We start from the raw sequence: 72,089 nt of genomic DNA, 5'->3' as shown, positions 1-72,089 counted from the left end.
AGCCAAATGCGCTTGAACGTACCACTTATACAGGAGCCGTACTAGTAAAAGCAAGGGAACGGATACGAGGTTATAGGATTAGGCAACAGGAAAAGAATTGTTGCCATTCGCGATGAAAAGATCCTGGTTTGCATTCACTGCGACCAACCCAAACATCTCATTGCTGTCTATCTCGCAGATCAGCAATCTGCACTGCGGCTGTGTAGTAGTGCAGGTTCCCAGCCCCTCCTTTTACTTAGCATCGCTCTACATTCAGTATAGAGACAAAATGGAGGAGCTCCTTAGGAATTTGGAGCCTGCTAATCGTGCCCAAAGTGGGGAGAGGGAAATGATACCACTGGACGCCATAACACAATCTCCTTCTGGGGCCTTCAGGGCACAGACGAAGGATCCTCGAAGTTAGAAGCCCTCTTCTGGGCATCCGAGCTAAAATTAATTAACGACGTAAAGCAGCCACCCTCATTCTGGACCACGAGGGGCTCTTAATACATCGACGTAAACCTCTCGTCGCACTCCATGACCAGACTTATTGTCCAATGGAAAGTACGAACAGGTTGTCCGTTTAGTGATCACAATTATACAGTCATCACGACAGATCCACCAAAGGCCGTGTTGGTTCGGGAGGGTGGTGCTCGGGGCAACGGAAACAGGCAATTCAATACCAGGAGAGCCGATGGAGACATGTTTGCTTGCTTTCTCTCACCGCGGCAAAGCTAAAGGGAAGCAGATTAGGGTCTGCTTCAGAAGTAGAGACACTAGCTAACATGCTGACTTGTGTCCGACAAACCACTTGCTATGTATCTATGCCCGAGAAGAATGCTCACCGGAAGTTCAACCCACGAAGGTCATCAGCGCTAAAGAACAAGAAGAAAGCGGTTGCTAGATTGAGACGCGCATTCCAGCGAGAAAATGAATATCAGGCACGCCATAGGTTAATGCACGTTTATCGTTCTACGCTGCGGGCTTTCAGCGAAGGGTTAAGATGTGCCAAATCAGTTAGTTGGAAGCAATTCGTTATGGAACGTGACAACGCTAAACCGTGGTTGTACGTTTATAAAGAACAGGCGGGCAAACTACGCGCCAAGGGAGTAATTAATACTCTTAAACGAGTCGGAGGGAAGACCACTAACATCCAAGAAACAGTTAGAATCCAGCTCAATGTACCGAACGACACCCTATACGAAGACACACCAGAACTGCGAGCAGTACGGATCTCTCAAGATACGTTCTCGAAACAGCGGATGACCCACTCTTCAAGAAGGAGGAGTTCACGCGTTTCATATGATCAGTTAAAAACGGCAAAGCGCCGAGGCTGGATCTCATCGAGGGTTATAGGCTCAAAAGACCATTCGCCATCATCCCATCCCAATTCGTAGATATTTTCAACGGATGTTTTCAATGGGATGTTATCTTCTCATCTACATGGAAGGAGGACTCCTTAAGTTATCTCCTGAAGTCGACAACGAAGACACGGAAGACCACGAGACCTATCTTTTAATATGCCTTCTCTCCGGAAAAAGGGAACGTTATGGAAAGTCTGCTGAAGTTGCGCCACATCGAAACTTCCCTCGAGCCGCTAAGAATACCGGAAAATCTGTTCGGCTTTGTCCAGGGACGTTCCATAGAAGGGAATAGTAGAGATCCGTCGAATAGCTTCTGCCTTCTCACGGAGATATGCCGTCGCGTTGTTATTCGACATATCTGAATCCTTTAACAACGCTACGTGGCCTCTAGTTCTCAAAGCACTCCAAGATCTGGACTAGACGAGGAACGCCTTTAAATTGAAGACAAGTTACTTCACGGACTATAAGGACAAAATCGCTCTAGAGAAACGTAATGTTTCAAAGCAGGCCTCGAGAGGATGCTCACAAGGTTCAGTCCTCGGCCCCTTCTGATGAAACTCATGTTCGCTCAGCTCCTCAGGATCCTGGAGGAATCCTCGGAAGTCAACGAGATCGCGTACGCGGACGACCTACTCGTCATTGTAGATGAGGACTCAAGGAAAAAACACAAAGTGAACGGAAATCGTCCGATTAACAGCATTACCGGATCGTGCACATCGGCGAAATTGACAATCACCAAGCGTAAGTCGGAGGAGATCGTCCTTAAGAGAGATTGGGTTAAGTGGAATCCCATCGGCAAAAAGGGAGGGAAACGTCCGAATAGAAAGCAGAAAATAGCGAGAAATCCGGCCTAGCTATCAGGCCTCCCAACATTAAAACTGGGAAAAATATTATTAAATTATGAATTCCATTAGATACCTCGTATTCGATACATTGTTGTTAACTCAACGACAAGGTCAGCCCATTGTTCGCAAAGCAAGTTAGGTTTGCAGCTCGGGAATAGGAAATCAGCCACTGCGTCCTCCGAGCGATCTATCGTATTCCGTCCTACGGTCACGTTCGAGGCAGCAGGATGGTCTGATCTCTTCACGGAAGGAGATCTCAAAACGTTAGGTGCGTCCCGTCGATCGACGCTCATGTAGGTCTCATCCGTGTATTTCACATTCCCTACGGAACCCCTCTGCGTCATAGTAGTGTAGTTCACGACAGCTCTCCAATTACTGAAACGAACGAGACTATGCGACATTCTGAAATTTGGTGCACCGAGACAGGTAAGCTAAAATCGTAATGCACGAATGTTAAACGCGCGATAGCGAAACAGTTAGATGAGGTATTCTCTAGGGTGTGGCAGTGTAGGTGGGAAATCTCCTACAAAGGAAGAAATACATACTCGTTAATCCCGAACATCAAAAACAGGATTGATGCCCGCTTCGTCTCTCCTAACAACTTCTTAAGTCAGATTCTTGCAGGACACGAAGTCTTCAAGGCCATGCTGATGTCGCTGGACATCATCAAGGAAGAAGCATGCGAATGTGGCGAATAGGACATGGTTTCGCATTACATCATCTACTATCTGGATTTCGAACCACAAAGATAGGCACTGGAAGAAATTCTCCGTAAACGGAGTTGGCCGGAAGCAACAAGACATCTTGTCTCCACGGCCGCGTCTTTCTCCGTCTTCGCGGAGTTTTGCAAAGAATCCATCATCATAAAGGGTTATTAGTTCATGAATACTGTTCTGCCGGGATCGTCGGAGTTCTGGTGATGTGATATGCATCTAGTAAACCAATGCGACTATCGGGAATGGAAATATTCAAACTAGTCTGCGAAATTTATGCGACTGCCACGAGTAGTCGAGTGAAAGTGATGCGAGTGTTTCTAGAACCATTGCGGCTTTCGGACATGAAAATATTCCAACTAGTCGAGGGAACGTCATTCAAGTCACACTCGAACCAAAGCGTATGTCGGCTTGGAATCATTCCGAGTTGACGTGGAAACGTTACTCTTGTGATTTGTAAACCAAAGCAACTATCTGCCTTTGAAATATCACGTCCATACGATGAAGAATTAAGCAAACAACTTGTGAAACATTATGGCTGTTGGACTTGGAAATATCCCGACTAGTCGACGAATTGTTAAGCAAGTAACTCGTGATCATTCGTGACTGTCGGGCTTGGGTACATTCCGACAAGTCAAGCGAAACTCATGCGACAGCCACTCGAACATTAACAACTGTCGGACCTGGAGCCATTCTAACTAGTCGAGGGGGTAAGTTATGCCATTTTCTCTGAAAACAATGCGACAGTCGGAATGATAATATCCTGAATAGTCGAGGGAAATTTATGCGGATACCTCTCTAACCAATGCAGATGTCGGACTTCAATATATTACTACTATTCGAGGGAAACTTATGCAAGTGTCCCGCGAAATAATGTAGACATCGGACTTGGAAATATTCCGACTAGACAATGGAAAGTTATGCGTGAAATTTATTAAACAATGTGATTGCCTATGTGATTGAAGGTATCTCTACAAGATAGGGGAGGGTTATGCCAATTCCTTTTGAACCAATGCGACTATTATGCAAAAAAATATTCCGAGTAAACGAGTGAAGGTTATGCGATGGCCTCTCGATCCAATGCTGCTGTCCGATTGGAAAAATTCCGACTAGTCGGCGTAAGTTACGCGAGTGTCTTGCAATCCGTTGCGACATTCGGGTTTGAAAATATTCCGAATAGTCGGGGGAATATTATGCGAGTGTTTATTGAGCCAATGCTGCTGTCGCACATGTACATTTTCCGATTTGTGGAAGAAAAGTTATTTGGATGCCTTTCAAACTATTTCGGATGTTGGACTTGGAAATATCCAGACTAGTCCAGGAAATGTTATGCGAGTGCCACACGAGCCAAAACGGATGACGAACTTTGACATATTCGAATAGTCGTTGGAAAGTTATGCGAGTACCTCTCGAATCAATTCGGCTATTGGACTTGGAAATATTCCGACTTGTCGCGGGAAACTTTCCTACTGTTACGCGAACTAAGTGGCTGCTGGACTTGGAAATATCTCGCCTAATCGAAAGATAGTTATGCGAGTGCCTCTCAAAACAATGCGATTGGTTGAAATGCAAATATTCAGACTACTCGAGGAACAATAATTCGTGTGACTTGTGAGCCAATCCGAATAACGTGCTTGGAATTATTACGACTAGTAGAGAGAATGATATGGGTGTACCTGTCAAATCAATGCGACTGTCGGATTTTGGTAATTATCCTACTTGTCGAGTGAAATTCATGCGAGGGACTCCTAACGCATTGTGACTGACGTTCTTCCAAATATATTTACTATTCGAGTGAATGTCATGCGAGTGACACTCAGGCCAATGCAACTGTCGTACTTGGAAATATTCCGTCTAGTTAGGAGATAATTATGCAAGTTCTTGTCGAAACAAAATGGACGTGGGACTTAGAAATATTCCGACAAGTCGATTGAAAATTCTGAGAGTTCCCCCGACCCATTGCGACTGTTGGACTTGGAAATATTCACTTTAGTCTAGTGAAAGATATGCGAGTGACTCCCGACCCAATGCCACTGTCGGACTTGGAAATTACTCGATTAGTCGTAGGTAATGCGACTACTTCTCGAACCAATGCTGCTGTTGGAATTTGGAAGAATTTCAACTAATCGTAGGACACGTTTGCGAGTGCAACTCAAAACATTGCGGAGGTCCGACCTGAAATTATTTCGACTTGTCGAGGGAACGATTTGCGAGTACCTCTCGAACCAATGTGACTGACAGTCCTGTGAATATTCATACAAATCGGGGGAATGTTGTAATTGGTCCTGTTGGACTTTCTTACTTGAAAATATTTCGACTTGTCGGGGGAATGTTGCTCACATACCTTTCGAACCAGTGTGGCTTCCAGAATTGGAATTTTTCCGACTAATCCATGGCCAGTTTTGCGAATGCCTCTCGTACCAATGCCAATGTGGGTCCTAGAAATATGCTGACAAATCGAGGGAAAATTATGTGAGTGGCTTGTAAACCAATGAGACTGTCGTTCCTAGAAATATTCCGACTCGTGGAGGGAAAGTTATGAGAATTACTTGTGAAACAATGTGACTGTTGGATTTGTAAATATTCCGACATTTCGAAGGAAACTTATGAGAGTGTATCTCGTAGCAGTGCGATTGTCGGACTTAGCAATATTCATTTTAGTCGAGGGAAAGTTATGCGAGTACATCGCAAATTAATGCGACTGTAGGACCTAAAACTAATCTGACTAGTAGTGGAAAAGTTAAGAGAGTTCAACTAAAACCAGTTCGATTTTCGTCCTTATCAATATTTCGACTAGTCGAAGGAAAGTTATGTAAGCGACTTGTGAAACAATGGGACTGTCGAACTTAGAAATATTCCGACCTATCGCAGGAAAGTTATGCGAGTGACTTCAGATCTAATGGAACTTTAGAACTTGGAAATATACTGACTAGTCGAGGGACATTTATGAGAGTTCCTCTCGAACTATAGCGATGTTCAGACCAAGAAATATTCCATCTAGTCGAGGGAAAGTAATGCGAATGACTTATAAATCAATTTCGACTGTTGGATTTGGAAATATTCCGATTTTTCGGGGACAGTTATGCGAGTGATTTGAGAACCAATGCGACTATCGATATTGGAAATATTCCGACTCGTCGAGGGAAAGTTATGCGAAGGTCTTGTGATCCAATCCGGCTGTAGTGCTTGTAAATATTCCGATCAGTCGAAAGAAAGTTATGTGGGTGTCTCTCCTACCAATGCAACTGTAGAACTTGGAAATATTCCGTCTAGTCGGCAAAAGTTTTGCAAGTGACTAATAAACTAATGCGGCTATCTGTAATATAAATATTCCGAGTAATCGGCGAAGGATTTACTAGTGCCTGTCGGGCACATTCAGTCTTCGAACTTGGAAATATTCCAACTATTCTAGGGATAGTAATGCGAGCGGTTATCGAATTAATGCGGCTGTCGGAGTTAGAAATAATCCGACTTGTCGAAGGAAAGATATACGAGTAATTCTAGAAATAATAGGTCGGTCAACATTAAGAGCATTCCCAGTGGTCGAAGAAATGTTATACGAGTGGCTTTCGAACAAGTGCTGATATCGGATTTGGCACCTTTGCGATTAGTCGTGGGAAAGTTATAATTAACTTAAAAGTTATAATATAACTTGAGAAGCAATCTGAAGAAGACTAACTGACTTTGAAATATCCCGACTTGCCGATGGAGTCTTATGCAAGTGACTTGTGAACTATTGTGGCTGTCGGACATGAAAATATCTCGACTAATCTAGGAAAAGTTATGGGAGTGTTGAATTAACCAATGCGATTGTCTGACTTTGAAATATCCAGATTAGTCAAACGAAAGTTATGCATGTGACTTGTGAAACATTGTCGCTTTCGAACTAGTAAATATTCCGTCTACTCGAGGGAAATTTATGCGAGTGACTCTAGATCCAATCCGGCGGTCGGACATGGAAATATGAAGACTTGTCGAAGAAATTTATGAGTGCGTCTCTAGAACCAATGTTGCAATCGGACTTGAAATTATCGTGAATTGTGTAGGGAAAGTTATTCGACTGTCTCTCGAAACAATTCGGTTTTTGGACTTGGAAATATTCCAACTAGTAGAGGGAAAATTATGCGAGTGCCTCTCGATCGAATGCCACTATCGGACTTGGAAAAATTCTGATTAGTCGATTGAAATATATATGAGTGCTATAGGAACTACAGGTCCATTCGAACTTAGAAATATTCAATCTGGTCGGGAAAAAGTTATGAGAGCTCCCATCGAACCTACGCAACTGTCAGATTTGAAAATTTTCGGACTAGTAGAGGGATAGCTTTACGAGTGCTCTCGAACTAATGCGATAGTCGGATTTAGAATTGTTCCGACAAGTATGTGGGAATTTATGTGAGTGCTCTTCGAACCGAAGTAACTGTCGCATGTAGATATGCTCCGACTTGTCAACGGGAAGTTGTATGAATTCCTCTCGAACGAATACAACTGTTGGAATCAGAAATATTCCGACTATTCGATTGGAATTTATGCAAGTGGCTTGCGAACCAATGTGAGTGTTGGAGTTGAAAATAATCCAAATGGAGATGAATAATTATATGAATACCAATCGATCCATTGCAATTTTCAGACCTAGAAACATTCCTAATTTATGCTAGTATCTTGTAAACCAATGCCACTGACGAGCTTGCAAAAAATCTGAATAGGCGCGGGAAATATATGAGGTTATTTCACAAACCAATGCGAATGTTATACTTGGAAATATTCCGCCTAGTCGGGTATAATTATGCGAGGTATTCTAGATATAATGCTACAGTCAACATTAGAAATATCCCGATTAGACGAGGGAAAGTTATGCGAGTGATTCACGAACAAATGCGGCAGTCAGAGTAGGAAATAATCCGACTAGTCAGGGGAAATTTATACAAGTGCCACTCGAACAAAAGCAAATGACTGACCTGGAATCATTCCGACCAGACAATGAAACTTTGTTCGAGTGATTGGTGAACCAATGTTACTATTGGGATAGGGAATATTCCTAGTGGTCATAGGAATGTTATGCTAGTGCCTCTTAAACCAAAGCGATTGTCGGGTTTAGGAATATTCCGACTAGTGGAGGGAAAGTTATTGGAATAACTCTAGAACTACTGCGACAGTCCGATTTGGAAGAATTCCGACAAGCCGATGAAAAGTCATGCGAGTACCACTTGAACCAATGCGATTGACGGACTTAGTAATATTCCTTCTAGTGCTGGAAATGTTATGCCAATGCTTCTCGAATCTATGCGATTATAGTAGTCGGAAACATATCGACTAGTCAAAAGAAAGTTATACGGGTTTCTCTCGAAAAATTCTACTGTCGGAAATAGAAATAATCCGACTAGTCGGGGGAAACTTATGAAAGTGCTTCTCGAATCAATGCAACTGTCTTACTTAGAAATATTCCGTCCAGTCGCGTGATAGTTATGCGAGTGACATGTGATCCAATGCGAATTTTGGACATGGAAATGTTACGTCCACCCGAGGAAAGATATGCGTGTGACATCAGAAACAATCTGACCGTCGGACTTCGAAATATTCCGTCTAGTCGGCGTGAAATTTATGAGGGTGGTCTCAATCCAATGCAACTGTCGGACCTATAAGTATTCCGAATAAACGACGGAACCATTTCAGATTTTTTCTCGGTCCAATGCGATTGTCGGACCTAGAAGTATTCCGACTAATCCAGAGAAAGTTTTGCGAATGACATGTAAAGTAGTGCGATTGTCGGACTTCGCAAATATCCCGACTAGTAGAGGGAATGCTATGAGAGTACCTCTCGAACGAGTGGAACTGTTGGACTTAGATATATTTTGAAAAGTCGACAAGTACTTATTCGAGTGCTTATCGAACCAATGCGATTGTCAGGCTTGGAAATATTCCGTCTAGGCGAGAAATAGTTATCTGAGTGCCCCTCGAACAAAAATGACGGTCGGGATTTGGTAATATTCCAGTAAACCGTGGGTTTCTATCCGCATGCCTCTCAATCTAATGCGATTTACGGATATAGAAATAATTCGACTAAACGAGGGAAAATTAAGAAAGTTATTTTCGAACCAATGCGACCGTCGTCATAGGAAATATTCCGACTAGTAGAGGGAAAGTTATTCGTGTGCCGCTCGAACCAATGCGACTGTGGGCCCTAGAAATATTCAGTCTAGACGAGGTAAAGTTATGAGAGTTCATCTCGAACAATGTCGACGGTCGGACGCTGCAATATACCGACTAGTCGAGGGAAGGTTATGCGAGTAATTGAAGAAACCAATGCGAGTGTCAAACTTGACAATAATACGACTAGTCGAAGAGCAGATGTGCGGTTGTCTCAAGATACAATGCAAAAACCGGAATTAGAAACTGAGCGACTAGTCGAGGGAAAGTTGTGAGTGTACCTCTCGAAACAATTAGACTCATACATGGAAATATTGTCACTAGTCGAGGGAAAATTATGCAAGAGACATTTGAACCAATGCGACTGCCGGACCTAAAAATATTCGGACTAGACGAGGGAAAGTTAAGAGAGTGCCTTGTGAATCAATGCAACTATTGGTCCTGGAAAAATTCCAGCTAGTCGAGTGAAAGTTATGTGAGTGACACTCGTTCAAATGCCATTGATGGACTTGGTAATATACCGGCGAGTCGAGGGAAAATTATGCGAGTGCCTTTCTTATCAGTGCGACTGTCGGACATAGAAATATTTCGACTAGACGAGAGAAAGTCAGTTTAGTGGATCTCGAAAAAAATGCGGCTATCGTATCTCGAGATATTATGATCAGTCGAAGAAAAGAAATGAGAGTGCCACTAGAACCAACTTGACGGTCGGTAATGGATATAACACGTCAAGTCGAAAGAAAGTTATGCGAAAGTTATCTCGATCCAATACGCCTGTCGGTATTGGAAATGTTCAGGCTATTCGAGGAAAAGTTTGCGAATGATTCTCGATTCAATGCGACTGTCTATTCTAGAGATGTTCTGATCAGATGAGGGAAACTTATGCGAGTGCCTGTCAAACCTATACGATTGTCGGACTTGGAAATATTTAGACTACGCGAGAGAATGTTTTGCGAGTGCCTTTCGTACCAATTCGGCTGTTGGTGTTGGAAACATTCCATCTTGTCGGGGAAACTTACGAGAGTTCCTCTCAACTTAATGCCACTTTCGAACATAGAAATATAACGACTCATCTAGGTAAAGTTTTGATAATGCATCTCGAAATAATTCGCCTAACGTTATCGGAAATTTTCCATCCACTCAATGGAAAGGATGAGAGTAACTTATCAATCATTGCGGCGGTCAGACATGAGAATATTCCGCATAGATGAGGGAAAGGTATGCGCGTGCCATGTGAAATAATACTACTCTCGGTCTTGGAAATATTATGATAAGTAGACTGAAATTTATGCGCGTGTCTCTGTTGTCAATGCGACTGTCGGATTTAGAAATACTCCGATTTGACGAGGGAAAATTATGTGAGTGCCTCTTAAACCAATGCGACTGTCGTACTTAGAAATATTCCGCCTAGTCGCGGGATAGTTATGCGAGTGACATGTGAACCAATGCGACTGTCGGACATGGATATTTTACATCGACCCAAGGAAAGTTATGCGTGTGACATGAAAAACGATCTGACTGTCGGAATTCGAAATATTCCGTCCAGTCGGGGGAAAGTTATGCTATTGACTTGTGAAGCAATGCGACTTTTAGACTTGGAAATATCCAGTCAAATCGTAGAAAATTATGGTAGTGCCTCTCGAAAAATTGCGGCTGTCGACTTGCTAATACTCCGACTAGCCGCAGAAAAATTATGCGAGTGGCTTTTAAACCAATGCGACTGTCCGTCTTGGAGATATTCCTATAGTCCCAATGTTTTCATCTTTGGCCTTCCGTCCACCTCTGGTATTAAATAAACCTGGACTCGAATAACAGTTATCTACATTAAGGATATGGCTCTTTCCAAGATATTATATCATAAGTTAAGCATTGTTCTCATTTTTCCATTAGGCTTATTTTCGCTATCTATTACGATACATGATTCTGCATAAACAATTATAACTTGTATACATTTTGTCTGATATTTATTGAGAATAAAGAATTTCATGCCAAATCAGCTTCTTTTTAAAGGAATGTATTGTTTGAAGGACATCAGCCGCCTTTTATACAATAGTAACCGTTTGTCTATACACAGCCATTGGTAAGGTTGAAATGATTGATTTTTCGTTTCCTTCAGAATGTAATTGATATATAAGGAAAAACATACAGATTTTTCGTATCATATCGTAACATAACAATAAACCTGTGTGGTCTTTTAAAATATCAATGATATTCCGTACTTTTCATAAATGATCATTAATAGGTTCGATATCATGGGTGAAACGTAGCATCCCTAACAATTTAAAGTAACGATCTCTAGTCATTATTTCTGCAAAAATATGACTATACAGTCATAAGACAGAATTTATCTTTATTCCAGTACTGCATTACTGACAATTTTTTGTTGCGACTGGATTGCGTCGTTGGATCAGATAGGTGCCCCATCGCTACCATCTGTCAATGTCATTTCGTTCGGTGCCGAAAACGATTTCGCCAGAGCACTTGGCTAGGGAGTTAGTTACACCGACGTTAAAATATTATCAAGTATTGGTGAATACAAGAAAATATTGTTGGACGGATCAGTTGTAGAAAAAAATTCTAACATCAAAAAAGAAGGACAGTAATTTTTTCTCATTTGCCATAAACACTCACATAGCACGTGAGTTTTAAAGGTAAATTGAAGCCAAAGATGAATTCAATTGTTTCGAGGATTATCCCTCATTTTTATTGACGCGAATAAAGATTCAAGCACATAAAGAAAAAAATAAGAATATTCATTTCTTACTTCAAGTTTCGGGAAAGAATGAAAGTTTCTTTCTTAGTAGTAAATGTAGCGTGAAGAACGTAAGAATCAATGAAATGTGAGAGAAAGAGAAAATAAAAGAATAAAAATATTAATATTCTTTACTATCAATAAATAATTGCATCCGTCGCATATCAACGTTGTGCACCGTAATAAACTTGGTAGGGATTAAAAATTCATTATTAAGAACTCCCACTTCAAAATCTTGTTTAAAGTATCGCAATAATTTCTCCGTAATGCTCTGTAATTTATATATTTAATCAAATATATTTGTACATTTATTTAACAAAATGAATGTGATAATATCGAATAGCATTTTCCGTATCGCTCTTTTTTTATTTTTTTTATATTTTTCTCCTGAATTTTTATTTTTTTCTCCTTTTTATAATGACAAGAAGACCTTGAAAAATGTCAACAAATCATTGATATTCGACACATTGGACAAAAATGTTATGACGAATTTGGTATTTTTATGGAATAACCTAGAGAAAAATTAGAATATGGACGTTTCCTAAATTCTGAGTATAACCGATTACATATATGCATTTGTGTATACCATTCGATATTGATACATTGGAGATATACAATCGACAAATATATAGGATGTCTCAAAAACATGAGACCGAACTTATACTGTTTATTACTGAGGTTTAAATATGTAGAAGGTTTAGGTAAACTTATATCCAAAAATGCTTTATTGAAAAGATGCATGCTTTTCGCGTATACTAATATTTTGAATGAATTTTCGTACAAGCTTTTACTAATAATAAATGAAAATTATACGTGTGAACGCAAAACAATGAATCGCCAACTAGAATCATCAAAATTGAAGACAAAAAGTAAAGAAATACAAGAAGTATGTTTTCTTCTTTACTTTAGATTCTAAAGTACTTTTAAACTCATGTAAAATCTTTCTCTTTATTTATAAGAATGATTTCACGGGATGTCCTTATAATAGAATTATTATTAAATTATTATTAATATTATTGTTGTGTTCATTATTATTAGAAAATGAAAACGTATACGTATAACGATAGAAAGAGAGAGAGAGAGAGAGATTAGACGTGCTTATTCTAATCGCTTTTCGCGGTTTCGAATAATAACATGTATCACTGTAAATGACGAACGTAGAAGATTAAACGGCGATTATTAACCAAAATAAATGCAAACATTTTCTACATGCTCTAAATGTGTATGTGTGCATGTTAGAAGATTACAGAACTAACTAGTTGTGTGTCTGTATTTATTTATGAGATATACCGGCCACAAATAAGCAGAATGACGGAAAGTTCCAGAATCTTCCGGGTCGTATGTTGTATAAATATATGACAAATTCGTGAAGATCATGGACTTTGCGAGGTGCGTTTGTCCATGGAAAGAAAAGAAGAGCGGAAATATTGGGAAAGAAAGAGAATAAAGTTGATCTAAAGAAAGTGGTGGGTTTTTAAGCTACAATAGACAAACGCATGACACAAATTGCTATAAGTATATAATCAGAATGAAAATATACTAAAATATTCCTATAATAAGAAAGTTTATACTTACTGATGTCTCTTATAATACGGTTCGTATTAAAATCTAAGATAACATGGGTTGTCTCCAGTTTTATATCTATGTTTGATATAATTTCTTCCTTTACCTTCATTAGAAGAACCTTCATTAACTGCGCCATATTTATCTCCTCCGTATTGTCGTCTCTATATCTTCTAGAATAATTATAACATAAAAATGAAACTAACTCTCAGTTCTAATATTTACATGAATAATAGCATTTGCAAAAAATGATTTTCAATATTGATAAAATATACCAATTAGAGGTTATATTTTTTTCTAATTGATTTTCAACATATATCTAATTTTAATAATAATGTAACAGTATTCAAAATCGCAAAGATTTTAATTCGATTTATGTAAATATCTAATTAATCTAATACATGCATGAATACTAATTTAAAAAAAAAACTTCTCACAACTCTTTTTAAAGTTAACAGGTCGAAGAACTGACAATACTACTAGATGTAAATTTCCTAAATGGAGAACGCTATATCTCTACCATTTTTTGCTATTTTCGATTTCACTTCAAGGTTTTCTCTTTGTAATTATTATTATTTGGAGTGTACAGTTCACTCAATAATATATAACATCAGAACTAAGCTTCACTCGGCTAGATATATATATATACATTCCGTATGGTGGACATACCCGCTGCAAATTGTATTGATTAGTACATATTTAATTTAATTTAATTATAAGGGTGTATATATATATACATTGATACAGGTATACATATATTACAGTATATTTCTATATATAATATGGAAAGAATGGATAATGGTTAATAGGTACAATATACAACCGCCAAGTTTAAAAAATAACATTAGAAAAAATATTGAAAAGGGTAGAAAGGTATAATTTGCTTTTTGCCAATGAAATAACATATTTTACGTTACAGTTTCTCAGAACATTTCTTCAAAATACTGCATACTTAGAGCATTATAATTCTTTTATTTCACAATTAAAATTTGATCCATGTGCTAGAAGTGCTGGAATAATCGGTGAAGAAGCAACTAGAAGGGTATTTGCAAATTAATGATATGAAGAAAAATCAATCTGGCTTTAGAAAGGAGTTCTCGAGTGAAAGTGCAAATTAAATTGCCGTTGACGAATGGAAGTTAGCAATTAGCGATGGAAAAATGGCTGGAGTAATTTTCATGGATCTTAAACGAGGTTTTGAAACAGTATAGAGATTAAGACTAATTTCAGAACTGCATCAATATAGAATTAGACAGAATGTTTTAAAATGGTTGATATCATATTTACATAATAGAACGCAACAATTACTTTTGAATGAATAGATGGTCACACTTAATTAACGCTGAGCATGGAGAGTCACAAGGATACTCTATTGGGACAATTACTACTTACTATATGCATAAGTGATGTAATCAGAATATACTCAGTAGGATGTAAAATTAAAATGTCTGAACTAATTCATGTTCCTGAAGAAGCTAGCATGAACTTAGATATGAAAATGAATAAGACGTTTAATGTACCAGAGGAATGAATAAATATGAATAGATTGAAAATAAATGCAGAAAAGACAAAATCATCATCATCATCATCATCATCATCATCATCATAAACAACACCACCACTACCACCAACACTACCATCACCAACATTATTATCATCATTATCATCATTATCATCATTATCATCATCAATATCATCATCATTATTATTATAATTATTATTAATATTATTAATATTATTCACGGTGGGGGCACAGCTGCTGCCTAACCAGGTCATGCGCAGAGTCATTTCCTGGATGGAAAACCACGGGCTATCTCTAGCAGCTCGGAAAACATTGATCGTGAACACCTTGCGCAGCTTCATTGTAGGAGACTCGGCGGTCCAGACTAAGTCGGCTATCAAATACTTAGGTTTAATGCTCGACCACAAGCTCAATTTTGGAGAGCACATAATTAGGATAGCCGACAAGCCGGCAAAAGTAGTAGCCTCGCTTGGAAAACTCATGGCACGCGTCAACGGGCTCCAACCGTGCATGAGTGGACTGCTGATACGCTCAGCCGTAGCAGTGATTCTGTACGGCGCGGAAGTTTGGGCCGAGACGCTGCGACATGAGAAATTCCGTAAGCGCATAGCCGCGGTACAGAGGAGGGACGCACTCCGAATCGCGTGCTCCTACCACACAGTCTTTGAGCACGCGGTGCTAGTGGTTGCGGGGGTAATCCCGATCGATCTATCAGCCCAGGAGAGACATTTCGTCCACCAGCAAAGGCCCATTCTGGGTAGGAGGAGGCATCAAGGCTCCATAGGTCTACCAGCATCGAGACCTGGCAAATCAGATGGGAACAGGAGCATAGGGACAGATGGACGGCCCGGCTCATCAGTCGACTAGACAGCTGGCTAAACCGCGAGGCGGAGGAGGTCGAACTCTACCTCACCCAATTTTTGACATGGAAGTCTGTTCTGCTCCTACCTCGCAAAAATGAGGAAGGTCGCACCCGGCAACTACCCCTATGGCGACTCGACCGTCGACGACGCCCTCCACAAATTCTTCAAATGTGCCCGGTGAAGCATCGAACAACTCACTTTGGAGCAAGACCTCGGAAAATTCTCGCCAGACATGGTTGTCGAGAAAATACTCCGAGGTCAAGAGGAGCGGACAAGGTGGCCTCGTACGTCAGGGCCATCTTGCGCAGAAAAAAGAAGAAAATGGGCGGCCCATAGAACTGCCCCCGATGTTGCTCCAGGCTCCTGCCCAGTAGAACCGAAGAGAGAGTCCCGTAAAGGGACCTCATGCAGTGGCGCCATCCCGAAGTAATGCCACATGGCGGTGCCGGGATGGTTTCACTATATTACCAGGATGGATATGTGATTAGTCGGTAGTGCCTATTCCAACGATGAGCGCGACACATCAGGGAGGAGGACCCAAAGAGTGAAGTGTTCCTCTGGTGGGCGTGGTCCCTGGGTTAGTGCGTACAGATTGGCATTCTCATACCATCAAAAAAAATTATTATTATTATGATTATTGTGTTTATTATTGTTATTATCTTTATTATTATTTTTGTTATTTTCATAATTTTTATCACTATTATTAGAATTATTGTTATTGTAATTGTTATTGTTATTATAGTTTTTCTTGTTATCATTAGTATTATTCTTGTTATTATTATTATTGTTATAATCATTATCATTATTATCAGTATCATTATCATTTCATCATTATCATCATCATAATCATTATCATTATTTTTGTTATCATCGTTATCATCATCATCATCATCATCATCATCATCATCATCATCATCATCACTATCATAACCATCATCACTATGAACAATATTAGTACTTCTTATATATTATTATTAGTAGTAGTAACATTTGAAATTCTATATATTGATCTAGGCCTCCAGATGCAATTATATAAGAAAAAGAGTCCTGGGTGTTCCTTTCATATTTTATATGGAAATGAATTTATGTTTTAGTATTTATTAAAATAATATAATTTCTAACTGATTATTTTTAAAAATATATTAGACAAATTCGTATATTTTTCGCAGATTTATATACTAATTCTTTTATTGTCAATTATATTTCTTATTTTCTTTATATTTATCATAAAACAAATGCTTACGAAACTCATATGAAGCACCGATCACTGCGAGACGCACTCTATGATTAGAGAAATGTATACATATGAGACACTGATAACGTGTGGGTTCAGAGTTTACTAACACTACTTTGACTTACACAAAACCAATAGTTATGTACGCATGAGAGAAAAATTACCAACAAAAGCCTATTAACCGATATGATTGAGGTATCATGGTGAGGGACAGCATTCCCCGCTTGTCTGTAATTTATATTTTATTCATATATAGTTGACGTGAACACATACCTTTAAGAAATGATTTTAATTGAACAGGCTTTAAGAAAAGCAGAAAAAGGAGCGAAGTAGTCTAAGGGATATGTATATGGAAGAGTTGCTATGAGTGTTGAGCTCTAAATAGATGTAGCAAGAAAACATGGAATTACTGGTCGATTGTGTTTATAGGATCACCTTTGTGTCCTTCTTTCAGAGTAACACATTCTTGTTTGCGATATAGTACGTTGTCCTATTGCATCGGTGAGTAGTAATTTTTTTGTATTATAACCATATTAATGTTATTCTGTATTTTATTTATTTTTTATTTATTTTTCATTAGTGACTTGATCTTTATTTATTATTTAAGCCAAATTGAGTATATATTGAAATATAATATAATTTATTTATGTATTCAATAATGAAAATTATATACCAATATTATTAAATGTGAGTATTTTAAATATTAAATAAATATTATTGTTCTGAATGATACATAAAGATATTGTATTTATTATAGTTATACATTACACGTACTAATTTTTGTAAATAATATGAATATGAGATAAGGACTGTGATTTTTTGGTTCAATAATTTTAAACATTTAACGAATGCATAAATACATATATTGAAATATCAGTATTAATATAAATGACGTCGTCTTCTTTAATTACTTGTCCTAATTAATTTAATTAATTGTCATTATGTGTCATATTTTATTGTTTACAATTCTAATCAAAAATGAAATTCGGTGAATTTTTTTATAGTTAATGAAGTAATAAGTGCGTTTCAATAAAATGACAGATTATAAACCCAATCAATATTTTCATGAAGAAGTACTGAACTGTGTATTCTGGGTCGTTTTGAAAGGTCTTACGTAAAAGGCAAAGTAAAGGAGGATGTCGAACCTGGTGAAAAACGAGAATCCTCATCGAGAACAATTCTATATCACAAATTCAAATTGAATTATGTTTGATATTAATGAAATGAATAAAAAATGCAATAAATTTAATTTTTTTAATGAAATAAACTAAAATATTAATAATATATTTTAGAAAAATATCATGGGAAATGTATCTAAATTTATTGATATAAAAATTGAGTATATAATAAACTCTATGTAATTTAGTTGTCTTCCATTAAATTGATGTAAACTATATAAACATTTATATTATATATATATGTACATATATGTAAAATAATTTATATGTGCATGCATGGTGTAGAAGATGTGTTTGCCGAGGTAGAAATGCATAGAAGTCAATAGAAAGAATGATTCTGAGTTAATGTTAGATAAAATTTTGTTCGAATTCTATCTCACGCTTCAACGATATGCTGTGTAAGATATAAAGTCAGAGAATTATTTTAATAATCATTTAACGAATTTTTTAATATATAATCTGTGCCGAAGAATAATTGGAATCTAATATACAGAATTATCACGAAATTATATTCTTCTTATCTTCATTATACTGCGACGATTGAATCCATTTCGGAAGAAACAGATGAGATTTCAACTCTTCATTTTATGACGTTGATCATATACGCGCGACTTGTTATAATTCGTAAAAATATATTATTACAAGACACGACGCCTTACAAAACGGGAGATTATTCTTGTGTAATGATGCCTTCTAAATCGTGTGGTAACATTTTCCAGACTATGACTCCGTCGAAGATATTTAAATTCTTATCTATCTATGTCGAGAATCACAAGTTTCTCTAATACTTTAAGATCATTTTTCGTTTCTCCTCCATACGTATTTTATTTACGCAAATAAGTTATGCTCTTGGTATTTTCTTTACTCCACGCCAATAGAATCCGATTTCGAAGGAATTTGAAGAGATTTCAACTTTTCATATTCTACCAATAACCATATACCTACGGAAAGTCGTATAAGGTAACGAAATTTTATTAAAAATCACGATTCCGATTAAAACGGGACTTAGCTCTTATATAATGCAGTATCATGAATCTTTTGGTGGTATTTTCCGAACTTAGGCACATGTTCCATCGAAGATTTTTCGATTCTTACGTATCTGTCTCCAAAATCGCCTGATTTTCTGATATTTTAAGTCAATTATTCACAGCTCTTTGTTTTTAATATATGTAAACACGTTATATTTACACATTTTATTTTCTTTATTTTCCATCGATAGGTTCCGATTTCGGTGGAATCGGAGGAGATTTCACCTTTTTCTGTTTTTATGATATCTGTATATCCGCCAACAGTCGTAATACAAAAAGGAATATAATTAAAAATTATCAATCCGTTTAACATGACACTTTATTCTGATAATCTGACTTTTTGTGTGCCTGCGGTGGGATACAAAAGCCTCCTAAAATAATTTTTATTCCAATGACCATTTCGGCACATTTTACTGTTTTTATTATTTACATTTTAATTTAATTACACAAGAATGACTAACACGCAGAAATCCTCTGCCGCTGCAAAGGCTCTTCTCACTGAGAAAGAGCTTAGGCTATACGAGGAAAAACTAGATGTGCGCGAGGCTCGATTAGACATCTGTTTGGAAGAAAATACCACTTTAGCACAAAGATTGAAATGTTTGGAAAGAAAATAAAAGAAACTGAATCAAAAAATCAAGATGCAGAAGTTCGGGAGCGTATAAGTGCAGTAGAAAAACGCGAAAAAGAGATAGGAATACAGAACGCAAAAATTATTGTTCGACATACGGAACTCAACAAACAAGAACTAGAATTAGAAAGAGAATAAATAATGTTACAATACCGCGAAAATGAAATTCGTACAAAGGAACTTAAACGTCAGGAATCGATGATGAACGTGTCTTTGGGAAATAATCAAGCGGGAAAACGGTACTTTTCGCGAAATAGTCTGAATCGATGCGCCGTCGCCAGTGCGATCGCTAGGGGCTCAAATAAAGAAGACTACAATCAGGACAATGAGAGAATATTACCCAGGGCTTGACATATTAAGCAATAACCTTCAGGAATGCTGAATTTAAAATTAAGGGAAATCACGGAGACAATTCCGTGATTTGACGGATATAACCTCTTTGTGTTATAATTCGCGACAACATGTAAAAGGGCAATGGACCTGTTCCCTGAACGTCCTCCTTCGGAGATAGAAGGAAAGATAGTTCGTAATATTCGAGCCAAAGTGGACGAACACGCATTTTCGGTCACAGAAGACCAGGAATTACATACGGTAGAGCAATTGGTAAGCTTATTAAAAGCAGCCTTCCAGCCTGCAAAGTCTACGAGTCATTACAAGGGGCAATTAGCCAACATATTTATGAGAGCTAATGAGAGAATATTAGATTATACCAAACATATCAAGGAACCAAGACAAGCTATTATCGAGGCGGAGAGCAAACAATCGGGAGAATTGTCAGATTACACGCGAAGACGCATTGAGAGCGAGGTGCTCGACGCGTTGGAGAATGGATTGCCAGAAGAATATGAATTACGTATGAAACATGAAAGGTATTATGATCTGACGACCGGGGCTAATAAATATCCTTTTGAAAATAAGTAGGATTTCAGAGAGAAACCGCGCTCGTAGCGGCAAGAGGGGATCACCAAAATACACGTGATCACAAGCAAAAAGATCATTTATATTAACTGTAAAGGAACCGGCCACATATCAAAAGACTGCCAAAACAAAAAGAGGACCACCGACTTTTGCAGAAGTCACTACGAGAACTCCCTCCCTTCGATCTAAGGACAAAGTAAAGAATCTAACGATAAACAATAGGCCATTTAGTCCTCGCGAACAACGGATTTGTTACTATTGCAAAAAGGTAGGACATATTTTTAAGAATGCCTGGAATTGAAATATGATAGTGAACATAGGAGGGGGGATAAACAGTCAACATATAATTCGCGACGTCGGTATCCGGAAAACAGGATAAAGAGCAGTCGTAATTCAACTGATTATCGGAGGCCGAAAAGTCGAAGCGACGATCACCTGAACCCGTCGCAAAGGGTAAATAATAAAGAGAGAAGCTACTAGTAATCAGGGAAACCCAACAAACGGCTCGTCGAAATCCGACTGGGGCGGGGACACCATAGAAAATGCTCACAGACGAACGATTATACAGGCGACTCAGCTAACCAAACCGTAATTGTAAATTATAGGCCAACGGCGAAGGCACCTACGATATGCGTGGACATCGAAAACCTCGGGAAGAATATCAAGTTTATGGTTGAAACCGGCGCGGAAGTCAACATCATTCAAGAAAGTGCTCTCAAGTCAAACTAAACAATCAATAATGAAGATGTAATTAAAGTGTGCGGCATTAAGGACGACTATATTCGAACAGAGGGTTCGTTGGTTACCTCTTTGAAAAATTAGTTTGATTTTATGTGGTGGCATAAACCATTCTGATCGAACAGGACGGTGTCATGAGAATCGAGTTCATAAAATCAGTCGGTGCTGATGTGAGTTTCATGCAACAATGCATAAATGTCACGGACAAAGAAACGCCATTCACAGATAGACGGTTAGTGCGCGTGCCGGCAAGGACGAATGTAGTATTTCATTGTCATGTTAGGAACTCCGAAGTTACCGAGGGTTACATTCCGAAAATAAAAAGCCTACCGGGTCTATATATGGGAGAATCCATAGTTAGGAATCATCAAGGTTGGGCATATTTTAGGGTAATAAACACTACTGAGGAAGATCAGAAGATTGTTTTGCCTACCCTAGAACTACAAGCGTGTAAAACATGTGAAGACGAGGAAGACATAATACAGAATGCACAAGGAAATTCAAGGGAAAAGCAACGGCATATGTAAGATCAATCAGGAGCGATCAATAAAATCACTGTTGAGGTGGCCAAGAATGCAGAGACGAGAAGAACAGAGCGAACGAAGTAGAATCGCTACTACGGTTAGATCTCCTGAATTATGAAGAGAGGAAATTCGTCATGAAATTCTTGTCCTCCAGCGCAGACTGCTTTCATCTCCCGGGGATGCAACGGGAACAGCTGGGCAGCACAGGAGTGCTGTTTCACAGGAGCATCACTATTAATGAAATGTCCATACGCGTGAAGCAGTATAAGTTCCCACCTGTACATAGGGAAGAAATCAGTAAAAGCAGGCTCAGGAATTTCTCGAGAGTGAGATCATTCGACTATCTCTCTTCACTTACAACCCTCCTATCTGGGTGGTGCCCAAAAAGGCCGATTCACATGGAAATCCTAAACAGAGGCTGATCACTGATTACATGGGTTTGAATGAAAATACCGTCGGGGACGCATATCCAGTCCACAACATCAAGATACTCGACCAGCTGGGTTCTGCAAAATTTTTTTCAACATTTGATATGAAGTCGGGCTTTCACCATCTGAAATGCACCCCAACGACAGTCACAGGACTGCATTCTCAACACCGCACGGACATTTCGAGTTTACTAGGATGCTATTCGGTCTGAAAAACGCCCCAGCAACCTTTCAACAGCTTATAGATCTCGTCCTAACGGGATTTCAAGGCGAAGAGATGTTCATTTACCTGGATGACATTGTGCTATATGTCAGGTCATTCTACGAACACGAAGTAGTGTTTAATAAATTAATAGGAAGACTGAGGCAAGCAAATCTGAAGCTACAACTTGACAAATGTGAATTCTTGAGAAGGGAAGTAGTCTATCTGGGTCACATCATTGGCAAGAGCGGGGTGAAACCGGGCCCCAAAAAACTACTAGCGGTCAAAACATTCCCGCGTCTGAAAATGACAAAGCATGCCAGACAATTCTTAGGACTCGCGGGATTACAGAAGATTTATACCGGGATTTTCCAAATCCAGTGATACATTCCACGAAATGTGACTTGTGAAAATTTAAAATAGTGTATGAAAACTGTAAAATAAATTAAATTAAAACATTTGCTAGTCTTAAGGAAGACACGGGGATCAACCTTTCAAATTTCATTTATTTCGATTTAGCATACAAAAGGTTAAGACACGCGTTCTGATAAGTTCATTTACTCGTAGGTCAAAAAATTATTAAATGTACACAAAATATATTTCCCAATAAATTATCACATCGCCGACTGACAAAAGTACTGTCGATAATTTTACTACAGTCAATAATTCTACTAAAGTCGGTAATTCTACATTCGATAATACTATTGTCGGTAATTCTACTACTGTTGGTAATATCTAGTGTAGGTAAAATCTACTGTCTGTAATAACTACTATCGGTAACTTTACTACTAGTAACATTAGTTAAAACACTTTTACAAATATATTACAAGTAACTATTACTACAAGCATCTCTTTTATTATTTATACTACAATATACGAATAAAAAAGTAACAATAATAATACTATACAGTTGACAAATAGAAATATTATATTAGCAAAATAAATGTATTTGCAGTACATAAAAGCCTATGGATGTTTAAATAATGAACAATAACACAAATGAATTTATTAATATTCACCGATCTTTATATATTCACTGCGTAATATGTTTTAGTATAACAACCTTAATAACTAAAGAAATATCTTTATATCTTCGAAGAGCATAAAAGTAATAAATACATGCGAGACACTCTTATCACTAATGGCAAAACGATATCCGGTGATACGAATTCTAACATCCTGCGATCCAAGTATTAAGAACGACAATATCAACATCATTCTTGGAACCACACCTGGCGATAACAACATTCCAGGGGCTAAAAATTCCCATAACTGCATCCGGTGATAAGCACCGATCAAGCGCAATACTTGGAAGAGGTGACAAAGGAACGCTCAGATTGTTTCGCTCCACCACCGCCGCATTTAGGCGGCAAGCGCGAGTGGCGCGCCAGACTACCACCGTACTTAGGAGGCAAGCACAAGCGGTGCGCATGCGCTGTAACGTCGACCGGACTCTCCTAGAAAGAAGCATAGCGTGTCGTCAGTCATCGTTCGCAGCTCTACTTGATTAGTCGCAAGCTACTAGTTTTGAGCCTCAAGGAGTTATCTTCCAAGAGAAGAATTTTTATTAACAAGTAGTACTGCGCTACAGCATATCTATCTTTGTAGATTAAATAAATTGGAATACTACAATTAAACTCAGTAAAATTATAATTTAAATTTAAATAATAAAATAAACGCGCTCGCATGTGGAACATTATATTCAAGAGTGTTAATCAGTGTACATTGGTGAAGCTTTCAATACATAATTAAAATTGTTATTATTAATCAGTGCGTGATTTTTTTTATAACCATTCATTCGTTCATCCTTATTGCTCGGTGAGGATATACTGCACCGGCATCCTTCCTACGGAATTATCGCTTTCGGTGAGGACGCTTCGCACGGACGACACTTCTTATTCTCTATTCTCTCCTACGTTAACCCAACCAACCTTTCCAAAGACTTATCTACATCATGCCAAAGGTACGTCGCGGTGATAGGAAACATCAATTTCGTCGTCTGTTAAAAGAATTTTACCACGAAAGAAAAAATAATAACGAAGCATTGGGTGTTGAACTAATTGAAGAAGTGCAAGAAAATTTTCCATCATCACTACCTGACCCCAGTGCAGCACTCCAGAAGGTGGATTCACCTGCTGGACCTTCTAATATTGGATCCAAGGACCCAAACACCTGAAATAAAGCTTCAAAAGCAACTTGGATTGCTCTCCCAGGAGCATCTGCAACATCGTTTCATCACTCGGTTCGGTGCCAATTCCGAGGCAATTGAACTGCCCAGGCAGGTAAAGGCCGAAAAGGACACTAATTACTCGCAAAAGTCGGAATAGCTTTATTATTTTAGAAGTTAGCTTTATTAAAGCACGTGGCTTGAGAGGCGTAACACTATTACGCCATATTTCAGCATTTCTACCTTTGTTAATTAAACGTATTGAAATCCTTCGATTAACTCAGTGGAATTATAAACCTAAAGTTTAAATAATAAAATAAACGCGCTCACGGTACATTATATTAAAATTCAAAAGTGTTTGTAATCAGTGTAATTTGGTGAAACATTTAATATTTAATTAAATTTGTTGTTAATTTGTGCGTGAATATTCATATCCATTCATTCTTCTATCCTTATTGCTCGGTAAAGATAAATCGCACGACCATTTTCCCTAAGGAAATTGTCGTTTCGGCGAGGACGCTCCGCCCGGACAACATTTCATTCTCTCCTTCCTTCTACAATCAACCAACCTTTCTTTCCAAACGTCTACCTACCTTATGCCGAAAGTACATCGCGGTGGTAGAAAATATCAATTACGTAATCTATTAAGAGAATTCCATTACGAAACAAAAAATTATAACGAAGCATTGAGTGTCGAATTAGTTGAAGGAAAGAAAGAATATTTTTCAAAGTAACGCCTGATTTCTGTGCGGCCATGCAGAAGGAGGACTCCTTCGCTGGACCTTCCAATTCTGGATTCTAGTACTCATAAATATTTGGAAATAAGACTTCAGCGCCGACTTAGATTACTGTCCCAGAAGGTAAGTGAACATTTGTGACATGCCGCCGAATGACAACGTGTGATCCTTAAAGTATCTTAAAAGGAATTGAATGTAGGTAACAGAATACTAATTCTACATTCGATAATCCTTCTATCGGTAATCCTACAGTCGGTAATTTTAATGTTGGTCAATCTACCATCGGTAACCCTACTGTTGGTAAATCTGTTGTTGGTAACTCCATAGTTAATAATCATATCCAAGAAATTTTAATAATATTGATGATGAATTGTTAGTATTAAAACAAAACATTATTGTTAAATAAGGGTTCGTTTAATTAATAAGTGAAAGAACATATGTTAGTATAGAGTTAATAAATAAATAGGATAAAAGTAAATGGACAAGATTTAAAACATGTATTATTAAATGACTAACAATATACATATGTATATATACATATGACAAACTAATTTAGAAGGAAATAATAAATGAGTAATGCTAAGAAATTTATATTACGTAATTAATAAGACGCATATTACATAATACTTTCACATATATTTACAATGGTACAAATTATTATAATAATTTAGTTAACAAAGATATAACATTGTAATTTCCAGATATAAAATAATAAAGACAAAGTGACAAGTTCGAGATATACTTATCGTGAATAGATAGCCTACATCCGGCGATAACCGCACCGGGAAGGCTAAGAAATCCTAGAACTGCATCCGGTGATAATCGCATTCGAGAGGCTCAGAATTCTGAGAACTACATCCAATGAATAGGGTCGACCAGCTGTAATTATCAGATTAGTTAACGGAGTAACGCTCATACTGCACCACGCCACCTGTCCACGGGCACTGCACTCACGCGAAGGCGGCAAGTTTAAGCGGCGCACATGAGCAACAACACAAACTGGGAGTCGATCGAGTTGGATAGCAGCGACGCGGCTATCAGTCTTCGTCCATCGCTCAACTCGTTCAGCCGCATGCTCTTAGTCTCGCGCGTAAGAATTGTCTAAGTTAATAAATAAATTAACATTGTTCCTTTTTGAAAAGGTAGATAGGTTTTACTGCGTACTCTTATTATACTGTACGATTCATAGTTAGTTACGCATTTCAAGGGTGGATTTTTGTTAAACGAGAATGAAAAGTAATCGCTAAGAGAATATAAATATTTCTACTGTTTATTTCGATGAAGATTCAAATTAGACACGCGTTAAAACAATAAATTAAACGCGAAACACGAGCAGCGCGTTGAAATTTAATTCAAAGTTTAAACCAAGTGTTCTCTGTGAACTGTATATTTAGTGTATTTTTAGTGCTTTATTAAATAGTTACTGTTGAATTGTGTTGTCACTTCTCATTCCTTTCATCGACCATCGATCACCCCATCCGTATATCTAAGGAATTAGCGGATCTATGATTTAAATCTATATAGAGGAGAGGATTTCAGTCCGGGTTATAGGAACCTCGAACTTACGTCAATACGCTAATATCCTTCATTGTCATTGGAAATCTTGGCAGCAACGGTAAGTCAGAAGCGATATAGTGGCTATAGTATACATCGAAGGAACGGACGGTTTCCATGCAGCAGCCATTCTTCCAGAAGCAGACATTTATTTACTTTCAATCCCGAGTCTTTGTACCAAAAACGAAAAGCGTCGGCAAGGTTGGAGTAGATGGTTTAGTTCTTAACTTGAGCATATTAGCAACTCACGATTAAATTCCTTTTTTTTTGCGTTATTGCCCATCGTAACATGACGTAACATTAACATAAAGAAAAATTTTAGTGGCAGCGGTGGGATGGTAAAGCCTCTGAGGAAACTCGACTGTCTCATTTACATTCTTCTTTTGTTATACTCGAGTTTAGCGTTAGAATCTTTTGCAACAACTCTCAAAGAATCGCAGCTTCCAAAAAACTGAGTACGCCTTGAAGGACCTCCCTCACAGAGGAGGAATTAAGAGCGCACGAAGGAGAGTTAGACGAGCATGAAGCAAGAATATTGGTTTGCCTGAAGGAAAATAAAGTCACGGAACAAAAAATAGAAAAATTAGAAAAGAATATTTTGGAACGAGAAAACAAAATTCAAAGGCTAGAATCTGAATTAGAGGTGAGAATAACGAAAATTGGGGAACAAGAAAGAAATATACAAGTTCAACTTCGCGAAATAACCGATCACAAAACAGAATTGAATAACCGACAACTTGAAATTGAAAAACACGACATAGACTTAGACTGGCGCGAAATCAATTTACAACAACGGGAGAATGAACTTCGCGTAAAAGAACTAGACTATCGGCTTAAATCCATGATGATGAATGAATTGCGTAATACGCCCATATCCACGGCTGTACACCGTGAAGGAAGTCAGTATTTTTCAAGAAGTAATTTAGAATCAATTGGTGATATTGACATACCCAGAAGAAGTCGTGCAGTAGACGAAGAAAAACCTGAACCAAGAACGCTCCGATCGAGGACAGTTCAAATGGCCAGCGTCAGAACCGAAGCGATAAAGGAAATAACGGAAACAATTCCGCGCGTTGATGGGTATAATATATCAGTGCTCCAATTTTCAAGAGCGTGTAAAAGGGCTATGAATCCTTTCTTGTTCCTTGAACGTCCTTTCGGGGAAGTGGAAGCGATGTTAGTTCGCAGAATTCGGGCCAAATTGGACGGGCACGCATATTCAATTACAGAGGACCAAGAACTATAAACGGTAGAACAACTGCTAGGCACGCTGAATGCAGCTTTCAAGCCGGCAAAATCTGCGAGCCATTATAAGGATCAGTTAGCTAATATTTTCATGAAACCCAAGGAAAGGGTCTTAGACTACATTGAACTAATAAAAGAATTCTAGCAAGCCATAATAGGGGCGGAAACTAAGGAATTGGAAGAATTGAGCGATCACCAACGAAGACGCATTGATTGCGAGTTGCTCGACGCACTAGAAAACGTCTTGGATTATGAATTGCGAATGGTGAACGAAAAATATTATGATTTAACGACTGCGGCTAACGCCCATTTAAGAATAAGCAGAGCCCTGGAAAGGAACCGCACTCGCACTGGTAAGGAAGGACTAAGGAAGATCACAAAATTACACCCGATCACAGATGGAAAAAATATTTGTACAAGCTGCAAGGGGATCGGTCTTATGACAAAAGATTGCTGAACTAAAGGAAGACCACCAACCTTCTCGGAAATTACCGCGAGACCTTCCTCTCCTCGGTCAAAGGACCTGGTAAGGCATATAGCTATAAATAATAGGCTACTCAGTCCGTGTGAACAGTGGACCTGCTATTATTGTAAAAAGATAGGTCATATTTTAAAAGACTGCCGGAAACTAAAGTATGATAGCAAGCATAGAAGTGAGGACAAACGCCCCACGTACAATTTGGGCCGTCGGAGCTCGGAGGATATGACAGGAAGCCGCCGGAATTAGACTGAGTATAGGAGACCATATAGTCAAAGCGATGACCGCCGGAGTCCGTCGCCAAGGGTTAACAATAGGGAAAGGAGATATTTAACTTCTAGCAACCAGGGAAACCCTGCAAGCGGCCCGTCGAGATCAGACAGTAGCGGGGCCGCCACGGGAAACGCTCACGGACAAATCAATACGCAGGCGACTCAGTCAAGCAGATCGCAACAATAAACTATAAGCCGACGGCAAAGGCACCCACAATAATCATGGACGTCGGAAACCACGGGAGACAGATTAAATTTATGATTGACACTGGCACGGAAGTTAATATTATCAAGGAGGGTGCTGTCGAATCGAACTTAGAGATCGATGATATTGACGCAATGAAGGTATGTGGTATTACGGACGACCATATTCGAACGTAGAGTTTGTTAGTTGTCCACCTCTTTGGGAAAGAAGTGCGGTTTGACATGGTGGCGTCGAACTTCCCGATCGAACAAGACAATATCCTGAGAAGTGAGTTCCTGAAATCGGTTGGCGCTGACGTAAGTTAAACCCAGCAGTGTATGAAGGTCGCAAATAAGGAAGTGCCTTTCACAGACAGACAATTAGTGCGCGTGCCTGCAAGGACGAGTGCAATGTTTCACAGTTGCGTCAAGAATTTTGAAATTAACGAAGGCTACATTCCGCGAGTAGAATCTTTACAAGGCATATACATGGGGGAAGCCACAGTTAAATACCACCAAGGTCGGGCTTATTTCAGGGTGATAATCACCACCAACGAGGATCAAGATATTGTGGTGCCTACTCTAGAATTACAAGCGTTCAAAACACGCCAAAACAAAATATCAGATATATCAGGAACTCCAAAAGGGGAAATAACGGCATTTGTCGGTAGGATCAAGAGTTATCAGAGGAACCATGGTCAAGGTAACCGGAGAGAAAAGGACAAAAAAGGTGAAAACACTATTACGGTTAGAGTAAAAGAGATGAAAGCACTATTACGGTTAGAACATCTGAACAACGAAGAAAGGAAGACCTCTATCGTTGACTTCTTATCTACTAGCGCAGACTGCTTTCATTTCTCGGGAGAATAGCTGGAGATCACACAGGTGCTGATTCATAGGATTATTACCACCGATGAGATGCCAGTACATACAAAGCAGTATAGGTTCCCATACATAGAGAGAAGATAAATAAGCAGACGCAGGAATTGTTAGAGAGCGACATAATAAGGCCATCTCTCTCTCCATATAACTCTCCTATCTGGGTGGTACCTAAAAAGGCTGACTCGAAAGGAAATCAAAAATGGAGAATTGAAAATTGGAGTAATTGATTATAGGGGACTTAATGAAAAGACTGTTGGGGACACGTATCCCCTCCCTAACATTAATGAAATACTCGATCAGCTGGGTTCCGCGAAATACTTCTTCACGTTCGATCTAAAGTCTGGCTTCCATCAGATCAAGTTTCACCCAGATGACAAACATAAGACCGCCTTCTCAACACCTCATGGGCATTTTGAATTTCCGAGAATACCATTTGGATTGAAGAATGCTCTATCCACCTTCCAACGACTCATAGAACTCGTCCTGACAGGACTTCAAGGCGAAGAGATGTTTGTCTACGTAGACGATATAGTATTGTACGCAAGGTCACTCCATGAGCACGAGATAAATTTCAGCAAGCTAATAGGGAAACTAAGGAAGGCAAATTTAAAGCTACTGCCGGACAAGTGTGAATTTTTAAAAAAGGAAGTCATCTATTTGGGCCACATCATCGGCAAGGACGGTGTGAAACCAGATCCGAAGAAGCTACTGGTCGTAAGAGAATTCCCGCAACCGAAGAAAGCCAAGAACGTTGGATGATTCTTGAGACTTGTGAGATATAATAGAAGGTTCATCCCAGGATTCTCTAATTTGGCAAGACCTCTCATGGAATTACTAAAGAAAGAAGTGACATTTCAGTGGGGTGAGCCACAGGAAAAGGCATTCGTGACATTAAGAGACACTCTGTGTAAGGAATCAGTGTTCCAATACTTGGACTTTAATAGGGAATTTAATGTTATATCGGACGTAATCAGGTTATGCGATAGGTGGAGTGCTTAGTCAGGGACCGATAGGGAAAAACTCTTTTTGTTCAAGACTGTTAAATGTAGCTGAAAGGAACTGCTCGACCATCGAGCGTGAGATCTTCGCAATAATCTACGCCGTGCACTATTTTAGGCCATACCTATATGGAAGTCAATTTACTTTAGTGACTGATCATCGCCCACTAGTGTGGCTAAAATCGCATAAAGATCCGAATTCACTATGATTCGAATGGTCTGACCAAGTGGGGTTTGAAATTAGCGGAACACAATTTCAAGATATTATACAAGGAAAGCACGGCCAATGCTAATGCCGATGTTCTTTCGCGAAATCCGCCAGAAATGGCGTATTTCTTGCCGCTAGATAGATACGACAACTATTCATGCGAGTCTTTTTACTCCCGTAAGTTAGATACGAAGGGTCAAACACAGGAGAACTAGAGGAGCTCTTTGAGCAGATGGATATAAGTAAAGTGCATCGCAAGACGGAGGGAAACGGCGCGAATAATTCTCTTACCCACGGTGAGAGCGATATGGATTTTAGTTCCGGAACCCTATTCGAACCAATATCACGGACATACGAATGGCAAAATCAGGAAGAGCAAACATTCAGAATTACACAGAACCCTACGGAAATTCGGGACAGATAGACAATGAAAAAAACCTATCTAGCAATATTTATTACTCAGAAAGGAAACCCATGTGACGAGGGAGCTAAGCAACTCTAAGATATGAATAAAATCCCAAATTATAAGGATTTAACACTAGGACGGGTAAGGGTTACGAAATACGGATCTAAGAACTTAATATCATTAGTCATTAGAGAAAATATTAATGTGATAACGGACATAGAAATTCTGAATAATGCTCTGGAATCGCTCTTATCGATAACAAGGGAACTGGATTTGTGTTCGGTAAGCATCTCCAGTTCAAACAGGAATAGGTGATGTACCATGGGAATACATTCAACAAAAGCTAGGAGAATTATTCGACTCGAAAGATTGCACAATTTATTTCTGTAGAAATTTAGTTAGAATATTCAAGGGGAACGAGCGTGAGGACTTAATACGCGAAAACCACTCATCTGCTTTAGGGGGTCACAAAGGAGTGACCAAAACTTGTAACAGAATTAGAACAAGATATTTTTGCGAGAATATGAAAGGGCACATACAGACCTTTATTCAAAATTGTTTGCATTGTCAATTGAAGAAGTTAGTCAGAATAAAAATTAGCAAACCAATGGTTTAAACGCGCCACCAGGATCGGCATTTGATAAGATAGCACTCAACGTAGTCGGACATATAACTCAGATTGAAAAGAGGAATAAGGACATTATGACGTTTCATGATAGCATTAGCCGTCTCTCTTGAGAATACGACATCGATAGACATAGCCAGACATAGCTTTGATTTCAAATTTTATATGTAAGTTTGGAGCGCCTAGGGTAATACTCATGGATCAATGATCGAATTTCTTGAGTTCCTTACAGTGAGCCATAACGCGTAAATTTAGAATTAAGCAATACAATACGACGGCCTCCTACCCACAGTCCAATGGATCATTGGAGAGCTCTCAACATGTCTTAATTGAGTACCTGATGCAATTCATGGACAAAGAAAAGGATGAATGTGTAGACACGGCCATCTTTATACAAGTGTGCATGAGGGAACCCGCTACACGCCTTATGATCTAGTCTTCGGGAAACTGGCCAGGGTCTCAGCCTCGGATCCACCATTAGATGACGAAATGGACAGGACCTATTTACAATATTACGTGACACTAATAAATAAAATAAATAGAACACAAGAGGCAGCATGACGAAATTTGATGAGATCAAAGGAAACTTCTGAAAGGTATTACGATGAGAAAGTAAGATAGTTAACGTTAAAGGAAGGGGATAAGATATTATTCTTAAAGGAACCTACGAACAAATTCGGTAATCAATTCACGGGACCTCAACAGATTTTAGAAATGCTCCCTCGAAATAATGCTAAATTATTAATAGGAGATCGTGCTAGGGTAGTCAATGCTAATAAGCTAAGAATACTTAAAATAAAATAGGTTAAGGTAATTGTGTTACGGAAACCATGGGACTTCTTGGCACTTTAATAACAACCTTAGGAATCATCAGTGAATGTTTCTGCTTGTTGGGGTACGACTGTAGGAAAGTATCAACAAATGTCACGACTATCACAATATAGAACACGGGGAAAAGTAATATTTCACCACACGTACCCAACATCACAGAAATCTATATTCAGCTCCTACAGCTAACAGAATACGACCATACGCACGTACATCAATACCGAGTGAAGATAGACCGAACAATTTACTATTTAGGAATGTCATCACACATTTCAGCTGTTTACAATTGAAGGAGAATATACCTGAAGGATTTAACAGCTGAGGCATGCAAGGCCACTTTCGATACATGCATTATGGAGATAACACCGACCCTGCAGGTATCAGGTTTTCGAGCCAATGCCATCGAGTATCGAAGTGCTACGTTGGTCTGATCGATTTCAGTAGACGGCAAGTGTTCGGGAACACAACTCGCCGATCTATACGGCACATGGAACAATGTAGTAGTACAAACATCAATAAAAATTAATATCAAAGAATATTATGCTGTTGTGAAGATAAAACAGTACAATGCAATTCTAAGTAAATGTGAAATGTGTGTATTCGCGGACGAAATGTGCCTCACTGATGAAGAAGGAAATGCATTTTGGACGACCAGGGCGTAATCATCATGTAACTTCGATAAATACAAGGTATTATATGAAGGACTTGCGACCAAATTAGAAGCTATGAATAATATGGAAGTGTATCCGGACATATATACTATCACAACACAGGACGTTACTTTTACCTTGGAAAAAATAGCGGAGCATCATTTGTGTGGTTATACGTTATTACTGAGCGAGCATCCAAAATTATTTATTTTGGAGACACAGAAAGGAAGCACCTTCGTGTCAAGAGCAAAATTGTCGGTCGAAAACCTTGATCTGTTCGCTTATGTCAACTCCAAGTTCGTCTACCTTAAAAAGCATATAAGGACACAAATGACAGCTCTATATAGTGCCGTAATTAGAAAGAAGTACAAACTCGAAAAGCATGTCCATAAAAACGCTCTGGTATTAGCGATTCTACGGCCAGATGAGTTTGCGTATACAATCATGAAGCCAGCTGGATGCATGGCCGTAACCGGAGGGGAATTTATTCATATAGTGAAATGTACTCCTGTCCCGATAAGCGTAAGGCAATCAGAGGAATGCTACCACGAATTGCCAGTCACACATCAGAATAACAGTCTCTACCAGACACCGAAATCGACAATATTGGTAAAGACAAGGACCGTAAGAGAATGCAATGCTTTATTCCCATCCATGTACTACTTGGAAGAGAGTTGGTAAAGGCTGACATCGAAGCCTGTGGAGGTACACCCTCCCCAAATATTCCAATCGTTGAATAGGCTGGTATGGAAATACGTCAATACAAAAAACTTAATGACGAGCGGAATATATACACATCAGGACCTAGATAATCTAAGAGATCATATCATGTTCCCTGCAGAGAGACCTAAACAGAGGGACTCCAAAACACTATTGCCAAGGGAGATACAGGACACCGGATCCCATCCAACATTATCTCGATGAATAATCTACTGGGAGAGGCAGACATTAATAAAATTACGGACAGCGCAAACTCAAAACTGTGGCAAGGTTTTTCAGACTTTGGATAAGCCAGTGTTGGGATACAGATTGGATTATTTATTCTAATCAAGGGTGTAAAATTGTGTCGATGCCACTATCCGAGAATACGTGCTCCATATAGTCTATGGATGGAGCTTACATCTTCTAGGAGACATCTGGAGCTCGTTGACACACCTACTCCTTCACCTGGGACAATCGAAACAACGAGACGTAACGAAGACAACAACAAGTGACGAAAATAATGATGCTGTCGAAGTAAGGTTGGAAAAACCAAAGGACGATGCTACTCTGACACCCGCCACCAGAGAAAGTTCGAGATATCCGATACTTGAAAGCATCCTAGCAGCCTGTTAAAACAAGTTGTCAAAAATTGAAATTTTCTGACGACTCAATTAGATAGGTTTTACTGCGTACTCTTATTATACTATACGATTCATAGCTAGTTACGCATTTCAAGCGCGGATTTTTGTTAAACGAGAATAAAAAGTAATCGCGAAGAGAATATATATATTTCTACTCTTTATTTCGATGAAGATTCAAATTAGACACGCGTTAAAACAATAAATTAAATGCGAAACACAAGCAGCGCGTTGAAATTTAATTCAAAGTTTAAACCAAGTGTTCTCTGTGAACTGTATATTTAGTGTATTTTTAGTGCTTTATTAAATAGTTACTGTTGAATTGTGTTGTCACTTCTCATTCCTTTCATCGACCATCGATCTCCCCATCCGTATATCTAAGGAATTAGCGGGTCTATGAGTTAAATCTATATAGAGGAGAGGATTTCATTCCAGGATATAGGAACCTCGAACTTACATCAATACACTAATATCCTTCATTTTCTTTGGAAATCTTGGCAGCAACGGTAAGTTAGAAACGATATAATGGTTATAGTATACATCGAAGGAACGAACGGTTTCCACGCAGCAGCCATTCTTCCAGAAGCAGACATTTATTTACTCTCAATCCCGAGTCTTTGTACCAAAAACGAAAAGCGTCTGCAAGATTGAAGTAGAAAGTTTAGTCCTTGACTTGACCATATTAACAGCTCACGTTTAAATTCCATTTTTTTGTGTTTTCGTCCATCCGAGACGTAACACTATCAGGCAAATGAAGATTCGGACAAATTGAAAATGAAAATCGAAAGCCCGAAAGAGGTCTTCGATAATTACTCCGAAGATCAAAAGAAACTATTACGCTTAATCCCCGATGCAGAATTGTATTTAGAAGAGAAATTTGATATCGGCGATAATTATCACGATACAGTACTTATTGCGACTAAACTAGCGGATGATGCGGTACCACGGTCGGCAACACTTGTTCCATCAGAAACAGAATCTTCAACTCGATTACCATCTACTTATTCGAATGATAATCGAAATGGATATCTGCCACAAATCTCACTGCCTACCTTCAGCGGGGAGCATGCGGAGTGGCCAGCTTTCGCAAACAAGTTCAAATCTGCCATACATAAAAATCAATCGCTAGACGACTCTAATAAATTAAATTATCTGATGTCATGTTTAAAAAGGAAACCCGCGTTAGTTATCGCATCTATAGGCGTTATCTCCTTCAATTATGCTATCGCTTGGTCAATGGTGGATGAATATTATAATTAGGCACATCTGATTGTGGAGAAACATTTAAAGGCGAATTACGAATTGCCTAAATTGCAAAAGGGATCATATAAAGGGTTAGCTCATCTCGTGAATACTGCACAAAAAAGTTCCAGGTCAATTAGATCGTTTTGATAAGCATCTTACAAAACGCTCCTTGTCTATTTCCTATCTTCGCGCCTTGACGTACATATTTATGCGAGATGGGATGATGATTCCCGATGTAAAGGCTCTCTCACCGAGTAGCAATTCTTCAAATTTGTACATAAAAGGAGAAATGCGTTACTACAAACGCGATCAAAAGTACAATCGGTTAAAACGCAGAGTCAGGCTGCATCAGTTTCCAATAATACTCCGATTCCAAGTAAACAACGGAACGTTTCCATTTGTGAAATCCCCAATCAGGCTATCAACTTCGAGGAAAAGATCGTGAATCTCGCGTACATAATCAGCGAAAATTCTCCGCAACCGTAAAAAAGGTATGCGCCATTTGCGGATCAGGTCATCCTGCATTCCGGTGTGGAATGCTGCTAGAAGCAATTATAGATCAACGTCGTGAACTCGTCAAAGGCAAAGCTTTGTCAAAATTGCCTCTGTACGAATCACGACGCGAATAAATGCAAATATGGACTTTGTCGACGAGGTAAGCTTTCATATAGCATATTGCTTCACGTTGAATCTAAGCATGTAGTTCCCGTTTCTTCTAACAACGCAAGTCTAGCGAAGGCCGCGCATTGTTACGTACTGTAGTACAAGTTAAGACAGCTGTAGTACAAGTTAAGAACGAAAATCATATGCGCAATTGTCGAGTATTATTGGACACCGGATCGCAGTCACACTTTATATACAAAAAGGTGGCCAATCAATTAAACATTTCGCTAGACGTGTAGATATTCCGGTCAGCGGATTGCATGGGAACTGTAAAATTGCTCGCGATTCAGTTAGGGTGCACCACAAATCATTGAAAACGAAATTCTTAGAGGAGACAAATTGTTTGGTACTACCGTCATTCCATCAAGCCTTACACTAGCGACATGTGGGTCGTAACAATCTATCCATTCTGACAGCTATTAATTTGGCAAAACCATAATTTCACAAGTCCACAAATTAAGCAATTAGCGGAAGGAATGATAAGCACTAAGGCTCCACTGACCAATTTACGACCATATATTGATCCAGCCAGTTTGATTCTGAATGGTGATAGGCTGGCGCAATCAGATCTGACTTACCGTCGAAGGCACATTCTGCCTCGGAACCATCATATGACGACAATGATCCTAAAACATGCACATCTAGTCGGTTATCACTCCGATGTTCAAGCGACACTATTAATCGTAAGAAAGCGCTACTGGCCTATTGATGGCCGGAGAAACAAAAAGAACATTATACACACGTCCATGCCTTGTAGCCGATAAAATCCATTGATGCATGGACACATCATGGAGGATACACCGCGGCATCGCATTATCAGCAATAGATCTTTCTCAAGTACCGATGTCAATTACTGCAAACCATTATACATCAAGGAAGGGCGACATTGAAGTTGCAACAGACTATAGGTATACGTACAGTGCATTTAGAATTAATGAGCGACTTAACGACTGAATCTTTCATTGCTTTACTGAAACGCTTCTTCGCAAGCAGGGTAAAATCATCCCAATGGGATTCTTTGGGTAGGGGCTTTGGGAAGCTATAAAATGTTCCAAAAGCGAGAATGTAGTAAGTCAGTATCTTCGCGAACTGGCCAAACTATGGCACTTCATATTTCATAGGTCTCCACACTTTGGAAAACCGCTGTTCAGGCATTCAAAAGGGACTTCGTGCGTGTGATCGGCGAGGCCCTGTAGACGCACGAAGCGCTAAACACATACACCACTGAGATAGAGACAATTCTTAATTCTTACACGCTCACTCCTATATCTATCGATCCCAATGACCTAATTTCTCTTATTCCAGCTCATTTCCACATTGGATGCTCACTAATAAGCGAATCCAAAGCAGATTGACGTCGTCCGCGTGGCCACGGTTCAAACGTTAATAGAGACATATAATCAGAGAATCAAGAGCTAGTCTCCTCTGTCTATTAATGAAATTTAGATACGAACTTGTCTACTTTATGTTTATTTATTAATAATTATCACTAATCTTTTGTCAAATAGCGCTACTACTGCAATATTTGATAAATGTGCTAATAATTAGTTGTAAACTATTGACACGATACACGCACACATTTTCACATACATTGCATTTTAGAGTATTTCCAACAACATGTTATATTTTTTTACTCGTCCTTGTTTTCGAAAACGACCGTTGAAGGTGGCCGATAAGTTGACGCACACGTACGACCCTCCATTGTTCACGGTAATTTCTCTTTAGGATCATATAACATCTTTGGAAGCAGTAATCCGTGGGAACTTATGAACTATTAGCTGAACAAAACGCATAGATAAAAAACACATGACCACTCTTGTCTGGGCTTAGGCATTCATAGTAATCTGAGTTTCTATAATATGTCGACCTGAACAATAAATAAACAGTAAAAGTAGAAGCCTAGGCCTAATAAGCTAAGGGCTATCTTCGCCTAGCCTTGACAATATCCATAGACACCCCATAATCTTCAAGAGCACTAGAACAAAGGGGCACACATGGAATGTTTCTTGATAAACATTCCAACGAGCTATTCCCGATCAATGGACATTTATATTTTCTCTTTCTATAAGGCAAACTCTGCCTTTTACCAATCTCATTTCAGTTTACGTGGATAGTTTAATGTAGACAAAGAGGCAGTCTAGATTCATCGTTCAGACTCACAATGTCTAAGCTCTCAAGCAATCAGTTAAGCTGACTACACATCAAGCACGAGGCACACAAATACTACAGTGTGAATGTGTATTGTAAAGCTGGACATCCGTAGAGAACCTGCACCTATGCTACCTCTCCCAATAGTGCATATGCAACGAAACCGCCCTGTTACAACACCCACCAGAGTCTAGTAACCGAACTCGAAAAAACCCATAATTCCCTCCGACGGGCAAGGTGAGCGGTTTAGCCACGTCCAACATCCTAGCAGCAACGAACGCTATATCCACGGGGAACCAAGGGAGGCCCACTCACGATCCTCGACACTCGTTCCGTAGGATGGAATGGGAATGGTAGGGTAGCGGGTATAATGGGGAGAGTTGGTGGAAGAGAGAAAAAAAATTAGGAGGATGCATATGAGCGTCTCCGACCCTATCCTGTTCGAAAGTAGGTTAACCTGAGAAGATTACAGGTACCCACCCACATCACCGGATCTCCGACCAGCTGAACAGGATCCATGAACAAATAGCACTTAATGAGGAAGATTTCTTTGTAAAATTTCGCGAAGAGGGAGAAGGCCTCAGCCGCGGTAACACGATGTCTCGCTGCTTCCGTCCAACACTTTTGACGGAGAATTTCTCTCAAAACAACACTCTGGTGTCCGAAAACCGGACATTCGATGATGTGATGCGAAACCGTGTCTCCTTCGCCACACTCGCATGTTCCACACGTGACGAAGTTCAGCGACGTCAGTTTTACCTTGAAAGTCCCATGACCTGAAAAAAATTGTTTTGATAAGTGATTTGGAGATTCGAAAAGAAAAACATATGAAAAACTCGTATGTTGTTCCTCTGCAGAAATTCTCCCATCTGGACTGCCAATACCCAAAGCTTTCCTGATCTACCTGGTCTACTATCGCGCGCTTTAGCTTCGTGCCTTCCAGTTTTCGCGTTGCTATCTCGGTGCCTCTGTTTTTCCTAATGTCATATAATCTCCTCCGTTTGAGTAACTGGAGGTCAATCAGGGTTACTCCTGCTACAATGCAGAGGTATTCCATAGTGGTTGTGCGATACGCGGATGTGACCGAAATGAGGGCCGATCGTAGGATCGCGCTTAACCTCCTAAGTCCCATTCCATGCAGAGCAGACCATCCTGCTGCCGCGTACGTAACTGTAGGATTGAACACATCGCGATAAATCGCTCGGCGTGCGCAGTGACGATGTCCGTATTCCCTAGCTGCTAATCTAACTAACTTTGCGAACAAAGTACCAACCTTATTTTTGAGTTAACGGCAGTGTGTGGTGATCCCCAATACTTTGTCAAATTGTATCCCGAAATCTCTCACTGAATTCCTGAATTTGAAATTGTTGTTCCTTATCTTTATAGTGAGGGGCTTATTAGAAATGTCGGTTTTTTCGCCGTCTTCTGTTTACTACCCGGACGTTGTCCTCCCCTCCTACCGATGGGTTTCCTCTTCACCCAGCCAGTTTTAAGAACGATCGCATCTGTCTTACGCTAGCTGATGGAGAGCATCGTTTACGATCACCATCCGGTCATGCTTGTAATCACGCGATTCCCTTTCTTTTCGAGTTCTTTTCTCGAGTCTCCATTTATGGCAACAAGTAAATCGTCCGCATACGCGATTGCGTTGACTTCCGAGAATTCCTTTAGTATCCTGGGGATCTGGTCGAGATTGCAGCAGAAGGGGCCAAGGACCAATTCTTGAAGGCATCCATTAGAGGCCTGCTTTGAGTCCTCATGCCCACCAACAGCATTATTTACCTTACGGTCCACGAAGTAGATAGTCATCACGTAAAAGACATTTCTCGGACAGTCTCAAACTTGTAGTGCCTTGAGGATTAGAGGTAACCGTACGTTGTCGAAGGCTTTGGAAATGTTGAATAACAACGCGATGTATTTCCGTTAAGAGGCAAAAACGATTCGACGCATTTCCACGATTGCGTCTTTTGTGGAACATACCTGGACAACCAGTCTGTTTGCCCGAAATTTTTCCCGGCGCGAGGGAGGTTTCGGAGAAGCGCAACTTTAGCAGCCTTTCCAAAACCATCCCTATGACAGAGTGAAGACATATCAGTCGGTAGGACTTGTGGTCTTCCGCGTCTTTGTTGCCGCCTTTCAAGAGTACTCTTAAGGAACCCTGTATCCGAAAAAAGGAGAAGATACCCCATTGAAGGCATCCATTGAAAAGATCTACAAATTGTGTAGGAATGATAGCGAATGCTCTCTTGAGCACACACACCTCGATAAGATCACGCCCCGGAGTTGTTTCGTTTTTGCGGTACCCTATAGCCCGCGCGACTTCTTCCTCCGTGAAGAGTGGGGCATCCGCCGTTTCGTGAACATTTCGCGACAAATTTCGAATTACTCGCTGTTCCGGTGTTTCTTCGGATACACAATCGACATGCGTATTAAGGAGATCTTTTGCCGTATCTTGTACATTCATTGTCTTCCCACCCTCTCGTCTAAGAGTGTTTATAACTCTTTCGACCCGAAGTTTATCCATCTGTTGCTTGTAAATATACCCTCACGGTTCCCCGTTGCCCTGTTCCGTGATGAATTTCCTCCATCTGTCTAATTTAACCCGTCGTACCTCTTTACTATAGGCCCGCAAGGACGAATAATACTCACGCAATAACTCAAGGCGTACCTGAAATTCATTTTCTTGTTGGAACGCATATCTTAACCGAGCTACCGCTTTCTTCTGGTTCGTTAACGCTGATGTCTACCGTTGGTTGGACTTCCGGTAAGCCTCTTTTCGGGACATAGATTCGGAGCATGCGGTTTCTAGGACACTTGTGAACACGTTGGCTCGTGTCTGTATTTATGAAGTCGATTCTAAACTGCTTCCCCCTACCCTTTCCGCGGTGATGGAGAGTATGCGCTCAGCAAACAGGCCCCAATCGGCTCTTCTGGTATTGAACCTTCCGTTTCCCGCGCCCCGAGCACAACTCCATCGACCCGACTAAGCCTTCGGGGGATGTATCGAGATATCTATGGAATTGTGGTCACTGGACGTTCAGCCTGTTCTGACCATCCATTGGCCAATAAGTCTACTCCTGGATTCCAACGAGAGGGTTACGTCGATGTATTAGGAGCCTCTCGTCGTCCAAATGGTGGGTGGCTGCTTTACGTTATTTAAATCTTTCAATCCGGATGCCGGATGAGGGCTTCTAGTTTCGAGCCTCTTTCGTCTGTGTCCTGTGGGAGATCGCGCGTTGGCGTCGAGTCATACTATTACTCTCTCCTCCCTTAGGGCACCAAGTACCGATTCCAAGTGTCATAGGTGCTCCTCTATTTCGTCGCTGTACTGAAAGTATTGCGAGAAGACGTTGAAAGAGGATCCCGGTGCTTACACTTCTGCACAGACGCAGTGCGGGGTGCTAAGCAGCAAGATAAACAACCCGCTGTTCGGGTTGGTTACCGTGACTACCGACCAGAGTCTTTCATCGCGGATGATAGCTACTCTCGTTGTATTACCTAATCCTATTATCTCGTATCCCGTCCATTGTTTTTGAACATACTGCTCTTGCTAATGCAGCACATCCAAGCGCTTCTGTCTAATTAGTTCGCGAACTTCACCCGTTACCGTTCTAGAACGTTTCATATTTAACTGTAACAAACGAATTTTCGAAAACGCAGGATTTACGGAATGAGGGGCCTTAGCCGAAATCGTTTCGTTACCACAGGTAGATGCGCAGGGTTCAACGAAAGTGACCCGCAGTGCCTCGACTTGAATATCTACGCCTATCGCGTCGGTGGTTTCGGGGGATTTTCGAGAATTGCCGATGGAGCGTCGCCTATTTCGAGGACTGTTTCCGGTGATTCCCGAGTAATTTCTACGCAGTCTTGCTCGGTGTCTTGCTCGACGATCGGAGGTAAGGGGGTCTTTTCATGCGTCCCGTGTACGCTGTTATCGCGGGGTTTGAGGCTTTTTCTAGGGACTGGGTTTGTACATTTCATTTCCAGTGAGTTTTGCAAGGGATGTATGCGGGCGTATGGACAAGTTCGCGATCGCGTGCTTGTCAATTTGTACCCTGGATTATTTGCGTCCACTTTGTTTTCGAACTGAAAGAACTTATCACAGCAGCTTCGGCGCTGTGTTTCTCTAATCTAATCGCGACCGGTTTAACTTCTACGGCATTTGTTTACACGGCTTTGAAGATGGCTTCGGCAAACATCTATCGCATCTTTCCAAAACAACTGTAGTCTCTCAAAGACTGGCGCCCACCTGATGCAGCCCGGGTTTTGCGGGGCAAAGAACGCAGCGGGGGGTCCCACTGTGTGTCCTTGGACGACGATCGCGCACTGCTCGGCGTGTTGGTGCGTTCCTGGGCTGCCCTGTGCCGGAAGTGCATCTATTCGTCACCTTTAGCGTCGCATCAGCTGCATTTAACGACGCTTTGCGCGAGCTTCCCCTCACCACGATATTCGCCCATGGAAAGCCTACACGCGGAGATCCGAGCGGAAGGCTAGTTTACCACCGGAATATTTTTCCCCACGAGCAACCATCTATCTACTAACAACAGTCCAAAACGTTATACCAACTGTTACTGATGCTATATCCACGTTATTATTTGTTCTTATTCGAACAGGCAGGAAGGCAAAATAGGATTTCAGCCTTTTTGAGGTGATAGACACTAATTAGTACTCAATAAAACCATCGTATCCACTACTAGGGTGGAATATAACCTTAAAGACTCCAATACGGTTTGAATCCGCCCCATATAATTGATATTTTATAGCCGATCTGCCCCCCTTAATCGTCCTCCTTGATAGTACCACGTTTCCTAATTACTTATATCTGTCACAAAGTTCTGCCGGTAGACTACTTGCAAAATTGTCTGTAACTTACCATGCTCCTATTATTGGGGACAGTTCTATAGCTTCCAGAAGCAGATTCTTGGCACTCCTCATCCATTCCCACCTAGAGTTCACTTAAATGAAGCATCATAACCCAATGGGTGCTTGAAACGGCTAAAACCACCAAAACCCACCATTATCGAAGTCTCGCTTCTTTTTCCATCAAAGCCAGTTCTTCCCTCACTAGTTTTATCGAGGACAACATCACAGACGAATTCCAGTCATATCGCCTTCTATTAGTCAGTCTAACATGCTGCAAAGCCAACTTGGCATCCTGCAAAGGTCTTTTTACCAAATCCTAAAAAATCAGAGCGAGGACGGAAATTTAAAGAACTCTCCTATTGACTAATCGAGCAACGCTACTGCTGTTGATGACATTTAACGTGGAACGAATTAATAGTTGATAAGGAAAAACTAAACAATGAGAAATGACAGTCTCGCGGTTTGAAAAACAGATGTGTAGGAAGCGTAGAAAGAAAGTAAAATCCCAGCTGATTAATCACATACATTGAAGAAAATATTTCATCCGAGTTGCCAAAAATTGCTTAAAATTTATAATTCAGCAAATCAATCGCTTTGTTGAGCTGATAAATAAGAAATATTTATATAAATATAAAATTGATAGTGTCAAGCGAGGAGTAACGTATGCAAGGGGAGTATAAGGCAGCCCAATAATGTGAATAATCGAATAACGATCGAATGTTACACTTGATGTATAATGGTTTGCAGTAATTGACATCGGTACTTGAGAAAGATCTATTGCTGATAATGCGATGCCGCGGTGTATCCTCCATGATGTGTCCATGCATCAATGGATTTTATCGGCTACAAGGCATGGACGTGTGTATAATGTTCTTTTTGTTTCTCCGGCCATCAATAGGCCAGTAGCGCTTTCTTACGATTAATAGTGTCGCTTGAACATCGGAGTGATAACCGACTAGATGTGCATGTTTTAGGATCATTGTCGTCATATGATGGTTCCGAGGCAGAATGTGCCTTCGACGGTAAGTCAGATCTGATTGCGCCAGCCTATCACCATTCAGAATCAAACTGGCTGGATCAATATATGGTCGTAAATTGGTCAGTGGAGCCTTAGTGCTTATCATTCCTTCCGCTAATTGCTTAATTTGTGGACTTGTGAAATTATGGTTTTGCCAAATTAATAGCTGTCAGAATGGATAGATTGTTACGACCCACATGTCGCTAGTGTAAGGCTTGATGGAATGACGGTAGTACCAAACAATTTATCTCCTCTAAGAATTTCGTTTTCAATGATTTGTGGTGCACCCTAACTGAATCGCGAGCAATTTTACAGTTCCCATGCAATCCGCTGACCGGAATATCTACACGTCTAGCGAAATGTTTAATTGATTGGCCACCTTTTTGTATATAAAGTGTGACTGCGATCCGGTGTCCAATAATACTCGACAATTGCGCATATGATTTTCGTTCTTAACTTGTACTACAGCTGTCTTAACTTGTACTACAGTACGTAACAATGCGCGGCCTTCGCTAGACTTGCGTTGTTAGAAGAAACGGGAACTACATGCTTAGATTCAACGTGAAGCAATATGCTATATGAAAGCTTACCTCGTCGACAAAGTCCATATTTGCATTTATTCGCGTCGTGATTCGTACAGAGGCAATTTTGACAAAGCTTTGCCTTTGACGAGTTCACGACGTTGATCTATAATTGCTTCTAGCAGCATTCCACACCGGAATGCAGGATGACCTGATCCGCAAATGGCGCATACCTTTTTTACGGTTGCGGAGAATTTTCGCTGATTATGTACGCGAGATTCACGATCTTTTCCTCGAAGTTGATAGCCTGATTGGGGATTTCACAAATGGAAACGTTCCGTTGTTTACTTGGAATCGGAGTATTATTGGAAACTGATGCAGCCTGACTCTGCGTTTTAACCGATTGTACTTTTGATCGCGTTTGTAGTAACGCATTTCTCCTTTTATGTACAAATTTGAAGAATTGCTACTCGGTGAGAGAGCCTTTACATCGGGAATCATCATCCCATCTCGCATAAATATGTACGTCAAGGCGCGAAGATAGGAAATAGACAAGGAGCGTTTTGTAAGATGCTTATCAAAACGATCTAATTGACCTGGAACTTTTTTGTGCAGTATTCACGAGATGAGCTAACCCTTTATATGATCCCTTTTGCAATTTAGGCAATTCGTAATTCGCCTTTAAATGTTTCTCCACAATCAGATGTGCCTAATTATAATATTCATCCACCATTGACCAAGCGATAGCATAATTGAAGGAGATAACGCCTATAGATGCGATAACTAACGCGGGTTTCCTTTTTAAACATGACATCAGATAATTTAATTTATTAGAGTCGTCTAGCGATTGATTTTTATGTATGGCAGATTTGAACTTGTTTGCGAAAGCTGGCCACTCCGCATGCTCCCCGCTGAAGGTAGGCAGTGAGATTTGTGGCAGATATCCATTTCGATTATCATTCGAATAAGTAGATGGTAATCGAGTTGAAGATTCTGTTTCTGATGGAACAAGTGTTGCCGACCGTGGTACCGCATCATCCGCTAGTTTAGTCGCAATAAGTACTGTATCGTGATAATTATCGCCGATATCAAATTTCTCTTCTAAATACAATTCTGCATCGGGGATTAAGCGTAATAGTTTCTTTTGATCTTCGGAGTAATTATCGAAGACCTCTTTCGGGCTTTCGATTTTCATTTTCAATTTGTCCGAATCTTCATTTGCCTGATAGTGTTACGTCTCGGATGGACGAAAACACAAAAAAATGGAATTTAAACGTGAGCTGTTAATATGGTCAAGTCAAGGACTAAACTTTCTACTTCAATCTTGCAGACGCTTTTCGTTTTTGGTACAAAGACTCGGGATTGAGAGTAAATAAATGTCTGCTTCTGGAAGAATGGCTGCTGCGTGGAAACCGTTCGTTCCTTCGATGTATACTATAACCATTATATCGTTTCTAACTTACCGTTGCTGCCAAGATTTCCAAAGAAAATGAAGGATATTAGTGTATTGATGTAAGTTCGAGGTTCCTATATCCTGGAATGAAATCCTCTCCTCTATATAGATTTAACTCATAGACCCGCTAATTCCTTAGATATACGGATGGGGAGATCGATGGTCGATGAAAGGAATGAGAAGTGACAACACAATTCAACAGTAACTATTTAATAAAGCACTAAAAATACACTAAATATACAGTTCACAGAGAACACTTGGTATAAACTTTGAATTAAATTTCAACGCGCTGCTCGTGTTTCGCGTTTAATTTATTGTTTTAACGCGTGTCTAATTTGAATCTTCATCGAAATAAACAGTATAAATATTTATATTCTCTTAGCGATTACTTTTCATTCTCGTTTAACAAAAATCCACCCTTGAAATGCGTAACTAACTATGAATCGTGCAGTATAATAAGAGTACGCAGTAAAACCTATCTACCTTTTCAAAAAGGAACAATGTTAATTTATTTATTAACTTAGACAATTCTTACGCGCGAGACTAAGAGCATGCGGCTGAACGAGTTGAGCGATGGACGAAGACTGATTGCCGCGTCGCTGCTATCCAACTCGATCGACTCCCAGTTTGTGTTGTTGCTCATGTGCGCCGCTTAAACTTGCCGCCTTCGCGTGAGTGCAGTGCCCGTGGACAGGTGGCGTGGTGCAGTATGAGCGTTACTCCGTTAACTAATCTGATAATTACAGCTGGTCGACCCTATTCATTGGATGTAGTTCTCAGAATTCTGAGCCTCTCGAATGCGATTATCACCGGATGCAGTTCTAGGATTTCTTAGCCTTCCCGGTGCGGTTATCGCCGGATGTAGGCTATCTATTCACGATAAGAATATCTCGAACTTGTCACTTTGTCTTTATTATTTTATATCTGGAAATTACAATGTTATATCTTTGTTAACTAAATTATTATAATAATTTGTGCCGTTGTAAATATATGTGAAAGTATTATGTAATATGCGTCTTATCAATCACGTAATATAAATTTCTTAGCATTACTCATTTATTATTTCCTTCTAAATTAGTTTGTCATATGTATATATACATATGTATATTGTTAGTCATTTAATAATACATGTTTTAAATCTTGTCCATTTACTTTTATCCTATTTATTTATTAACTCTATACTAACATATGTTCTTTCACTTGTTAATTAAACGAACCCTTATTTAACAATAATGTTTTGTTTTAATACTAACAATTCATTATCAATATTATTAAAATTTCTTGGATATGATTATTAACTATGGAGTTACCAACAACAGATTTACCAACAGTAGGGTTACCGATGGTAGATTGACCAACATTAAAATTACCGACTGTAGGATTACCGATAGAAGGATTATCGAATGTAGAATTAGTATTCTGTTACCTACATTCAATTCCTTTTAAGATACTTTAAGGATCACACGTTGTCATTCGGCGGCATGTCACAAATGTTCACTTACCTTCTGGGACAGTAATCTAAGTCGGCGCTGAAGTCTTATTTCCAAGTATTTATGAGTACTAGAATCCAGAATTGGAAGGTCCAGCGAAGGAGTCCTCCTTCTGGATGGCCGCACAGAAATCAGGCGTTACTTTGAAAAATATTCTTTCTTTCCTTCAACTAATTCGACACTCAATGCTTCGTTATAATTTTTTGTTTCGTAATGGAATTCTCTTAATAGATTACGTAATTGATATTTTCTACCACCGCGATGTACTTTTGGCATAAGGTAGGTAGATGTTTGGAAAGAAAGGTTGGTTGATTGTAGAAGGAAGGAGAGAATGAAATGTTGTCCGGGCGGAGCGTCCTCGCCGAAACGACAATTTCCTTAGGGAAAATGGTCGTGCGATTTATCTTTACCGAGCAATAAGGATAGAAGAATGAATGGATATGAATATTCACGCACAAATTAACAACAAATTTAATTAAATATTAAATGTTTCACCAAATTACACTGATTACAAACACTTTTGAATTTTAATATAATGCACCGCGAGCGCGCTTATTTTATTATTTAAACTTTAGGTTTATAATTCCACTGAGTTAATCGAAGGATTTCAATACGTTTAATTAACAAAGGTAGAAATGCTGAAATATGGCGTAATAGTGTTACGCCTCACAAGCCACGTGCTTTAATAAAGCTAACTTCTAAAATAATAAAGCTATTCCGACTTTTGCGAGTAATTAGTGTCCTTTTCGGCCTTTACCTGCCTGGGCAGTTCAATTGCCTCGGAATTGGCACCGAACCGAGTGATGAAACGATGTTGCAGATGCTCCTGGGAGAGCAATCCAAGTTGCTTTTGAAGCTTTATTTCAGGTGTTTGGGTCCTTGGATCCAATATTAGAAGGTCCAGCAGGTGAATCCACCTTCTGGAGTGCTGCACTGGGGTCAGGTAGTGATGATGGAAAATTTTCTTGCACTTCTTCAATTAGTTCAACACCCAATGCTTCGTTATTATTTTTTCTTTCGTGGTAAAATTCTTTTAACAGACGACGAAATTGATGTTTCCTATCACCGCGACGTACCTTTGGCATGATGTAGATAAGTCTTTGGAAAGGTTGGTTGGGTTAACGTAGGAGAGAATAGAGAATAAGAAGTGTCGTCCGTGCGAAGCGTCCTCACCGAAAGCGATAATTCCGTAGGAAGGATGCCGGTGCAGTATATCCTCACCGAGCAATAAGGATGAACGAATGAATGGTTATAAAAAAAATCACGCACTGATTAATAATAACAATTTTAATTATGTATTGAAAGCTTCACCAATGTACACTGATTAACACTCTTGAATATAATGTTCCACATGCGAGCGCGTTTATTTTATTATTTAAATTTAAATTATAATTTTACTGAGTTTAATTGTAGTATTCCAATTTATTTAATCTACAAAGATAGATATGCTGTAGCGCAGTACTACTTGTTAATAAAAATTCTTCTCTTGGAAGATAACTCCTTGAGGCTCAAAACTAGGAGCTTGCGACTAATCAAGTAGAGCTGCGAACGATGACTGACGACACGCTATGCTTCTTTCTAGGAGAGTCCGGTCGACGTTACTGCGCATGCGCACCGCTTGTGCTTGCCTCCTAAGTACGGTGGTAGTCTGGCGCGCCACTCGCGCTTGCCGCCTAAATGCGGCGGTGGTGGAGCGAAACAATCTGAGCGTTCCTTTGTCACCTCTTCCAAGTATTGCGCTTGATCGGTGCTTATCACCGGATGCAGTTATGGGAATTTTTAGCCCCTGGAATGTTGTTATCGCCAGGTGTGGTTCCAAGAATGATGTTGATATTGTCGTTCTTAATACTTGGATCGCAGGATGTTAGAATTCGTATCACCGGACATCGTTTCGCCATTAGTGATAGGATTGTCTCGCACTTATTTGTTACCATTTTTTTTTGAATTTAAAGATATTTCTTTTTTAATAACATTAATTGATTAGTATTCTTGTTCATTCTGTGAACTTTTATAGGCTTATATATGTATTTTGCTAATATAATGTCCCAATTTGTTAATTGTTTAGTATTATTTTTACTGTTTTATTATTTATGTTTTGTGGTTTAATTAATAAGTAGACTAAAGTAGTAACAGTTACCTTTAATATATTTATAAATGTGTTATAATTAAATTTGTTAATATTAGGGATATTAATGTTTGAATTATCGATAGTACTATTATTGGTTGGCGATGTGGTAATATATTTGAGTACGTGTTATAATATTTACCCTACGGGTGAGAGAAATCACTGGAATGCATCCCTTGACATATATGTGTTATGATATAAATGAATTTTAGAAAGTTGATCCCCGTGTCTTACTTAAACTAGCTATTGTTTTAATTTTAATTTATTTTATATTTTTTTTTTACTTTTAATTTATTTTGTAGTTTTTTTATGCTATTTCAAAGTTTCCACACGTCACTTGTCGCGGGATGTAACAATCATACACGTTATAATTTCTAAGTTAGTTATTCGAAATAAATCCTTGATGTTTAGAGCTAGGAGCTTGCGACTGATCAAATAGAGCGGCGATCGATAACTGATTATCGACTGCCTGTGCTCTCACTTAGGCGAGTCCAGTTGTCGTCACTGTGCATGCGCGCCGCTCGCGCTTGCCGCCTTCGTGCGGTGATGGTGTGGTGGAGCAATGCGAGCATTCCTTTGTCACCTCTTCCAAGTTCGTGGTCGTTCGACGCTTATCGCCGGATGTAGTTCCAAGAATCCTTAGTCTATGCTTTGCGGTTATAATCGGATGTAATCCCAAAAATCCTTAGCCTCTGATTGCGGTTATCGCCGGATAGTGTGAATACATGAAAGATTTTTAACTAATAAGATAATAATAATATATTAATTCAAATAATTATTATTATTGTTATTATGAACCTTTAATAATTGTTTAATATTACATTTCTTAATATAACCAATTTTTTCAATCGTTTATTGTCTGTTAATTTAGTTTTGAAATATATATTTATGTGCGTGTATGTATATTGTTAATTACCTAATTATGCATATGTAAAGTCTTAACCATATACCTTTATTCTATTTTTACTTATTGGTTTTAATCGAACATATATTTTTATGTATCAATTAAGCATTAACTTTATTTAGAAAAAGTGGTTCTTTATATGGTATCATTGTTAACATTGTTTATTGGAGTTACATATAATTGTTAACATTAACATTTCTGAAGTGGAGTTACCGACTATGTAGATACCGGCGGTAGAGATACCGACAGTAGATTTACCTACAGCAGTGTTACCTGCGGTAGAGTTACCGACGGTATGGTTATTAACCTCTTAATTTTGAATTTGTATTTCTGCATTATTGCTAGATTTACTATTTAGGGATACTATAAGTGATACTCGTTGTCAGACGGCGACGTGACATCACTCTCCTATATTGAATCACTCGGAAATCTCGATTTCTGACGACTTGTTCTTTCGAGCTGCCAAGATTCCTTCAAAGAATGGGTACCTCGAACATTCCTTAGCGGCGGGTATCAGAGTCGCAGCACTCTCTGGTTCGTCCACTTTCACTTTGATGGTATCACTAATTTCACCGCCCGTTGTTTTCTCTTTTTCCTTGTGTTGTTGCGGTTGTCCCAGTAGCAGGAGTAGGTGTGGTAATTAACTCTAGACGGCTCCTAACTGGTGGAGGCTCCATCCGTAAACTTCATGCAGTATGTATCCTCGAATAGTAGCGTCAATACATAACTTAACACCCTTGATTGAAACATATAATTTAATCATTCCCGCACTAGCTGATCCGTAAGCTAAATATCCTTGCCACAACTTCGAGATCGCAACGTCTGTGATTTTGTTGATGTCTGCTTCCCTAGTAAATTATACATTGAGGTAGTGTTGGGTGGAATGCGGTGTCCTATAACTTCCTTGGCAATGATGTTTAAAAGTCCCAGTTTCTCGGCGGGGAACATAACATTTTAGCGTAAATTCTTCAAGTCCTGTTGGGAGTATATGCCACATGTTTTTTTATATACTTCCAATACTGTTTCGTCAGCGGCTGAAGTATTTTATGTGGCAGCTCCTCCACGGTTTAGATGTTAGCCTGTTCCAGTTTTCTCCAATTTGAAACAACGGCGGAAGCAACGCATTGCACTTCCTAATGGTTCCTGTTTTTATTGGTCCTCTAGACTTTGGCGTTAGAAAAAGGCTGTCGTTTTGATAATAAACAGGTAGCTCATGGTAACATTCGTCCGATTGTCTCACGCTGACTGGAACAGGTATGCATATCACGATGTGTCCCATCCTCTGGATCATCCTCTGAAACCAATGCGGATGTTGGACTTGGTAATATTCCACTTAGTAGGGAGAAAGTTATGTGAGTGGCTCCCGAAACTATACGGCTTCCGGACTAGAACATATTCCACTCTTCCAGGGTAAGTTATGCGAGAGCCACTAGGGTCCATACGGCTGCTAGAATTGGTAGTAATCCGACTAGTCCAGGTAAAGTTATGCGAGTGAAACTCGGACCATAGCTAGTATCGAACTTGGAAGTAAACTGACTAGTTGAGAGAAAGTTATGCAAGTGTCTTTTGAACCAATGTGGCAGCCGGTCTTGGAAATATTCTAACTGGTCCGGGAATGTTATGCGAGTGCTTCTCGGGCCAAAGCGTCTGTCGAATTTTGAAATATTCCGAATAATCGAAGGTAATTTGTGCGAATTCCTCGTGTACAACTTCGATTATCGGACTTAGAAGTATTCCGACTAATCAATTGAGAGTTATGCGGAGGACTTGTGAACCATCGGGATTATCGGGCTTGAAAATATACCGACTAGTCGAAGGAAAGTTATGCGAGTGCCAATCGAACCGATTCCGCTGTCGAACTTGGAAATATTCTTGCTAGTCGAGGTAAAGTTTTGCGAGTAACTTTGGAACCACTGCGACTGCCGGACTTGGAAATATTTCAACTATTCGAGGGAAAGTTACACGAATTACTCTCGATCCAATGCGGCAGTCAGACTCGTAATATTCCGAATAGTGGAGGGAATGATATGTGAGTGCCGCTCGAACCAATGCGACTGTAGAACCTAGAAGAATTTCGACTAGTCGAGTGAAAGGTATGCGAGTAATTTGTGAACCAATGCGACTGTCAGTTTGAAATATTCCAAACTAGTTGATGGAATGTTACACGAGGGGCTTTCGAAACAATGCCGCTGCCGGGCATAGATATATACCAACTAGTCGAGTGGGAGTATTGCGAGGGTCTTGTGAACCAATGTGACTGTCGGACTTGGAAATATTTCTACTAATCGAGGGAATGTTATGCGAATGGCTCCATTACTAATGCTACTGTCGGATTTAGACCTATATCGACTAGTCGAGGGAAAGTTACGCAATACGGTTGTTGGACTTGGAAATATTTGAATAGTGGTGGGGAATTCATGCGAGTGATTCTCGAACTATTTCGATTGTCCTACTAGGAAATATGACGTCTAGTCGGGAGAATGTTATACGAGCTCTCGGACAATTGCGGCTGTCGGTCATAGATATTTACCAACTAGTCGACGGTGATTTATTCGAGTGACTTGTGAGCCAACGCGACTGTCCTACTAGGACATATCTCGACTATTCGAGTGTACTTTATTTGTGTTCCTTTCGTTCCAAAGCGAATATCGTAGTTGGAAATATTCCGTCTTTCATGTACGTCTCGTAACAATGCAGTAGTCGGTCCTGGAAATATTCCGACTAGTTGTGGGAAAGTCATGCGTTTGACTCTCGGACCAATGCGGCAGTTGGACTTCGAAATATTGCGATTAGTCGAGGGAAAGTTATGCGAGTGATTCTCGAATAAATGCTACGATCGTACTTGAAATTTTGCAGAAATCGAGGGAATGGTATGTGAGTGCCTCTCGAACCAAATCGACTGTCGAACTTATATGTATTCCTACTAGTTGAGGAAAAGTTAATCGTGTAATTTGTGAACCTATGTGACGGTCGGAGTTGGAAATATTGCGACTGGCCGAGGGAAAGTTATGCGAGTGATATTCAAATCAACGCGACTGTCGTACTGGAACATATCTCGACATTTTATTCTCGACTATTTTATGGGAGTGTCTTCCGATCTAATGTGCCTTTCGTGCTTGGAAATATCCCGACTTGACGAGGGAAATTTATGCGAGTGCCTCTCGAAAGAATGCTACCCTTCGAAATTGGAAATATTCCGATTAGTCGAGGGAAAGTTATGCAAGAAACACTCAGTCAAAAGCGACGGCCGGAGTTGAAACTATTCCGACTGGAAGAGTGAAATTTATGCGAATGAATTTTAAATTAATGCCACTGTCGGACTTGGAAATATACTGACTATTCTAGGGAAAGTTTTGCGTGTGCCTATTGAACCGATGTGGCTGGGAAATATCCCAAATAGTCGAGGGAAAGTTGTGCGATTTCCTCTGGAACCAATGTGAGTGTGATACTTGGAAATATTCCATCTATTCGGGAGAAATTTATGTAAGTGTCCCCCGAGCCAATATGACTGCCGGACTTGAACATATCCCGACTTGTAAAGTTATGCTAGTGACTCCTGAAAAATGCAGCTGGCGGACTTGGAAATATCCCTTCTAGTAAATAGAGAGCTATGTGAGAGAATTGTGAAACAAAACGGCTGCCGTACTTGAAAACATTCTGACTAATCGCGGAAAAAATATGCAAATGTCCTGTGAACCAATTCGAATGACTGGGCATGAAAATATTCCGACTGGTAGGGTTGCGTCAGGGTTGCGTCAGGGTTGCGTCAGGGTCGGCTGGCGTCCGCCTCTCGGACTGGAGAGTGGATGAGGCTGAGTTCCTGTCGGACCACCTACATATTAGATATAATTATAGGCACGAAGCTACAGGGGTCTGAATCTCTTGCCCACAGGATAAAAAGCTCCCTCGCTGGAAGATTAACTCCCTGGATGAGGACTACTTGGCTGCGGCCCTCATCTCGGGGGAGTGGATGGGTGGAATTAGATGCGGGAGAAGTGCGATCGGTGCGGACTGTGTGGACAAGATGGTGAAGTGGGCACATTCTACACTGAAACAAGCGTGCGACACGGCCATGTCCCGCATAAGGGGACAAACCCGCGGTAGGAGAATTACTTACTGGTGGTCAGACGAACTAACGAACCTTAGGGCCGTTGCGACGACCACAGTAAGGAAACTTTCCAGGGCCAGGAAGAAAAAGAAGAACAGTGATGAAATAGTGCGGTGCCTGGACGCTCGAAGGGACGCAAGGAGGGCACTGACTAGGGCTATTAAAGTGGCCAAGAGGAACTCATGGAGGGACCTGCTGGACTCCATAGAGGAGGATCCATGGGGCAGACCCTACAAACTGGTCTTGGGGAAACTAAGGCCTTATGCCCCACCAGTAACCGAAACCATGGAGGAGGAGGTACTGGAAAAAATCTTCTATGAGTTGTTCCCAGGAGGACCGGGAGTTGACGAGCCGCAGGAACCTACGCTATCGGAGGTAACTATCTCTGAAGAGGAGGTCTTGGCTCCTGCCCGGTAAGGAAGAGGAAGAAAGGCTCCTGGACTGTATGGAATACCAGGCGTGGTTGTGCGTGCTGCGTCGATACACTGTGGGAAAGTGTTGGTGCAGTGCTTTTCCGCATGCCTCAGCACAGGAAAGTTCCCAACAGCGTGGAGGATAGCGAGGCTCGTCCTTATCAAAAAGAAAAGGGACGCGCCCCCGGACTCACCGGGATCATATAGACCCATATGCGTGATTGGCGAACTGGGGAAACTATTCCAGCGGATAGTTGTTGGCCGGATCAACAACTATTTAGAGGAGACTCGTACCCTGTCGTCATCACAATATGGGTTTAGGCCGGGAAGATCCACTGTGGATGCCGTCCTCGATGTTAAAAACTTCGTGGAGGAATCGACGCGGATCGGGAAGTTGGTTTTCCTGGTGAGTCCGGATATCTCGAACGCCTTCAATTCTTTGCCGTGGACTGTGATCATTAGGGCTATGAAACGTGAAAAATTTCCACGTTACCTAGTGAACATTATCAGGAGTTACCTGGACAAACGCGCCATAGCATATACGAACAAGTATGGACGCGTTGTGGAAAGACAAGTGTTTTGTGGGGTCCCACAGGGATCCGTTTTGGGCCCTACGTTGTGGAACATTGCCTATGACAGTGTCCTCCGAATCCCGATGCCAGGTGGCTCCCATGTCGTCTGCTATGCGGACGACACGGCCCTCCTGTCATCGGGATGGGACCTGTCGCAGGCCATCGTGAACGCCGAGCAGGACCTGGAAGTCCTGGTAAGGGAGATCGAGGGATTGGGCCTTAAAGTGGCGCCACAAAAGACGGAGGCCATGGCCTTCCCTGCCTCTGCCTTCTGCAGACGCAGGAATGTCTCACCCCCTAAGATTTGCCTTAGAGGGGTACGCGTAGAGGTCAGAAGTGGTAGAGGTCAGTGTGAAATACCTGGGCATTGTGGTAGACTCAAAAATGTCGTTCAGGCCCAACTTTGAGGCCGTAATTCCTAAAGCCGAGGGTATCCTTCGGTACCTTGGAAGGCTCCTTCCGAACCTTCACGGACCGGGCGAGAGGAAGCGGCGCCTCTATGGCGGCGTGATCCACTCGGTGCTCCTATATGGGGCACCGGTGCGGTGGCGCGCCATTGTGGAGGATACGCGGATCGGGCGGGCTGTTCGGAGCCTTCAAAGGAAGGTGGCGATCCGGGTGTGTTGTGCCTATAGGACGATCTCCTTCCATGCGGCTATGATGATCGCGGGGATTATTCCTCTCGGTCATTTAGCACCCCAGATGACGGAAACGTATGCGGCCGTTAGAGGCGCAAAGGTACCTGTTCCCCCGCGCGCTAAGGCTGTATTGGGTGCTCTTGCCAGAAGGAGGACAATAGAAGCATGGAAGGCTGAGGAACTAGAGCTTGTAGGGTCCCCAGAGGCAACGGGAGTGCGTACGAGGGCGGCCATTGCCGAATGGTTGGCTGAGTGGATTGGAAGGCCGTTCTCTATCGGAACGACATTTCATACCACACAGCTGATGACCGGTCATGGATGTTTCTCGGCGTATTTATATGAAATAAAGAAAATCCCCTCCCCACGTTGCTTCCACTGCGAGAGGGTGAGGATACGGCGGAACACACCCTGATCGACTGCCCGACGTGGACGGATGCCAGGAATGAGTTGATCGCCGCGATGGGATGAGGGCAGCTAACCCTTCCCGAGATAGTCAGGGTTTCCCTGACTGTCCCGGGAGGATGGGCGACCTTTCGGACCTTCGCTGGACGAGTTATGCGTGCAAAGGAGGACGCTGAGAGGCGCAGGGAATGGTTGCGTGCAGATGATGGATGTGTGAATGAGCGTGTGTGTTCGTACGTGGATGGGAGCGCGAACGATTGGCCGCATAGGAGAGTGATTCCAGTGCGGCCACCTCGGGCAAGGCTCCGAGCAGCTCAGGCGGCGCCTGGCTCAAGCGTCGCTCCTCTATAGACGTTAGTTCGTGTAAACGAAGATGAATGGGCCTGGTCAGAGCACCATGGGGTGGAAATTGGGCCAATATGTATATAATCAGGGAGTATTTTGCGTCTCCAGGGACTCGTTGGCTCCTGTCGAGTGCGCTATAGTGGTGTGAATGTGAATGAATGGATGAATGAGGGCAAGGCGAATACCGGCCTGGCTCACCGAGGAGGGGTGGTGGGTGAATTTGTAATACGCATATGCGTAATCCCGCCCACTCACCTTTCCCCTCAGCGTGTTAGTTATAAGAATCGGGAGGTTTTTTAGTCGGTAGGCGATCCGATCCTGGGAGCATTCGGATTCCGGGCTGAAACCGACAGTCCTCTGAGTACCGGGCTCAGAGGGCCTATGAAGGTTTTTCCTCCTGACGAAACAAAAGAAAAAGAAAAAGTGTTATGCGTGCAAAGGAGTATTTTGTTAACAAATCTTGAATTGTAAATATGTAATTATGACCTAAATTTGTAGTGAGCATCGGGCCCATAATGTCCATGGAGATTTTGTAAAATATTTGTCCAAGTGTATCTGTAATAGTCATTGGTTGATGTGTTTTCAGTCTAACAAGCTACTTCGTTTGACAGCTGCGATAACCTTGAATGTACCTTTGAGTATCTTGTTTTAATTTCGGCCAATATTATTCTTGTCTAATCCTAGCGTATGTTTCGTTACCCCTTTGTGACTTCTAATAGGAGTTGTGTGATTATCGTGAATTATTCCAATTAGTTCGTTTTCGTTTGCTACCATGATTTCATGTTTCAATATAATTATCTTTGTTTGTCTATCCGAAAAGTTCGAACGAATTTTATGTTTGACATCGGCCCAGGGTATGTCACCCAATGGTCCTTTAGCAATTCCTATTGTCTTTAGCTGTAATTCAATGGCCGCGTCAAGCAAAGAATGTAAGACTTCATCTAATGTTTCAAGCTGGATAGAAAGAGATATTCTCTCCTTGACGGGTAATGCTATAAAGTAATTTTTGTTGTTTCTTTTTGTAACTTTTACCCTACCGAGGGTTGCGTCTGTAATAATTGATAACTTACCATGATCAGCTAGTTCTTTTGCTCCAATGTCTACTGGTGTTCCGTTTGTTGTAACAAATTACGCAATATTTCCGTTATGCATTATGATTCGGTCTTTTAGTTCTATAGTGTTACTGTCTATATTTTCGTACAATTCTTCTTCATTACTTGTCTCATTTTGGTCTCTGTCATCGTCGCGTGTTTTGTTAGTAATGTCGTGTGTGCTGAGTGATTTTTTAATTATTTCATCATATTTTGCCGAAACGTTAGTGGTTTGCTTTGCATGGGGCCTCTTGGAGGTAGTTCGCTCGTGTCTTGGTTCGTATAGGTTTTCGTCACTCGAGCTGGTTCCTGATATTGGAAGTACCTGTTTGCGCGAATCTACCGGGTTCCGGGATAGTGCATCAACGTTTACATTTCTTTTCCCTGCCTTATAAATGATTTTATAGTCATATTCTACTAATTTTAGTCGCCAACGAATTATCCTTGATAAAGTGTTCTTTACTGAGTGTAACCAAATCAATGGTTTGTGATCGTTAACTAGACTAAATTGGTTACCGTATAGATATGGAGGTAAATGGTTGACAGTATAGACAATAGCAAGTAATTCCTTTTCTACTGTGGAGTAATTTTGTTCGAGCAGTAATCGTGAGGTATAAGCGAAGGGCAGGTCATTTCCAATTTCCCCCTGACTGAGAATTCCGCTTATAGCAAAATTTGATGCGTCCGTAGTTAAAATGAATGGTTTCCTGGAGTTAGGGTACGGAAGCAGCGGTTCTTTACATAGAAGATCTGTCAAATGGGTGAACACGTAATCGTGGCTTTCTTTCCATTCAAATTGAATGTCCTTTTTTAACAAATTCGTTAAAGGTCGGCGGATGCCAGAGAAATTCAGTATAAAACGCCTATAATATCCTGCAATTCCAAGAAATTGTTTGTTTTTCGCTGTACGTGCAGTTGGAAATTCTTTTACCGCTTTTATTTTCCCCGGGTCAGGTTTCACCACTGACGCGCTTATTATATGACCGAGGTACGCAACTTCCTTTCAAAGGAAGTTGCATTTCTCTAGTTGTAGTTTGAGACCTGCTTCTCTTAGCCTATCAGGAAGTTTTTTGAATGTATTGATGTGTTCATTTGGTGAATTTGAATAAATAACTATGTCATCTAGATAAACAAATAATTCATTTGTTTGTAACCCGGACAAAACTGAGTTCATTAGCCTTTGAAAAGTTGACGGAGCATTTTTTAAGCCGAAGGGAATGCGAGTGAATTCGTAGTAACCATACGGAGTAGAGAATGCCTTTTTTTGTGCATCGTTCTTATCCATTTAAATTTGGTGAAACCCTGATGCTAAATCAAAAGTACCAAAATACTTGGCACTGCCCAGCTGATGTAATATTTCTGTTATATTGGGCAGCCGATAGCTGTCTTTTATAGTTTTTTCATTTAGCATACTGTAATTAACAAGTTAACAAGTATCCAACTTTTGTTACCATTCGAGTATGCTTTTTTTGAAACAATCCATAATGGGGTATTATAGGGTGATACGGATGGTTGTATCACTTCATACTTTATTAATTCATTTATTTGTCTATTTATTTCCTCTTTATGGATTAGTAGAAAACAATTCTGTCGTACGGCTACTGGTGTCGTAACTATTGTTTCTATAGCGTGTTTAATAGTACACGTGTGCTTTAGTTTGTCGTCTGGTAAATGAAATAAGTCAAAGGAGTTTTTAATCATCTGTTCTTCTATTCCCCTTTCTTCCTTATTCAGTGATTTTAGATCTATACATTTTAATGTACGATTAAAACGGTTTTCATCCGCCCTGGAGATCAACTTGCAGGCCTATTTAACGTGAGATGATTTTGTGCGAAAGAATGAGGATTCGGAAGATGTTTCTTGGCTTGGATTTATTGTATATTCTTCCTCCTTATCGGTGCATGAATTGTTTCCTGTGTTATTGGAAGCATGTGAGTCGTGCTCTAAGGTAGAGTCATTTGCTTAATTGACTATCTCGAATTCCTCTATTTCGACCGTAGGTATTTTAATTGTTATTTCTTCTTCTTTAGTATTAAATACTTCTATATGTGCATGTCCATTGTTGTTAGAAACGATAGTTTTGCCAGCGTAAATGCCGTCCCCTAGATTTAACAATGGAACATAGCCCGTCTTTACGTTTGTATTCGAGACGTTTATTCTTATTAAGTTGCCTTGGGACTTAGAAATTTTCCGACATGTCGATAGAAAGTTATGCGAGTAATTTGTGAACCAATGCGACTGTCAGCTTGAAATATTCCAAACTAGTTGATAGAAAGGTACACATGGAGCTTTCGAAACAATGCAGCTGCCGGACATAGATATATACCTACTAGTCGAGTGAGAGTAATGTGAACAATGTGACTTTCGGACTTGGAAATATTTCTACTAATCGAGGGAATGTTATGCGAATAGCTCCATTACTAATGCTACTGTCATATATAGACCTATTTCGACTAGTCGAGGGAATGTTACGCGATTGCCTGTCGATCCAATACGGTTGTCGGACTTGGAAATATTCCGACTAGGGGGGAATTTTATGCGAGTAATTCTCGGACCATTTCGTTTGTCGTACTAGGAAATATGCCGTCTATTCGGGAGAATGTTATGCGAGTACCTCTCGGACAATTGCGGCGGTCGTGCATAGATTTTTCCGAACTAATTGACGGTGATTTATTCGAGTGACTTGTGGGCCAACGCGACTTACGTATTGGGATATATCTCGACTAGTCGAGCGAATTTTATGTGAGTTTCTTCCGTTCCAAAGCGAATGTCGGAGTTGATATATTCCGACTTTCGAGTACGTTTCGAAACAATGCACTCATCGGACCTGGAAATGTTCCCCCTAGTGGAGGAGACATTACGCGAGGGACCCGCGAGCCAATCAGGCTGCTGGGCTAGAAATTATACCGCCTAGTAGAGGGAAAATTATGCTAACGCTTTTCGAAAGAATGTGACCGTCGGACTTTTAAATATTCCGACTATTCGTGGGAAAGTCTTGCGTTTGACTCTCGGACCAATGTGGCAGTTGGACTTGGAAATATTGCGACATCGAGGGATAGTTTTACGAGTGACTGTCAAATAAATGATACGATCGTACTTGAAATTTTCCCATGTAATCGAGGGAATGTTATGTGAGTGCCTCTCGAACCAAATCGACTGTCGAACTTACATGTATTCCTACTAGTCAAGGGAAAGTTATGCGTGTAATTTGCGAACCTATGTGACTGTCAGGGTTGGAAATATTGCGACTGGCCGAGGGATAGTTATGCGAGGGATATTCAAATCAACGCAACTGTCGTACTGGAACATATCTCGACATTTTATTCTCGACTATTTTATGGGAGTGTCTTCCGATCTAATGTGCCTTTCGTGCTTGGAAATATCCCGACTTGACGAGGGAAATTTATGCGAGTGCCTCTCGAAAGAATGCTACCCTTCGAAATTGGAAATATTCCGATTAGTCGAGGGAAAGTTATGCAAGAAACACTCAGTTAAAAGCGACGGTCGGACTTGGAACTATTTCGATTGGAAGAGTGAGAGTTATGCGAATGAATTGTAAATTAATGTCACTATCGGACTTGGAAATATACTGACTATTCTAAGGAAAGTTTTACGTGTTCCTATGGATCCGATGTTGCTGTAGGGCTTGGAAGTATCCCGACTAGTCGAGGGAAAGTTATGCGATTTTCTTTGGTACCAATGTGGGTGTTGTACTAGGAAATATTCCTTCTACTCGGGAGAAATTTATGTAGGTGCCTCTCGAGCCAATATGACTGCCGGACTTGAACATATTCCGACTTGTATGGTTAAGTTATGCGAGTAACTCCTGAAAAATGCTGCTGTCGGACTTGGTAATATTCCGAGTAGTCGAGGGTATGTTATGTTAGTGCCTCTCGACCCTTCGCGAATGTCGAACTTGGAAATATCCCTACTAGTAAATAGAGAGCTATGCGAGAGAATTGTTAAACAATGTGGCTGCCGATTTTGAAAACATTCCGACTATTCGAGCAAAAATTATGCGAGTGTTCTGTGAGCCAATTCGATTGACTGGGCATGAAAATATTCCGACTGGTCGGGAGAAAATTATGCAACTGATTGTCGAACAAATTCTCGGAACTAACACAACTAGCCGTGGAAGAAATCTGCGAGTCATGTCAGCACCAAATGTTCTGTCGCAACAGGAAATATTCCGACTAGGCGAGGGAAGGTTCCACAAGTTACTCTGGAACAATGGCGTTAGTCGGACTTGGAAGAACTCCCACTTGTCAAGGGGAAGTTACGCTATTGCCTCTCGAAACAAAGCGTCTGTCGAAATTAGTAATACTTCGACTAATCGAGGGAAGTTATGTGAGTGCCTCTGGAACGAATTCGGATTTCGGACTAGGAAATATTCCAAGTAGTCGGGCGAAACTTATGCGATTGCCTCTCGAACGAATGCTGCTGTCAGATTTGGGTATCTTACGACTAGTTGAGCGAAAGTTATGCGAGAGCCTATCGAACCAATGCGGCCGTAGTACTTAGAAATATTCCAGCCGGACGGTGGAAAATTATATCGAGTGAATTTCAAACTCATACGGCTGTCTGATTTGGAAATTTCCTGAGTATTCGTACGAAAGTTATGCAAGCAAATTGTGAACCAATGCGCCAGCCTGACTTGGAAGTATTCCGATTAATCGAGGGAAAAGTATGCGAGGGCCTCTCGAACCAATGCGATAGTCGGAATTAGAAATATTACCACAACTCGAGGGAAATTTGTGCAAGATTTTCTCCAACCAATGAGACTGAAAGACCTAGATATATTCGACTAGTCGAGGGTAAGTTGTGCGAGTGGCTCTCGCACCAATGCGACTGTCGGACTTGGAAATATTCCGACTAAACCTGTGAAAGTTATGGCAGTGCCACTCGAAACAGACCATCCGTAGGTATGGGTAATATTCCGTCTAGTCGAAGTATAATTATGCGAGAGATTTGTGAACCAATCCGACTGTAGGGCTTGGAAATATTTTGAATGCTCGATAGAAAGTTACGTGCATGCCTCTCGAACCAAAGAGGTTGCCGCATTTGAAAATAATCCGACTAAACGAGAAAAGGTTATGCGTGTGCCTCTCGAACCAATGCAACTGTCGTACTTAGAATTGTTCTCACCAGTTGCAGGAAAGATATGCGATTGCATCCCGCATCATTGCGACAGTCGGATTTGGAAATATTCCGGCTTGTCAAGGCAAAGTTATGCGAGTGCCTCACAAAGCAATGCGGCTGTTGAACCTAGAAATACATCGTCTATTCAAGAAAAGTTATCAAAATGTCTCTCGAACCAATGAGAAAAGAATACTTGGAAATATTCCGGCTGGTCGAGAGGAAGTTTTGAAAATTCCTCACGAACGAATGAGACTGTCAATTTTGGAAATATCTCGTCTAGACGAGGGAAAGTTATTCGAGTATCTCTCGAAACAATCTGTCTGTCGGTAATAAAAATGTACAGACTAGGCCAGGGATAGTTGTGCGAGTGCTTGTCGCAACGATGCGACTTCTGGTATTTGAAAGATTTTGAATAATCGAGTGTAAGTTTTATGTGTGTTTCTCGGATCAATGCGACTGTCGGACGAGGAACTTTGCGACTAGACGAGTGACAGTTGTGTGATTGACTATCCAATCAATGCGACACTATTACTTGGAGATATTCTGATTTGTAGTGGAAAAGATAAGAGATTGCCCCTCAAAGCAACGCGACTGCCGGAACTAGATTCATTCTCTCTAGTCCAGAGAAAATAATGCCTGTGTCATACGAAGCTTTACGAATGTCGGCTTGTATATATTCCGACTAGTCGGGTGAAAGATATGCGAGTGCTATTCGAAACAAAGCGACTATCGGTGTTGGTAAAACTCCGACTAGTCGAAAGGAATTTATGTGATTGCCTCCCAAATCATTGCGGCTGTCAGAATTGGAGGATTCCGACTACTCGAGAGATAATTATGCGAGTACCTTGAGAACCAATACGATGGTCGGACTTGGAAATATCCCGACTGGTCGAGGGAAACTTATGCGATTGCCTCCCTAACTCATGCGGCTGTCGGGCTTGGAAGTATTCCAATTAGTTTGGGTAATGATATGTGATAGCCTCTGACAGCAATGCCGTAGTCGGATTTCGTAACATTTCGACTAGTCGAGGGTAAGTCATACGAATTTCTCTTTAGCCAAAGCGGTTGTCGGTCTTGGTAATATTCCGACTAGGCGGAAGAATCTTATGCAACTGCCTCAGAAAACAAAGCAGCTGTCAGACTTGGTAATAGTCCGACATGTAATCCGACAATGAAAGTTATGCGTGTGCATCCCTAAACAATACGGCTGCTGTACTTGGACTTATTCCGTCTTGTGAGGATAAGTTATGCCAGGACCCCTCGATAGAATGCGGTTGTAGGACTTACAAATATTCCGTCTAGTTGAGGGAATTTCATTCGAGTGACTCTGGAACCAATTCGGCTGTGGACATTGAAATGCTTTGATCAGTCGTTTGGAAATTATACGAGTGACTCCCGACTCATTGCGAATGTCAGACTCGGAAATAACCCAACTAGTTGAGGGAATGTTATGCTAGTACCACGAACCAATGCGGATGTTGGATTCGTGCATTTCCAGCATATTTGAATGAAAATTATGCGTGTAAATTGTGGACCAATGTGAGTGTCTGACTTACAACTAACCCGACTAGTAGTGAATGATTTGCGAGTGCGTCTCTAACGATTACGGGTGTTGGACATGGAAATATTACGACTAGTAGAGGGTAATATATGCAAATGCCCCTCGGAATTGGAAATGTTCCGACTAATCGGGCGAAAGTTATTCTAGTATCACTCGAAACAGAACGACTATCGGACTAGGTAGTATTGCCCCTAATCGAAGGTAAGTTGTGCAATTGACTTAAGAAACCATACGACCGACGGGCTTGGAAAAATTTCGACTATACGAGGGAAATTTATGGGAATGTTTCACGAACCAATGCGACTGTTGGACTTGGAAATAATCAGACTAGTCGAAAGAGAGATATGAGTGTGTCTCTCGAACCAATGCTGCTTACGATCTTGGTAATGTTTCTACTAGTCGAAGTATAGTTATGCGAATGACTTATGATCCAATGCGAATGACGGTCTTGGAAATATTCCGTCTAATCGAGGGAAAGTTTTTGCGTTATTTGTGAACCAATGCGACTGTAGGGTGTGGAAATATTCCGATTAGAAGAAAGAAAGTCATGTGTATGCCTCTCAATGCAATGCGACTGTCTGATTTGGAAATATTCCAACTAGTCGAGGAAATATTACGAGAATGACTCTCGAACCAACGAAACTTTCTGATTTAGAATTATCCATACTAGTCGAGAGAGAGTAATGCTAGGGTCTTTTGAATCAATGCGACTGTTGGGCTGGGAATCATTTCGTCTTGTCGTCTCAGAGTTATGCAAGTCAATTGTAATCCAATGTGTCTGTCAGAATAGGATATATTCCGAATTGTCGAGTGAGGATTATGCGAATGCTTCTCGAACAAATACGGCTGTCGTTCTTGGAACTATTCCGACTAGACTAGGGAAAGATATGCGATTGACGTGTGGAACAGAGCGACTGTCGTAATTGAAAATATTCCGACTATTCGAGGGGAAGTTACCTCTTAAACCAATTCGGTCGTCGGACTTGGAAACATTCCGCTCAGTCGAGGAAAAGATATATGAGTTCCTCTCGAAGCAATGCGGTTGTCGGACTTGGCAATATTAAGACTAGTAAAGGGAAAGTGATGCGAATGATTTTTGAAACAATGCGATTGAGAGAATTGGAATATTCGGACTGGACGAACGAAAGTTATGCGAGTGCATCTTGAACCAAGGTGACTGTCCGAATTGAAAATATTCGGACTGGACGAACGAAAGTTATGCGAATGCCTTTCAAGCCAAAGCAGCTGCCGGTCTTGGGTATATTCCGATTAGTCGAGGTAAAGTTTTTCGTGTGCTTACCGAAGCACTGTGGCGGTAGTACTTGAAAATATTCCAGCAGGTCGATTGAGAAATATGTGTCTGAATCTCGAAACCATACGGATGTCTGACCTGAAAATCTCCCGACTATACGAGCAAAGGTTTTGCGTGTATCTTGTAAAACACTGCGACAGCCTGTCTTGGTAATTACCGGACTAGTCGATGGAGTTTTATGCTAATTTCTCTCGAACCAATGCGGCTGTCTAACATGGAAATTTCCAGAGTATTTGAACGAAAGTTATTCGAATAATTTGTGAATCAATGCGACTGTCTGATTTGGAAAAACTTCGAATGTTTGCGGAAAAGCTATGCGAGAACTTATTGATTCAATGCGACTGTCGAACCTATGAATATTTAGACTAGTCGAGAGAAATTTATGCTATTGTCCCTCAAAGAAATGCGACTTTAGTACTTGGAAACATTCCGACAAGTCGAATGAATTTTATGCGATTATCTCTTGAATCAACGTAACTGTTGTACTTGGAACATCCCTACTAGTCGAGGGAAAGTTATGCGATTGTCAACGAACGATTGCGAAAGTCTGACTTGGTAATATTCCCAATAGTCGAGGAAATGTTATGCCACTGCAACCCAAAACATTGAGACAGTCGAACCTAAACATACTTCAAATATTCGAGGGAAATTTATAATAGGGTCTCTCGAACCAATGCGACAGTCGATCTTGAATATATTCTTAATAGTCGATGTTAATTTATGCGTGTGTCGCTCGAACCAATCCGCCTGTCGCAGATAGAAGTGTTCTGACCATTGAAGGGAAATTTTCGAGTGCCCCTCGTGCCGATGGGACTACCGGAATTGGAAATATTCCGACTAGACGAGGGAAAAATTTGCGATTGCTTCTCGCAGCAATGCGACTGTCGAAATTGGAAATATTCCGACTTGTCGAGGGAAAGTTGTGCGAGTGACACTCGAGCCAATGGGATTGACAAAAATAGAAATATTACAAATAGTCGGGGGAAATTGTGCGAAAGTCTCGCCAATTGATGTGACTGTCGCAATAGGACATATTACTACTAGTCGACGGGCAGTTTTGCGAGTGCCTCTCAAACCAATGCGACTGTCGGAACTGGAAAAATTCCAACTAGTCTAGGGAAGGCTGTACGAATACTTCACGGACCAACGCGACTATAGCACTTAGAAATGATCCTACAAGTTTAGGAAAAATTATGACATGATCTCTCGAATGCGAAAGTCGGTCTTGGAAAGATTACAGCTAGTCGGGGAAAGTTAGATGATATTCCCTCGATCCAATGAAACTTTCGCCCTTAGAAATATTCTGATGTGTCCAGGGATAATTATGCGAGAACCTCTAGAAACATTGCGACTGTCGCAATTGGAAACATTCCGACTATTCGAGAAAAAGATATACTAGTGCCTCTCAAACCAATACGACTGTCAGACAATGTAATTTTCTGACATGTCGAGGAAAAATTATGCGATTACCTCACGAATCAATAGGACTGTCTGACTTCAAAATATTGCGACAAATCGAGAGTATGTTATACGAGTGCTTCTCTAATCAGTGTTTCTCTCGGACTTGGAAATATTCCGTCTGCTCGAGGGAATTTTGTGCGCTTTCCTCTCGAAACAGTGCGTCTTTCGGATTTGGAATTATTTCAACTAGTCGAGGGAGTGTTGTGCCAGTGCAACTCTAACCAAAGCGAATGTTGGACTTGGAATCATTCCGACTGTAAGAGGAAACGTCATTCGAGTGACTTGTGAATCAAAGTGTCAGTCGGATTTGGGAATGTTTCCAGTGGTCGATGGAATGCTTTGCGGGAGCTTCTCGAACCAATGCAGCTGTCGGATTTTGAAATATTCATACTAGTCGTGTAAAGTAATGAGAGTGCCGTTCGAACAAATGCAGCTGTCGGGCTTGAAAACTTCCCGACAAATCGAGGGAATGTTATGCGAGTGACACTCGAACCACTGCGGCTGTCGGACTCGGAAATATTTTCACTTGTCGAGAAAAATTTTGCGATGGCCTCCCGAACAAATACAGCTGTCGTACTAAGAAATATTCCGACTAGCCGAGGGAAACTAATGCGAGTGCCACTCGAAACAATGCACCTGTCGGACTTGCTAATATATCGGCTAGTCGAATTATAGTTATGCGAGTGATTTGTGAACCAACTCGAACGTCGGGCTTGGAAACATTCGGACTAGTCGAAAGAAAGTTATGCGACTGCCTCACCAACCAAAGCGAATGTCGGACTTGGAAAAATTCCGACATGCCGATTGAAAGTAATGCAAGTCCGTCTAGAACAAATGCGAATATCGAACTTCGAAATGTTCTGATTAGACGAGGGAAAGTAATGCAGGAGACTTGGGAAAAAAGCGACAATCTGATTAAAAATATTCCGTGTAGGCGCAGGAAAGTTATGCGAGAGCTTTTAGAGCCAATGTGGCTGTTGGACTTGGAAATATTCCGACTAGTCGTGGGAATGTTATGCGATTGCCTCTCGATATAAAGCGACTGTGGGAATGGAAACCTTCCTACTGGTCGAGGGAAAGGTATGCGAGTAACTAGAAAGCCTATGTGATATTCTCGGTTGGAAATACATTTCGACAAAGGGCTGGGTGTCACGATGTACTGCCGTTACCTCAACGACAAAGTTGGCCCATTGTTCGCAAAGCTAGATACGTTAGCAGCTAGGGAATGGGGACTCCGTCACTGCGCCCAACGAGTGATCTATAGAGGCGTGTTCTCTCCTACGATCAAGTACGCGCTAGCAGGATTGTCTGATCTATGCACGGAAAGAGAACTCAAAAAATTAAACGCGACACAGCGATTGGCCCTCATTTCGGCCACATCCACGAATCGCACAACTGCTACGGAATCCTTTCTGCGTCATAGCAGCGGAGTCCTCGATAGCTCTCCAATTATTGAAACAAAGCAGACTATACGATATTAAGAAAAATAGGTGCTCAAAGGCAGCTACGCTAAACCGGTAAGCACGAATATTAAACGCGCGATAGCAGAACAGGGCGATAGGGAATTCTAAAATCTAGGCAGTAGATTGGCAGTACAGGTGGGAAAATTCCTCCAATAGGAGGACAACATACGCGTTATTCCCGAACATCAAAAACAGTGTAGGTATCCATTTCGTCTTTCCAATCTCTTTCACAAGTCTGTTTTTGCAGGACACGAAGCCTATTAAGCCAAGCTGACGTTTCCGGACATCATCATGGAAAGACCATGCAAGGGTGGCGAAGTGGACCCGTTTCACACACACCCGGTTCTCATCACATGTTCGACTGTCTGGTTTATGAACCACACAGAGATGCTCTGTAAGAAACTTTCCGTGAAATGAGTTAGTCAGAAGCAGCGAGACATCTTGTCTCCACGGCAGAGGCCTTGATCCTCTTCGCGGAATTTTGCAAAGAATTCCTCAATATAAAGTGTCATTTGTTCATGAATTCTGTTCAGCCGGGAATGTCGGCGTTCCGGTGGTGGAGGTGAGTGCGTATAATCCTCACGGGTCAGCCCACTCTCGAACATGATAGGGTCGGAAGTGCTCGTACGCACCTTTCTATTATTCCTATTTTTCCCACCACCACCAAATCTCACTAATAGATCTGCTATTCTTCTAATCCCATCCCATCCTACGGAACGATTGTCATGGCTCACGGCACGTGAGTGGACCTCCCCGTCATTCCCCATGGGCAAGCCCGGCATAGACGTGGAGTTGCGTTGATGCGAGGATGTTGATCGTAGCTAAACCGCTCACACTGCCCCGCCGGCAGGAGTTTTGGGTTTTTCCGAGTACGGTCACTTGGCCTTGGTGGATGCTGCTAGTAGATAGCTTCGTAGCGTTTGCCCGAGTGGGATAGGTAGCATAGCTGCAGGCACACCATGGGTGCCCAACTTTACTATATACTGTTGGACCTAGAGACATTCCGTCTAGTCGAGGGAAAGTCATGCGAGTATATCAAGAATCAATGCGACTGTTGGACCTAGAAATATTGCGACTAGTTGAGGAAAAGTTATGTGAGTGTCGCTCGAACTTATGCGACTATTACTCTTGGAAATCTTTCAAATAGTCTAGAAAAATTTGTGCGAGTGCTAATCGAAACATTGCGACTGCTGCACTTAAAAAATTTCCGACTAGTAGTTGGGAAGTTATGAGAGAGCATCTAGAACCACTGCGACTTTCGAACTTAGAAATATTCCGACTAGTCATGGGACAGTTACACGGGTGACTTGTGAAACATTGCAACTGTCCAACTTGGAAATATTCCGACTAGTAGAGGGAAGGTTGTGTGAGTACTACTCGGACCAACACGACTATAGCAATTAGAAATGCTCCTACCAGTTTAGAGCATATCATGATAGGCCTCCCCATTACGAAAGTCATTTCTAGAAATATTATGCCTAGTCGAGTAAAAGTTATGTGATAGTCCCTCGAACCAATGCGATTTTTGCCCTTTGAATTAGTTCGACCTGTCGAAAGAAAGAAATGCGATAACCTCCAGAAGTATTGCGACTGTTGGAATTGGAAACATTCCAACTATTCGAGAGAATGTTATACGAGTGCTTCTCTTACCGGTGCATCTTTCGGACTAAAAAATATTCTGTCTGCTCGAGGGAATTTTGTGAGCGTTCTACTCGTACCAGTGCGTCTTTCGGATATGGAAATATTCTAACTAGACGAGAGAAAGTTGTACGAGTGCTTCTTGTACTAATGCGACTGTCGGAGTTAGGAGTGTTTCGACTACAGGAAGGAAATTTGTGCATATACCTGTCGCAACAATGCGACTGTCGGAATTGGAAATTTTCCTTCTGGTCGAGAGAAAGTTGTGCGCGTCCTCTTGTACCCATGTGACTGTAACACACGGAACATTTCGA

The sequence above is a fragment of the Vespa mandarinia genome, unplaced genomic scaffold (genome assembly GCF_050613455.1).
Source record: "Vespa mandarinia isolate Hongniang unplaced genomic scaffold, ASM5061345v1 scaffold_57, whole genome shotgun sequence".
Lineage (NCBI taxonomy): Eukaryota > Metazoa > Arthropoda > Insecta > Hymenoptera > Vespidae > Vespa > Vespa mandarinia.
Note: the sequence above shows the minus strand (reverse complement) of the source record.